This window comes from Panthera tigris, chromosome A1 (genome assembly GCF_018350195.1).
Source record: "Panthera tigris isolate Pti1 chromosome A1, P.tigris_Pti1_mat1.1, whole genome shotgun sequence".
Classification (NCBI taxonomy): Eukaryota; Metazoa; Chordata; class Mammalia; order Carnivora; family Felidae; genus Panthera; species Panthera tigris.
Genome location: NC_056660.1, coordinates 188,992,958 through 189,065,046, shown reverse-complemented (window position 1 = coordinate 189,065,046; position 72,089 = coordinate 188,992,958). Strand labels below are relative to the sequence as shown.

Below are 72,089 nucleotides of genomic sequence, written 5' to 3'. Positions count from 1 at the left end.
CGAGAAGTCAATATTATTCTTAGTTTTGTCAAATGCCCATGGTTCTTTTCCCATGTCACAGATTTGTTTTGTGTTAAGAAAAATGACCTAATTTGGTGTTGGTGGCAGTAAATATTTGAGAAGTTACTTTTATATTTTCTGGAAATATTTAGTTTCAGTTTTTCTCCTGATTCTCTCAACAAAGTTATAGGACTGCCATTTCTCGTTCTGGAAAAGGAAGCTAACACACTGGCCTAGTGTAACTGAAGCATGGTGGACAGAAAGATTCCTGAGTCCTGTACTTTTCTCTTCCTTCCTTCCTTCCTTGGAAAAAGTGTGCTGCATGATGAAAGACTAACCAATCTGTGTAACACCCAGACAGGCATGACTTCTGACAGCCAGTCCTAGTTCACCAGATGTGTCCCATGCACTGTGATGGGTCATGTCAGCAGGGCCTGTAGCTCCACAAGCTTTCTGTCAAGATTCGAGCACAATTCAAGGCAGCGTGTGGTAAGCGCGCCCTTGGAGCACAGATGGAAGGGGCCACACTCCACGCCTTCAGCAGGTTGGTTAACAGCATGGAGTTAGAGGGACTGGATGCCTGTTCCTTCCACCCTGCAGAGCCCTAGTTTGCTCCTAATCTGTAAAATGGGGCCTACACTGTGGCTTGTTATGCCATTTCAGTAACAGTCGAAATAATGTAGGCTCCTCTGTGGCCCCTTCTTCATTTTCATTTGTCCCAGAGGTGATGCTGGGGGACCTGAGTCTGCGGTTTCCTTGAGTGGGTTCAGTTTCCACCTGCCTCTCAAAATGTGGACTTCAAGTGCATCCTGGTGTTTTCACATCCAGCGCCATGCAATTATACTCCAATTAGGTATGTTTTATGTTGTACACAACTCTGTATGTATACATCTATGTTGTGTATGATCCTGTACATAACACCATATGCAATTTAAAAGATTTTCAAGAGCAATTCTGACCTTACCCCATATCTGCTATATTCCTGCTTCTACAGTCAAACCCCAAGGGAAGCTGTAACTTCACTGGAATACCAGCTCACAGATCATCATGAGACTTCGATGGGAGAATGTACATAAACTTCTTTAGCATAGTGCCTGGCACAGTGCTGATAATGAAAGTTAATATAACCATGATAATTAGGGTACTATTATTGTTTTCCATCTAGGGTGGAAACTATCAGCTGTAAGAGCCTACTCTATGGTTATTATGAATATAATTATCCTAGGAAAGAGAGACAGAGAGAGATCACTTCTCCTGGGGTTACTCACTCTTCACAGAGAAGAATGGGCATTTCAGATAACAGCCCTGGGTCCAGGTGAAGGCCTCCAGGGGCCTGGTGCCAGGACTGGCCTGGCACAGTGTTAGGGGGAAAGAAACAGGAGCCGAGTATGCCAGCACTGGGAAATGGTTTCCTTTTGTCGCCACATGAGAGAGGACCAAGCATAAAAGTCTGAAAGGGTAGCCCGTGGTTAGATGGCCCTGAATACCTGGACTTGACTCAACCAGGAATGGGGAGCCATCGGTGGTATATGAACCAAGGAGAGACGAACAAGACATTTGAAGTGAAGAAGAGGCTAGGAACATGGAAACCAATTAGGAGGCTGTTACAAGACATTTGTGAGAAGTCGTTCTGAGCTCAAACAAAAGTGGTGGCCAAGGAATGGAAAAGACACTAGCTGATTTAGAGCAATGATAATCCTGTATGGTCTCAGAGCAGATCTCGGATATTTTATTGTTCTTTTTTGCTACAGTTATTTATTCCATCTTTTTGAAAGTTTTTACCATTCAACAACAAATTTTAAAAATCCCTTTCAAGTATAAAACATGGAATTCTGAAGCTATAACTAATGGGAATTTCAATAATGACTTACCATTACTGAAGGATTTTATGAACCAGAGCATTGATGGCTGAATCCTAAGAAAGCAACTGTTATGGGAAGCCCATGGAAAAATCCTCAATGTGGGGTCTGGGACCCACCCACACTTGTTTTAGAACAATCAAAATCTACACCCTTGACAGAGAAAAACACCATCACCTAAGACTGCACTCCCGAATGAAATGAACTGAAACTATCATCTGCCCCAAATAGCTTTGAACTGTGGTGAGGTGAAGGAAAAAAAGAAGAATTGAATAATAAAAGGAGACTGTCTTACAAATACGTTATGAGAGATGAATAAATACTACTATTTACATCACTTGAGTTTAAGCCATTTATTGGCTGGTAACTAAGAAATGCATATCTATGTATATACAGGATGCATCATGAGTTTTTAAAGGAATTTTTTTCTTAAGAAAAGTTTGTTTTGTTATTGTACTTGGACTGAAAATGTTACAGTATTGTATCTGCCTGATAGTATCTGCCTGAGTATGGCACTGGAATTCTTTCAAATATCTCCCCGCCTGCTCAGAGTTAGAGAATAATTACTGCATATCCAAATATGACTTCCTACTAGATATACTGTGGTATAGGATATTGTCATATTTACATGACCAATACAACCTGTCCTTCTCTACCAAACCACTTTCCTCTGTCACTGAACAAACCCATCGTTTGAAGCTTATGGTGTTTACTTGGCTTTCCACTTGTTATATGAACATATTAGATGGGTTGGTAGTTGTGGTGGTAATTTTTATATAGATTTGGGGGGAACTGGATCTTACATTCCCATGAATAAGGTGATAGTCTCTGTGTAGGAATTCAGGGTGACATTTTATTTAGTAAAGGAGTCACTCCCACAACTGGGAGATAATAGGGTTTTACATATGTTTTTGATGCTATGGGATTAAAAAAAACACTGTAATTTGGGGCGCCTGGGTGGCTCGTTAGGTTGAGTGTTCAGCTGTTGATCTTGGCTCAGGTCATGATCTCACAGTTCGTGGGATCAAGCCCCGTGTTGGACTCTGTGCTGACAGCCCAGAGCCTGCTTGGGATTCTCTCTCTCCCTCTCTCTCTCTGCCTCTCTCAAGATAAATAAGTAAATCTAAAAAAAAAAAACAAAAAAACAAAAAAACAAAAAAACCATAATTCTCAGCTTTTGATAGAACATCACATTTGTGATGTTATAGGGAATGGGTGGGGCTTAATTCACCCCCTCACCTTTTTTAAAAAACTTATTCCCATGGTGTGCATTTTCATACATTTTCCAGGCTTGAAATTAGAAAACAAAATAATAAAAAGAATAAACTTCAAGGTCGTATTGGTTTTTTTCTTCAAAAGGGCCAAGGGGGAGACAATGGAATCTGATCAAAGGCCTTGTGTCAAGGAAAAAAGCAGCAATCCAAAATGAGCCAAATGGCACTTCCTCAAAAATTAAACATAGAATCACCACATGATCCAGCCATTCCGCTTCCAGATATATGCCCCAAAGACTTGAAAGCAGGGATTTGAATAGATATTTGTGCACTCATGTTTATAGCAGCATTATTTATAATGACCAAAAGGTGGAAACAGTGTAAGTGTCCAACAGATGGACGGATAAACCAAACGTGGTGTTGTATATACAAGGGAATATTTTTCAGCCTTAAAAGGAATGAAATTCTGACATATTCTATGACATAGACGAACCATGAGACGTACTAACTGGAATAAGCCAGACACAAAGGAAAAATACTGTATCATGGCACTTTGTGAGGTATCTAGAGTAATCAAACTCATAGTAAAATGGTTGCTGCCAGGGGCTGAGGGGAGTGGGAAATGGGGGTGGGGGGCAGTTAGTGTTTCATGGGTACAGAGTTTCAGGTAGAGAAGATGGAAAGTTCTAGAGATGGATAGTGATAATGGCTGCACAAAAATGTGATTTACATTATACCACTGAAAAATACACTTAAAATGTTTAAAATGGTAAATTTTTTATTCTACCACACTTACACACATAAATTTATATTATACACATAAAATCTGTATATTTTACTACAATTTAAAGAGATGATATAAAATAGAAAAGGTGGCTGAATTTATAAGAATTAAGCTTCCAGGGGTGCCTGGATGGCTCAGTTAGTTGAGAGTCTGACTTCAGTTTAGGTCATGATCCACGGTTTATGAGCTCGAGCTCTGTGTCGGGTTCCTGCAGAGCCTGCTTCGGATCTGCTGTCCCCCTCTCTCTCGACCTTTCCATCTGGTTTTCTTTCTCTCTCTTCAAAAGAAATAAATAGAGTTAAAAAAAATAAAAATTTTGGGGCACCTGGGTGGCTTAGTCGGTTAGGTGTCTGACTTCAGCTCAGGGCACGATCTCGTGGTTTGTGAGTTTGAGCTCTGTGGCAGGCTCTGTGCTGACAGCTCAGGGCTGGGAGCCTGCTTCGGATTCTGTGTCTCCCTCTCTCTCTCTCTCTCTGCGCCTCCCCCACTTGAACTCTGTCTCTCAAAAATAAACATTAAAGCAATTTAAAAAAAGAATTAAACTGCCAGCCTTTCTCCTTGCCCATTATTAATATTACCCCAAAACATATACGTGAGCACTTTGATGAGAATAGAGTGATGAGTATGTTTGGCTGTGAAAATGCTCTTCTAGGTATAATCTCTCCTTCACCTGGATAATAACCTCAATCAAGACTTCTATGAATATGTCCCTCAAGAAATCTCAGCCACTAAACTGGGCAAGTGTGGTCCTAATCACAGAACTGTTAGGTTGGTGTACCACTTACTTTAGGGTCTCATTGAGACCAGTTATCAAGGCCTGAACTGTCGCCTGCACTGGGGTGAGGGGTTCCCTCAGGAGGACCCAACAACTCCCAAGTTACCTACAGATACATAGAAGTTTTGTTGTAAACATTTTCCAATTCACTGGAAGCCCGTCTTGCACCACTTTGATCCTGATATTAACTGCCTTTCTTACCTGGAGGTGACGCCTTTGTTTTAAAGTGTCTTGGCAAATGTGTGGTTTAGTTGAACAAAACGGAAGGGATTTTTGAAACACAGACGTTGTCAGCCTCAAACCAGGCAATCAGGAGCAAAAAGTTGTACATCAGAAACGTGGCCACCAGTTTGGGAAGAGTGTTAGCCCAAGTGCAGAGCTACAAAGACACAAGCAGCTAACAGTTGATTGTTAACCTCCCAAACTCGATTCAATGTGACAGTGACAGTTCACAGCACATTGCATCCAATCTCATTTGAAGCTGACAAAGATTGTTTCTGCTTTACATCTATTGGTTTATTAATGGTCTACAGCCTCTTAAGCAGATGCATATTCATTAGGTAGCCAGCTGTTAGGAGGTTCCCAGATGTCGAATGTAACTCTGTCTTGGAACGTTTTTTTTCCTTATCATGAAACAAAGTAATTGAGGCCTTATTAAAGAACCAGTTAATTACTAAAGCGGTACCTTATGGCACCCCTTTTATCATTCAAATCTGAGAACTCTTGGGACATCTAAAAAATTTGGTGAAGAGAGTATTTAAGAGCCAACCTTTATTATATATTTATAGAGAGAGATTGTGTGTGGAGACATACATACACACGCTTCTATGTTGGAGGAATTAAAAGTATGTGAAGAGTTCTTAAAAACTGAAAAATTTTCAGCTACAGTATCCTTTCTTTGGTTCATCACGGGAATTAGGTCCAAAAGACAGCACTGATAAAGCCAGTATGTTAATTAAAATTCAGGGCACTTTTTCTTTTATTTAATCTTATCACTTTCCTGTGAAAGATAACTTGAAAAATGTTTTTTTCAACCACTCAACCATCTCAGCTTAGTGTAACTTATGTCTCAAACTTCATTTGATATTTTTCATTAAAGTTAGTATTTTGGGGGTAGCATCGGGGTTGGCTTAGTCGGTTAAGCGTCCGGCTTCGACTCAGGTCATGATCTCCCGGTTCATGAGTTTGAGGCCTGCATTGGGCTCTGTGCTGACAGCTCGGAGCCTGGAGCCTGCTTCAGATTCTGCGTCTCCCTCTCTCTCTGCCCCTCTCCCACTCATGCTATCTCTCTCTCAAAAACAAATAAACACTGAAAAAAAAAAGTATTTTTTCCATATCAAAAATAATTCAACTATTGGCAAACTAGTTTTCAAATTGCCACGTATTTCTAACTGCCCTTTAAAAAATGAAACCTAAAAAAAAAATAAACTTGAGAAATATAAAAAAGTAAATAAATAAAAACCTTATTCTAAAGATGTCAATTCAAATATTCCCTTAAGAACACCTTAAATCTAGAAATTCCATTTGTACTTTCATTTGATAGCTGAGCATCTCAATTCTATTTCTCAAACGCAAGTATCACAGGAGCAAATAAAAAATTGCAAAGAACACACAATCTTTAAAAGGCATTGCTGTGCACTTTTTGAAATGGATTCCTTAAACAAGCAATCCAAGGCCATCCGCCTTTCCGGCAGCTTGCTCTTAACATATCTTTTGAGCCCTTGAGGTGCCTTCACATTATACTCCAAACCTGCTGGAATTTTCTGCTTCCGATGTGGCTAATGTCTTACGCTAAGTTACATCACCATTTCTACAAAACAAACAAAAGGTTCACTCTTCAGAAGAGATCAGTTTTTATTTGTTCTGTGGCTCATCTCCTGCTGGTGACCTTTAGAAAATGCAACAAGATTTCATAAACATTCAGTGCTTACTTAAAAAAAAGTATCATTTAACAAGTATCTACTGGCTACTCTGTGTAGAGCGTGACAAGACACCTGGTCAACATGGTCAGAGATCAGGGATATGCAAGAAAAACCTGATAATTTATCTGAATGGCATGTACAATCTTTAAATTAAGAGGTCTGAAATATTATAGAGGAGAAATGAGGGATAGTGGTATAAAACTGGATTTGGATTCTGAGGATCTGTGCTAGGAGACATGGTTTCACTAACTATACTTGGCCTTCTGGGAGCTGGTTTCCTCATCTACAACAAGGGGCTAATAACTGTCTTACCTTCTCAGCTTAGGGTAATTGTGAACATCAGGGAGGAAATGAGTGTGAATCCACTCTGTAAACTATAATAGGCAAATGGGTGTTGTTACTTCTTGAAGTATTCGGTTTGTATTTATAAATGCCCCCTTTGTATCTTTCACATATGTGTCAACAATTGATATATTTCAAGTTCGACAGTAAACATTGCCACACAATTTTCCACTCAAGTGTTTTACAGCCCAAGGCAAGTTTTTCCAAGTGAGCTCTGTGAAAACAATGGCAGTGAAAGCACATGGGACCTTCAGAATACACCATCCTTGGTGGTCATAATCCCCTGAGGAACTTTCGAGGAGAGTGGTGTAATTACGTACCTCAGCCTTCTAAACCTCAACGATTACCAAGTCCTTGCCGATCTCCTCAGCTTTCCTGTTTCATTGAGCTCCAGCCACACCCACTAAGCTTCTGATGGTTCTTTTTCCACTTGGAGGCTTTCCATGTGGTCTTCATCGTTCTTCTGATCTCTATATAAAAGCTCCCTTCTCAGAGAGGCCTTCCTGAGTTACCCTACCTAAATTAGGCCTCCCGTATTTTTTTTTTTAAGTTTATTTATTTACTTTGAGAGAGAGAGAGAGGTCGCTGGGGAGGGACAGAGAGAGGGTGAGAGAAAGAGAATCCAAGCAGGCTCCACACTGCCAGCCTGGAGCCTGATGTGGGGCTCGATCATGAACGGTGAGATCATGACCTGAGCTGAAATCCAGAGTTGGACACTTAACTGACTGAGCCACCCAGGCTCCTCTCTCCTATTTTTGGCGTAACAGCCACTTAACTATCTCTTTCAGAACACTTAAACATGCACACACTTCCATAGAGTCCTAGCTATGAGGGTTTGGACTTTCTGCATTTTTATGATGACTGTTTTGGTATTGTTCCTTTTGATTTAATTGTTGATAATTGAGAAGTGAAAATATCATGAAAAATAGGAATGTTGGGGCCCAGTCTACTACCTAATGTTTGGGCTGCCTTTTAGAAAATAGGGTTTAATAAAAGGGGTTTATAAGTCACCAGACACAAAACATCACCTCTTCAACACTTCACTAACAGAAGCTGATTCTGTGCCCATTACACACTAATTTCCAAAATGAAGCTCTTCTGGGGTGAGAAGGAGTCCTGCTTAGGATTTCCTTCCTCTTTCCATGGCAAAACTCTGACAGACTTACTAACTGAAGTCTGACCTTGCTGATCAGTTACTGAAAATTGACCGTCTCCATTTTGGGGACCCTGCATAACAATCTTTTTAAAGCTACTTTTGACCAGTTTCGGATGAACCTGTTCCATATCTACCAGAGGGAGGTCATTGTTCCATAGGTTGTGAGAATGAGGGGGAGTTGATGTACATCGGGTGAAGGTGCCCAGCCCAGAACTTGGTCCTGCCATTCCATGAATGGATGGAAACCTTGCCAGATTCCTCCAATTTCAGGGATCAAAATTCATCTAGGTTCATAAGGAATACCGTGAATGTGCATGCACTACCTCTATAGCCACATGCTTCCTTGAGATATTTGGTAGAGAACACAGTATACGAAGCTGCCAGGCTGCCTTGCCAACAAGTCATAGGTCTTCAGGTTTGAGCCATTTTGCTCTCTCTTCTCAAGGGACAGAAAGAGACGTTTGAAAGTTTCACAACTCATCAAACACTCAGCACCCAGTCGCTCAGTGTAATTTCTTTTAAAAAATCAAAATGGATAAGAAACTTCTTCATATTATAGAATCTAGGAAATGTGCACTAGGTATCAGAAAATAATCTCGAAAACTGAGCAAACATGATGCCACAAACTTCTAGTATTGGGTATCCAGAGAGTAATTTCATGTGGCAGTCATTTTGCTGGTGACTGAGTGAAAGGCAAAACTAAATGCTTTGTACCTCAAGCAGATCACCTTATAAACAGAATAAATCAAACAGAGTTACCATGAAATAATCTTATTTGTTCTCAATACTATAGTGGGGAGGGGCTCTTGGGTGGCTCAGTCAGTCTGACTTCAGCTCAGGTCATGATCTCACAGCTCGTGGGTGCATTGGACCCTTGCATTGAGCTCTGGGCTGGCAGCTCACAGCCTGGAAACCTGTTTTGGATTCTGTCTCCATCTCTCTCTGCCCCTCCTCCGCTTGCACTCTCACTCTCTCACAAATAAACATTAAAAACATTTTTTAATAAGTAAAAAAAAAAAATATAGCCGTGTGGCCTGTGGACCACTGGGGAGCCCTGAGACCTGTCCGGAGCATCTGCGGGTTCCCACCCTTTCCAACCTGGTATCCCTGAGGCCAGACCTTTTTCATGTACTTCCACCAAAACAACACTGCACAGTGGACTGAATGCAGAAGCGCCTAAGAGAATCCAGCAATAAGCTAGGTAATAAAGAGACTTTCAAAAATGTAAAAACACTGCCACTCTTCTCACAAATTTTGATTTTGGAATTTTTTTATAAAATTATATTTTGACAGGTAATGGGGTTTACTATAAAATCTATTAATATTTTTTAAGTTGCTCAGTTTTTATTTCAAGTACAGCATATATCAACAGATATGACCCACATAAACACAAGCTCTTTGGGGTTCTCAATCATCTTTAGGGTGTAAAGGGGGTGCTGAGACCAAACTGTTCCATACACAACTCTAAGCACTCTTCTCACCATGAAATGGCAGAGTGTGCCTGGGGCACTTACTTAAAGAACACAGCTGCAAGATGTATAGTTAAGAAAACTTAAATGGAAAAGAAATGCAGGGCTTGACAGCCCAGGAAGCAGTTATTTAAAGTAATGACATTTACTTTAAAGAATAACAAACAAAACCCATGTTTGCCCATCAGGACTTTCAAATCCCTCCCAAATCCCTGGGAAGCTAACCATCTGAATTGGCTGCACGCTGATTCCCTTACCCATTGGGGTGAGCAAGGGCAGTGTGAAGGGGCGCCAGGAGATACTCATGACGTCTGCAAGGAACAACGCATTATTAGCAAGGCTGCCGTTATTAAGAAGGCACGCGAGAATTAAGGGCATAATGAGTAAGAGTTAAAAAAAAACCTTCATGGATAGATTCTTTTTTTTTTTTAGTCTTTATATCTGATTGTTTCTCTGGATATAAGAATAGCAAGATCTTAGTCAACAAAACTGCAAGAAGTCAATAGAAAAATTGAGATCTTCTACTGCTTCTAAAAGCTGAGAACATTCTAATGAGGATTATTTGTGCGGCAAATCCGATACCAAGCGCTCACTTTCACAGTTCTCTCCCTCCCATCTGCACTAATGTGGTAAGAAGTCAGTCAATATATTCACAAAATAGCTCACTTACAATCTCCTTGTCTAAGAACAAAGTGGAACTAAGGCAGAAAAATCCTCAGAAAACAACTTAGCAGAAGTCTCTAAGGCTTTCTTAACTACACACTGCTTTTAGGAATACACCAGGAAGATGAACTTTTGGGTTTGTTGTGTAAATGGCATGCATGCCAAGTGTCTAGCAGTGACTGGCACACAGAAGGTCTTGTCATGTAGGCGCATTTACATGAAATAAAAATGGGTGGCAGAGAAATATTTAGTGTACTTGTGTCAGTGCCGGTAGATCTCACTCGTTATTTATCTAATGCTTCCAGATTTAAGTTCATTTCAGAAAAAATGTATCAGGGCCCAGAGAAGTCAGGCAGGTTGATCAAGGTGTCACACAGGTAGTGCATGGTTGAAATGGGATTAGATCTGCTTCCAAGTCCATGCTTTCCACAACGCTATGCTGTCTCCCGGGAGAGTTCAAACAACAAAGCCAGTTCATTTCAGAAATCTATTTACCGTAAGGTGTGCTCTGTGCTTAGGACAGTTAGCTTCATTTTACTAACGTGCTTCAAAAATATTTGAGAGAAAAAGCATTACCCCTTCCCTCCAAATAGAACTCTAGACCCCAACTTATTGACGACCCCACAACCAGCAGCATTATGGTTATCATTCAGGCAATTTGTTATAGACACCAGAGGAAACATCCCAAGTACCATACAGGCACGCTGTGTCCATGTGTGGTTCCTGAAGACTGTATTAGAGGTAGAAAAAAAATTTTCAAACGGGAAAAAGATGAAATCCGGGTTGGCGGTGGAGATTCACTTGTAAATTTTGTGAACAGTTCCTACTTTCCCCTCTCCAGCAAAAAAAATATATTAAGCAGAAGCTCAAAAAGGTAAAGGGGTATAGGACAGGCAGAGGGAGTCCAACAGACTAAAGAAGAGTAGCTTCTTGTCAAGTCCAAATTACTTGGGGGTATTCAGACTTTTCTTTGAAGTATCATTTAGTGACCCCTTCAGTAACAAATTGTTAAACTGGATGGACCCCTAGCGAGGCAATTCTTTCATGGGCTCTGAAACAAAACACACTGGTAAGACAGCAAACTGTACGTTGAGGTGCAGTAATACGTGTGACAGGGCTCCCTTTGGTCCTCGGATATAGGAAGGAGGCATAGTACAGGAAATGCTTTAGAGATAAATCTTATTTTATTAGAAAAGCATCTTTAAACACAAAAGTTTGGAAACAGTATTTATTTGCTCCAAGAATCGTATGTATCTGAAAAGGCGATGCTACACCTCTCTGTTTAATGAGAACATTCATTGAAGATTATGGGTTTTAAGTATGAGTGAAGATCTCCGTGCTGCCACCAGAGCCTGGCTTGACTGCTCTGAACTAACTACACTTGAAAGCTCCTATTCTTTGAAACCAATTTAAACACATTGAATTGTTGAAAGATTAAAAACCACAGTCAGCTAATTACACTCTCTCTCATCTCTTATTCAGCAAATGAATCACTTTTCATTACCACTTAGCTGAAGTACATGAATTTCTGCCTAATTAGAAATGTTGTAGATGGAACATTAGCAAGAATGGAGCGGGTCAGGATATCTTTGCTGCTTCATTTTTAATTCCTAACAGTAGAGTCTGAGAGGAAAGAAGAGAGAAGTCATTAAATAATTTTAAATTATTTATAAAAATTACTTTGCCCAAATTATAATTATTTTTTCCCCAAACGGTCTCAAATGTCTAACAGAATGAAAGAAAAAGCAGTTCAACATTGATTTTAATGAACATTTTAATGTTATGTAGAACAGAACTTTATGAATACAATGGAAACAAAGTTTTATCAATAAAAAAAAATTTCAACACAAAGTGGGGAGGTAATAATTTGATACCTATATTATAGTATTTATTTTTAAAAATATTCCCAGCTTGAGGGTGAAAACAATTAATTTTGCATTCCAAACTCTAGAATCATGATTTTCATGTGAGCTTAACGCAGAATTACAGCAGGAAAACAAAAACACTTTAATTAATTTCCTTTATTTGCCATTAAATCAATAAAATCTTTGACTGCTACAGGTCTCCTTTAATAATATATATTTAACTCCTCTCTATTGGAACCATATTGCTAATGCCATATTATATACACTCAAACCAAAACAAAACAAATATTGTATAAAATCTAAAAGCCAACATCGTTGAATTCTAACATTTATATTTAACTTAAGGTTTTAAGAATTTTTACCTTTTCAATTTTTTGAAAAGACACCAAAAAAAAAAAAAAAATAAATATTTTTCTCTTTTGACTGTTCCTGACTGATAAATGGTGGCTACAGGGATAAACACGGAAGGAAGCCTCGCCAAGTTAACCACTGCAAATTGTAAATAATGACTGCTAAAAACAAACAAAAACTCTGGAGGGTTTTTTTTTTTTTTTCTTTTAAAGGAAACCATAGAGCAGTCCTGAAAAAAATATTTTTCCTAGTTCTGCAAAGGATAATTATAGCAGAAGACATGGGAAAAGTCCCACAGCTATCACCAATCGCTTAAAGAGGTTTCGTTACAATAAAAATTTGGATAGTATAATAGTAATAGCAGTGTTGCTGGAACATTAGCAAAAGTATATACATTCCAGTTACCTTTGATTTAGCCATAATCACATATGTATGCCTTTTTTGGACAAAAATATATATTTTTATAAAAAACTGATCATCCAACTTTAATGATTTCATTTATGGACTCAAGAGTGGTAGTAAAAGGAACAGACCCAATTATGACAAGGCGATTCAGGGACAGAAAAATCAAGTTCCTCAGGAAAAGAAAAGTATAAAATTAGAGATTCAAACACATTTATTCAGCCCTATTCCAGACTTCCCACAAATCATGATGTTAAAATGGGCTCTTCGATTTATAAAGGCTTTCCAGGTCTCACTACCCCATGTGTGGTCTATTCTTACTGGGAAAAATGATTTTTACTGCCTCATCTGAAGTGCCCTTGCCTGTCCATCTGAAATACTAGATACTTCACTTTTATAAAACAGCCTTTTTTTGGTTCTTTATGTAGGTTTAAATTTTAATTAATTGATAAAAGAAAGGGGAGTTGATTAGCATTTTCCATCCCAACATCACCTATCTTCACCGCTAAAAATCCTTCATTCAATCTGCTCCTTTACAATCTCTCATTTGCTAAAGTTGGCGAAATTTGCAAAGGCATCTTGCTTGGGTTGCACAGTTCCAGAAGTCATGGCTAAGTTGGGCATGCCCATTCCCATTGTGCCTGCCAGGCCCATCCCAGCAGTTGACATCCCTATGTTCATGTTCATGCCCATCATACTCTGGTTCATCATTGGAGTATTTCCAAGAGGGGCCATTCCCATTGTGCCAGTCATCACACCAGGCATGCTCATAGGCATGGGTCCCCCCATCAAAGGGTTAGTTTGGGGCCGGACAGGAAGTATGTTTGATGGAGAACTGAGGTTCACAGCTCCAAAACTTTGAGTCATCACATTCATAGGTTGTTGCATATCTACCAGAAGAAAAGAGACAAAAGAACTTCACATTAGATTCATCAAGCAGAAGAATAAAACAATCTTCTTGACCATCAACACTTGTAACTCCTAATAAAATTCTTTTATGGTGATTTTACAAGGTAAGTCAATTAACTTGCACTATTTGCTCTAGAAAAATACTCTGTGGCTGTTAACTCTGGTTTCCCAAAGATGCAGAAACAGTTAAGAGTGGGCTGGGGGAAAACACGAGGCAGTTTGATATCATTCTGACAGAATTTAGTGTTGAATCCAACCTGACCTAACAAGTTGTCAGGAGCTGTTGTGTATCAAAAGCCTTAAAAAAGTTTATACCCTTTGACTCACTCTATTTTTAGAACATTACACTAAGGAAGAAAAACACAAGTACAAAGATTTATATAAAATCATGGAGTTATTTACAATAGCAAAAAGCCGGGAACAACAGAAATAACCAACAATAAAGAAATTCAACACTGGTATGACACATACCTATAAATATCTAAAAATCATTTTTTCTTAAAAATATTAAATACAGGAAAATGATAATTTAATGCTGAATGACAGCTGCAAGAAACAAAACAATATACATAGAGTGACTTCGAGTATTAAAAATATGGTTAGAAAAGATAGAAAATACGAATTAATAGCGATTATCCCTGGATTACGGAGGTGAGATGATTTTTGTTTCCTGGTCATATTTAATTATATTTAAAACATTTTCTACAACAAATATTTTTATTTTAGTGATAAGACTCCCAAAACTCACCATAATACATACACAATCATGTTATTATGCCAAGAGCAGGATACAAAGTAATCTGAATATGCCAGGGTGTACATCAATCATTGGGGGGGGGGAGGGGAATCCTAAGCGATACACAGTTGCCTTTAGTACAATCAATGTCATGTATTTTTATTTCATGGCTTACACTAGTCTTGGCACAAGGGTAAAGATTACAAGTGCACAAAGAAGCAAGTTGTCTCATGGTAACTTACTCTGCTGTTGAATCATTGTATTGAGTGATGGCTGCTGGGGTTTGGAAGGCTGCATACCGGGTAGTAAATTGTCTAGGCTGATGTTCACACTGGGGTCAGACCAAGTAGAGGGCAGGGTTTTGCTGACTGACTTCTGGACCATATCTGTATTCTGATTATAGAGAGGATTAGGCTTCTGCAGCACTGTGCTAACATTTTGCAAAGGCTGGAAAATAAAAAAATGCTCTAAAAATTAAACATCTGCTCAATAAAGGTTATCAAATGGCAATTTAATCACAGTAACTCCAGATATACATGAGACTTAGTAATAAACTCTTGAAACCAAAAGAACCACAAATGTTCTAGGCTAAATTCTTCAAGCTGAATCACTAGCCTCCCCAGAATGTTCCTCTGAATCCCCAATCATGTTTGGGGTGAAAAAAAAACCCAACATATTTACACGAACAATTACCCTCCCATCACCCAAAGTCTAGAAGCCACCATCCCAGGGCCATTGCCAACTTCAGGTTAGTACAGCTTTAAGGAAATATACAAGTGGAAATTTATTCTTACAAGATAGAATTTAGGACATGATTTCTCATGTTATAAAAAGCAAAACCATCAAAGCGACAAATTATATTGCACAAATCTTGACTGACATGTTCCTGCTCCATGTACACTTCTATTGCCTAAAGTGAGCAACACTAGCGGAACTTGATATATGGGGACCAGTTCAGGAGAAAGGAGAAATTCAGGAGAAAGAAGCAGGGATGCCTGGTAGTTACTAAGGATAACTATGAAAAGGGTAGACGAAGGGAAATGAAAAGGAACAGGAAAAATAATTTAAAATGTACCAGTGCAAAGAATTACAACACAGCTGCAATTAAGACTGCAAGTAAGTAGACTGGCTTTACACTTAGACCACATGAAAGACTCTCAAAGAATCAACTGGCTTGGGCTTATTTAGTGGTGCACCGTTCAATTTAATGGTACTGGTGTGCCCTTGATGTCCTTTTCTTAATATTAGGTCCAACTTGTTATGCACAACAGTCACCTTTCTGCTTCTTTCTTCTCTTCCTCCATCCCAACACCCAAAGAGGAGAATCTACATATTAAAATGAGTAATTAGTATCATAAAAAATATTCAGAATTGCTCGAATCAAAAACAGCAAGCTCCTGGTATAACTCAGGCACATATATTCTAACCCTGTGTTTGTCTGAATTCCAAATTAATACTAGGTAATTTAGATTTAACTGTAAAAAAGTGAATTAAAAAATTCCCATTTAGTGGTTTTCCTGTATGAAAATGAGAGTTGAGGGGTGCCTGGGTGGCTCAGTCGGTTAAGCGTCTGACTTCAGCTCAGGTCACGATCTCGCGGTCCGCGAGTTCGAGCCCCGCGTCGGGCTCTGGGCTGATGGCTCAGAGCCTGGAGCCTGCTTCCGATTCTGTGTCTCCCTCTCTCTCTGCCCCTCCCCCATTCATGCTGTGTCTCTCTCTGTCTCAAAAATAAATAAAACGTTAAAAGAAAAAATTAAAAAAAAAAAAGAAAATGAGAGTTGAAAGAAGAGCCTATATAAAGATTACATAATGTAGAACAGGCCCAAAATAGGGAAGAGTATTCGTCATTTTAGAGACTGATTTTCTATATTAGTAACGATTGCCTATAACCACTGAGTGACACCTCTTTAAGGATCAGAGATTTTACTGAGTGAATATAGGCCACGGGTGAAGCAATAGCTCTATTCCTTCTTAAAAACAGTTTTTATTAAACTATTAAATACAAAATTATTTATTAATTCAATAAATTTTTATGAAGTGACTCCTCTGTGTAAGGCATCACGTTTCGCTTTGCATGGCCTACAAGATGGGTGAGAGGCCTTGCCCTCTAGAACCTGAATGACTATAGTAGGGGAAAAAAATGTAAGGTAAATGCAATGTGCCAAAACAACCTATGTATGGCTTATTTTTCTATTTCATGTTAGTTTATCATTACATCAGTTACAGAATCTCAGAGATGAGGAATCTGCAAGGGACACAGACAACTTACCTGTGATCTTGACATGGGCAACCCCAGGCCTACAGTATTAGTGCTCATCATGGAGAAATTCATACTCTGGGAAGATGTCATGGTTGCCTGGGACGAGCCCATAAGATCAAACAGGTCTGAAGAATTTGAGGCAGCTGGAGGCGGGCCTAAAGCTGATTGTGAGCCACTGACAAGTTCCACAGCTGGCTGTGAGGCATTGCCAAAGAGCTCACCGCTGGAGGCAACAGGACCTGATGGGGCTTGATTAAAGGCACTCCAGTCACCAAAGTCTCCATTCCCACTTGTTGCTGTAACTGAGAAAGAAAGGACAACAGGGGTAAGAAACTTTCTGAAATGCACAGAACAAATAGAACAGTCTACGAACTGAAACAAATTAGAGCCGATCTGTGTCCACCCAGATTAACATCTGCATATACCATCTCCATCTGGACATTATTTTTTCTCACGAATATTCCACAAATGTTAACAAGGTGGCAAAGGAAAAAAAATCCACATATAAAGTAAAATTCACCTCATAGCAGGTCTGGGGTGATACGTAGAAATTACAATCAAAAGTTTCTTCAACCTGAGTTTGCATATTAAATATGCTGCCAGCTCAACAAATATGAAAAGGAAAAAGAAAACTTACTTGGTAAAAGTTTTTTTGGGGAGATCGAGAATCCTCATGTGAAGAGACACTCAACAAAATTAGAGAATTCAACTCATTTCACCCATTCATTACTTGGAAAGGTTCAAAGAGAAATCAAACTATGACTTACATGGTCTCAAGTAAATAAAAACTCAAATTCATGACATTAAATTTATAAAAAAATGAAAAAAAAAAAGCACAGAGAAAAGGACTCAGTAAAATTAAGAGTAGGGTTAGTAAATTTCTGCAAGAAGTTCTCACTCTTTTGGCCATGCTTCCATTGACAACACAAGGGCTACAGATAGCCACGGTATAACCCTAGCACAGCGCTTGCTTCCAGTGGGACTGTTCTCTCACTCTCTCTCTTTCATCTACCTATCTAATCTAGTCTATCCATTTATTTAAAAATTTTTTAAGTTTATTTATTTTGAGATAGAGCAAACAGGGGAGGGGCAGAGAGAGAGGAAGAGAAAGAATCCCAAACAGGTTCCATGCTATCAGAGTGGAGCCTGATGCGGGGCTCAAACTCACCAACTGTGAGATCATGACCTGAGCTGAAACCAAAAGTCAGACGCTTAACCAGCTAAGCCATCCAGGCGCCCCTCAATTTATTTATTTAAATAAAAAGCAGGGTACAGTCTTAAGAGGGGAACTCAATGCTAATATTTAAAACAAAGGGAAGGGGCGTCTGGGTGGCTTAGTCGGTTGGGAGTCTGACTTCGGCTCAGGTCATGATCTCACGATTCCTAAGTTCAAGCCCCGTGTTGGGCTCTGTCCTGACACCTCGGAGCCTGGAGCCTCTTTCGGATTCTGTGTCTCCCCCTCTCTCCCCTGCTCATGTTCTGTCTCTGTCTCTCAAAAATAAATAAACATTAAAAAAATTTAAAAAAAAAAAGGGAAAACCCCTCAATACTACAAAGATAATTACAACAAGTTTAAGATTTAATGCATTCAATAATGTAAAAGTTGTTAAGAGGTTAATTGACAGATGGACTACAATGCTTAACAGCATGGATTTTGTACCTTACTAGCTAAGTGACCCTAGGCAAGTTACATAACCCTCTCTGTGTCTCACTTTGTAAAAAAAATCTAAGTTGTAAAGATTAAATAATATAATATACAGTAAGTGCCATTTATAGTTTGTTATTGTTACTATGGATTAATTGTGAAAACACAGGGGAGGACCAAAGGTACCGCAATCTCTTTCATTTAGGTATGCCAGAAAAAAGTGTAAGTCACGCTTCTATAAATTCTGCAATACATCTACTATTTGGAACACAATAAATATAAAGGCAATTGATACTTAAAAATGTTCTTTTTTAAGTAGACTATGCATGATTCTAAGTAAATAAACCTTTCCTTAAGAAAGGGACAAATAAATAAGAATTAATGGAAGTTGAAAAAGCAAAGGTGAAGAAAGAGCTACATATAAACTGTCATCTGAAAGAGAACAGTATATATTGCCAAGTTAAAAACACCGTCACTCTGTTCTCCATGTTCACTTACAACTTGGAAATACATTTTGTCTAGCCTAAGGGTAACCAGCCATTGCAATACTGTCTCTCACTATGCTAAATATCTAAAGAGAACAATAACATTAAGTCTTTAAAATTATTTTCTTCTATTACCATATTAAAATGTAAGCCCCTTCAAAAGAAAATAAGTCACTTAGAAAATCCACACTCTACCAACAATTTAATACAAGAACTGGGCTAATCTTCATTACCTTAGGGTTTTACTATAAAACATGTCTTTGATCTTCTTTACAAAAAAGAGACTGAATTAAGAGTTTTACAATTAGTTGTATATATTAAACAATTTAAACTAATTTAAGAAAGACTGCTGGATAAAGGTACTTTATGCTGATATTCTATTTGCTTGATCTATAAAACAGAGTAAGAATGGAAACTGGGGCAAAATGTGTTGCCCCATCTGAAAACTTTATCTGAGATGATTAATCATAGGAAGAAGAGATTTCTAGTAGGGCATATATTGTTCAGAAATGATTAATCATTGTTGCAACAGTTTCAGCCCCTTGCGTAATGGTGATCAGGTTATATTAATCACATGCATACAGATGAAGAGATGTATCACTTAGCAACATTAACATATTCGAATTATTTGCATAGTAGGCAAGTTTATATACATAAAAACTTTTGAGAATTACACAGACAGTCTGTAAAATTAGGGCAATGTTTATCTTCCACTTGACTTGCCTGAAGTAAGTTATTAACCCTTAGAGGGCATAACCACGCTTTTGAAATGAAGTTAATTACTCCACAATTCTGGTTTCTGGGAAATACTCAGAATTTACACAAGTAGGCTATCAAAACCCCAGATGATTAAAACCTATGCATCTTTCTTCCTAAATCCTCACAAACCTCAATCAGGCATTAGTAAATATAAATTTTAATTCCATTAATCGAATGGTTACTGTACCTGAAATGAGTAAGGCTCACTCAGCTAAATTACACATTTTTCTCCCTGCCTCACTTCATGTTTAAAAGTTATAACTAAATTTTCATACTCTCTCTCAAACTTCAGACTGATTTTATACAAAAAAACCTTATAGCCAACTCCTTTATAACTTAAAGAAGAAAGGACACTTAATGAACTTAGTCCCTTTCTATACACTTTTATAGACATTACTCTGTCCTTATAAAGAACCATGTCAAGTGATGTTCCTGATTCTAAAGTTGGGAGGCTCAGAAGCTTTTCCAAAGTTAAACAGCTACCATAGTATATGGCAGGGACAGTAAGGTAAAAAATAGTAACGAAGAAAGGGAAAAAAAGACAAGCGCTTCATTTCAATCCCTGATGTTTAAACCTACGTTGTTAGTTACAGGTAAAGATTTGATATCTGAATATACTGCAAAATGACCACTACGATAAGTCTAAGGCATTTTTAAAATTTCTAATCTGACATGAAGAGAAGTTTTGCCTGAGGTTCAATTGCTCACTATTTAAGGATGTGTCAAAATGAAGTTTATTTTTTTACAGAAATCCTCTTAATATATTTAAATCACAAAGAAATAAATTTTACTAAGATAGTCTGCCTAATCCCATCCTTGGGATCATAACATATAAGCTAAACATAAACCATAATATTCATCCCACTAAACTGAGATTATTTACACTTATTCACACTCCCCACCCAAACTGCCCCGCCCCCCAAAACTAAACAAGAGTCACTTATGAATAAGAGCAATTTTATTTAGGTGTGCCTGCCTGAGTAGTTTACAACCACATTAATCCATTTGGCACATTAAGACACTGACCCAGTAAAATACTTTTGTGAATAAATCCTTTAGGATTTAGGAATGATAAATATTACAAGGAGTAAAATACCAAAATGAAGCTGATCTGGTGGGGAAGGGAGTTATTTGGTTTTGATAACCTTTTCTGGTTTATCAAACCTATTTGGTTTTGATAACCCCTAGATTTCTGACCAAATTGTATCATACCTTGGGAGGGGAAACTGCCTGATGCAGCAGCTGAGCCAAAATCAGCAAATCCTCCAAATAAATCAGCTGATCCTCCTAGAAATTAGGCATGAAGAAAAGTTAAACTGATAAAACCACAGAACCACTGACAGCAATTTCAGGAAGCCATTTTTGCACCACACTTAAAAACTACCCAATATTAGAGGCTCCAGAGCCATTAGAAAAGCTAGTTTGTAGGTCTAGGTTTTCATGTCACCATGTTCCTTTTAAACTACCACAAACTCTTACATTCCTCAGTTCTTTACCTTGTAAGTAATTGACACCACATTTGTGATTAAAGTTATCCCTCACTTACATTGCCTGAACATAGTGTGGACCTGTGGTTTATCCAGTCAATTATGCTCTTTGTAAGAATCTTCAGTGGATGCTAAAACCTGGGTAAAATGTTGCTAGGTAATAAGATACATAATCGCTAAACATCACCCCACAGACTACTCGGTAAATACAAAGGAATGAAACTACTTTTACAATGGACAAACTGAATGGATATCATCCTAAACAACTGATTAAATTTAATGTCACTAGTAATCAGATAAAATAGTATTCATGGGCTCTCTAATGCAAGGAACTCAAAAGGAGATCATCACCTGTGTTAAGAATTCCCACCAAAAATATTTAACCTGAATCTAATCATAAGGAATGAATCAGACAAATTACAAAGTGAGTGGCATTTTGCAAAACAACTCTCCAGATTCTTCAGAAAATGTCAACATCATAAAAGACAAAAAAGGCTGGGACTGCTAGAGATTAAAGGAGTCTAAGGAAACATGACAAGTACATGAAATGCATGATCCCTGATTGGATTATGGATTTTTAAAAAAGTGCTATCCTGAAGTGACATAATTGAGACATCAGGAAAATTTGAATATGGTCTGTATACTAGACAATACTGTTTAAATGTTAAACTTCCCAAGTATGATAACTGTATTGTAATTATTATAAAGAAGAATGTCCTTGTTGTAAGAAGTTATATGCTGAAGTATCCTGGGGGCAGAATGTCCTGGTATTTCCAATTTTCTCTCAAATGGTACACAATAAACAAATGGTATACAGCAAATTAAAAACAAAAAAAAAGATCTAGAGAGAGATAAAGAAAATGTGGCAAATTTTCTGTAGGTTTGAAATGAGATCCAAAGGCTGCAAATCAATCTCTGTGTGCATAACATCACATTCTGATAAAAATTTTTATTTGTGGGGTGCCTGAGTGGCTCAAGTCAGTTGAGCGTCTGACTTCGGCTCAGGTCATGATCTCGCAGTCCCTGAGTTCGAGCCCCGCGTCTGGCTCTGTGCTGACAGCTCAGAGCCCGGAGCATGCTTCGGATTCTGTGTCTCCCTCTCTCTCTCTGCCCCTCCCCAACTCACACTCTGTCTCTGTCTCTCAAAAATGAATAAATGTTAAAAAAATTAAAAAAAAAATTTTTTAATTTGTAAACATTATGTGGTTACAAATATTTACTTTCACCTACAAATTGAACAGTAATATTACACTCAATTTTAATATGCCATTTCTGTCAATTCAGTTATCAATGGAATAGCAATAGCCAAAGGATCTAAAACCTTAAATACCTGTCCTTATTTTTCTTTGCCCTTAAAGATTTCACCTCTTAAGAGTCACAACCTTAGAAGTTTAGAGCGGCAGTTCAATTATGGTGCTTTTAGTGTTATGCGAACATTATATAGGTTACATCACAGCTGCTTAGCCTGCAGTGCTTAGAAACTAGCCAGGTGGGACTGGAACATCTGGGCTGCACTCAAATACCACCGGGGACAGCTTCCAACATCTGGTGCCATTTCTGAATTGTCTTATCGCTGCAAGACATTCTGCCCCATCTGCTACACTCAACTGGGTTAATTAAACTAGAACCATCTCCCCTTCTTAATAAATGGCCAGCAGTAATACAAGGAACAAATCAGTTTCTTATACATGTGTACCTGGTATTTCTTTTTAATGCACATTTACTGTAGGCAACTATCAGCAGGCATAAACATTTCTCATTTTTTTTACCTCATTACAGATGCACATACTCACATATATCCTTACTCATCATGAACTAACTCCTACCAAGGCCAAGTTTCTCCACTCTTACCAACACTACAGCTCATCTAGCTACTTTTGCTTTATCCAAAGGATAATAATATGGTGATTTGTTTTTCTCTTCCTTGAAGATACATACATCATGATAAAATGAGGGGAGGGGCATAAAAAATCCATGAGCTATATTCTTAAACTATATAAACAAGGACATATATTAATAAAAGCTAGCAGGGAAATGAATGTTGCAAACGGCTGCTGCTTTATATTCATAAATTTGTCTTCTGTATTGTTCCTTCATGTTAAAAATATTGATCAAAGTATACTGTTAGGTAACAGAATGACAGTTAATCATATATGGTAACATTAAGGGATTTGAAAATTGGAGATTATTTTAATTTGCTTCATCTGACAGTGAATAAACATCAATATGTAATTTATTATGGTAAAACAGCTAGGGATTTTCAAATCTTTTCCAGTCTGGGCTACAAAGAAAATGCATGATGCAGAAAAAGGCATCTGAATACTACAGGATCCTAACTTCAGACTGGGTAAGATGTTTTATTTTTGTCATATCCTAATTTGATATTTCAGATAATTACCTACTTTGGTTATTCCACTGTCCTACATTCTAACATTTAAACTGAAATTATACTGTACTTATAACTTATCTATAGCAAATATTCTACCTCTTCATACTATAGGGAGTCTGATTTCAACATAACCAATTTACAAACACTGCAAGTAAAGAATGGAAACACACATAAATATTTTACAAAAGGAAGTCACCTTTTCTTGAAAAGGACTTAAAATTTTCTCTAATCTTTTGAAGTGCCACAAATTATGGTTCTACATAGGTTTTACACAATGTGACCTTCAACTCTGAAAACTATCTCAACAATTCAAAAATCTCTTTATTTCTTTTAGGAAAAGTTTCTCTCTCTAGGGAGGACTGTCCCTACCTAGATGTATGATGTTATTCATATCAATATCTTAAATTCAACACAAATTTTCTATACTGAACCATTTTCCCAGATAATTTCTATCTAAGGGAATTTAAATAAAAGAGTGCACGAAAAACTGCTGCATGTGGAAGACTGCTAAATTTCACAACAAGAGCTATTCTTCAAGATTCCCACATGAGAGCTGTCATTATAAATGAACCATTTCCATCTGCCTTTTCAGGACAGCAAGGAGGTTATTTACAATCACCAGCTGGGAACATGTATTTTCCAAAGCAATACTGTGAACAGGAAAAATATAGCTGCACTAGACAGTGCTTAAGCTACAAATGGAAATTTTCTTCAACAAAGAACTTAATCCAGATTACAATATAAAAAACAAACTTCTGCAAGAAGAATTCTAGTTAAGTACAAAATTAAAATGACAAAATGCAAAAAATTATAAATCTATGACAAAGATTAATACATATACATAAGAAGTTTAAATATAAAACAATAAGGATACATACTCCCACTTAAAGAAATGGACAAAGGAATATGAATACACAGGTTACAACTGGTCTATAAAAACATGGGAAGTTTTCAAACTCACCAAACAAATGCAAAATTAAATGAAATGTTATTTTCTCCTTAACCAAACTGGATGGTTCTGAAAGATATGATTCCACTACTATAATAGAGAAAAATTTGGACAAAAACCCCCCAAAACCTAACACTCCCCAAATAAGAAACTGATTGGTTAAATAAATTACAGTATATCCATACAGGATTAAGATATAAGGCAGTTAAAAATCTGCAAAGGAATACCAACGATCATAGGGAAACAGTCATGAGATTTCAGGTGAAAAGCAGTTCATAGGGGAAAAAGAAAAACAACAACAAAAAAAACCCTTATCCAAAAGCCTGAAAACATTTTGCCACATAATAAATGTTTAAACAAATATATTGACTGAATACATAGAAAGTATATTTAAAAAAAGATTATTCACCCAAATTATTAATAGTTTATGTATCCAAGTCATGGCGAATCACTTGTTTTCCATCAAATTTCTAAAATGAGCATGCATTACTTTCAATTAGTGAAGAGAATGTTAAACCTTTTTATTTTTAGTAAGCTTGGCTTGAACTACAGATAACTCCCATGGAAATTCTAATACATAAATTGGTGTACTGAATATATAACAACATGGTTCATATTCAAGTGAATATCCTCAACTAATTTTTGTGATTACTAGGTACAAGGCAACAGGTTCAAATACAAATGTAATAAAAATTTTAAATTTGACATACTTCAATCTTTAAAAAAACTTTTAAACTAAAAAAAAGAATTCAAAACATACTGCAAGTCAGGTAATGTCTTTCTATTTGCACTGAGTATGGTGTATTTTCTCTTCAACCTTATTTATGAACTTACAGAATAGTACGTTAATCAAGACTTAAATTCCTTAATTAGAAAGGAACAAAGGAGACGATGCAGACTTTTAAAGAGATGAGATATACTAAAAAATGAAATGGGATGTTTTTGGCATTCTAGTTGGTTTATTTTCTAAATACTTTGAATTATTCATTTTTAAAAATGTTTACTTAGAAATGTACTATATGTAAAAGCCACCAAAATATCCTTTCAGTGCAGATTTTATAAGAACATCACCAGAGTGGGATATGTATCAAGACAGTCTCAAATAAATCTTGGTGAATGGGTTTCACATGTGTATTTTAAAACTTGGTAGATATTCTACAATCATTTTACCACACATGCTTTTGAAGATGTTAACAAAAAGGATGTAGTAACACATAAAAAAAAGAAAACCTGAGCATATCCTCAAAGGAGGTATTTATCTGGTGAGAGGTACAGATGCTGCCATATCTGCTTAGGTTTACAGTTCATGCCCATATTACTTGCATGATAGTAATATCGTAAGTATAGGCACATCTGGTAAACGACACCCAAATGGCATGCCGAATAGCAATGCTAATATGGTTGATTCAGTGCTCGCTTCAGCAGCACATATACTAATATGGTTGATTCTTAAGACTTTTTCGTGTGTAGGTACTAAAGATTTAATATCCAATATTTTTTCCACTGCTGAATTCAATTTAAAATATATTACTAAAGGGGCACTTGGGTGGTTAAGTAGGTGGCTCAGTGTCCAATTTTTGGTATAGGGCTCAGGTCATGATCTCATGGTTCATGAGATTGAGCCCTGCATCAGGCCCTGTGCTGATGGTGCAGAGCCTACTTGGGATTCTCTTTCTCCCTCTCTCCCTGCCCCTCCCCCACCTGCACACGCGCATATGCAAGCTCTCTCTCTCAAAATAAATAAACTTAAAAACAAAACAAAAATAAAATATATTATTAAAGTATTTAAATAGAGATTTGGAGTAACAAAATTTATGTGCTGATTTGGGGGGGGGGTCTACACAAACTGGTTAAACATACTATTTCAAATAACTTTAAAAAAATAATTCTGATGTCAACCCACATTCAGCTTGTTTTTAGAGAATACTATGATAAAACAAACATTTAAGGCAAGAAGCCTTCCAGATATCATTCAAGTTTTGTCTCAATTATTGTATTAATATTAATCGCTACTTCTATTTAATTAGTCAATCTACTGTTTGCACTGGAGAAGAAAAACCACTCAACAGTTTCTTGCCAAGCAAAGGAAGCATGTTGGTATTTAATAATTCTCTCTGTTCAAAGCAATCTTGGTATCACGGAGGAAAAAAGTTACATCACTTATCTGACCTTCCTAGTTAATTTTTCTCTGATTGCTTCATTAAAACTTTCCACAAATGCATGAAAAGGGGTCCTTAATATTTCATGCCAGGGAGTCCAAAATAGTTGATATTCTGTGACACTACGTCTGAATTATATGACCACATGCTAACTAACAGTTAATACTACAGTTAAAATTTTAAACATACAGAAAGATAGCACATAAATTGTTAAACCACTGATGTAGTTGTTTGTAACCTTTGGCATGACAGTTCAATAGAGTTTACAGTATAATTTTAGAAAGAGTTAGTTATAGAAAAAAGGGAATAGGAACTGAAGAAGCTCAGAAACTTGGTTGAACCAGATGCCCCATGAAGTTCACTCTGAGTCCAAGAATTTGACAATAATGAACAAGGAGAAGATAATAACAGAAGATTTTCTATTAATTACATGTCTTTAACTATCAATGAAAAGTAATTTCCATCACAGACCTCCACTCAAACACTAATGTAAATTTCAAAACAATTCATTTTTGAAAAATCACTACACATATCAAGGAACAATAGATTTACTTTGCATTGCTTATACACCAATCTTCCCATTTACGTTTTAATGTGAAATAAACTTTAAACAGATTGGGAAAGATGGTCTTTAAACAAAAGTTGTATTTCTTAAGCTGTTTTGACTTGCAGCATAGGACTTTGTTAGAACTACATAATCATTAAATGCAACCTAAAATGTCAACTTTCTTGAAAACAATATGTAGGGAATAACTCAAAATCTGGCATTTACTGAAAATCTAATCGAAGAAATCACTAATCCCAACTATAAGAAAATCTTGGTAAAGAAAGTATTCTTTTGCTACAGCCCCCTTAAAATATGTCAGGTAGGTAGTTACCTACTTTCATAGAATGCCCCTTTCCTCCAAAGCTCTCAGCATGTTTATCACTAGGTAACTATGTGTGACTCTTTGATTAATGATTACTTCCTCCACCTGACCTTCCCATGAGGGCAAGAACTTTGTTTCACTAAACATTATACCTCAAGCACTGAGACCAGTGTCTGGTTCAATAAATACTTATTGCATAACTGAACGAAAGTTGAAATGAACTACCATAGCTGATGTTGAGAGCCAGAATTAAGATTTAAGGAAAGAGTAAAATGGGCAGAGCACAGTACATTTTGCTTATAGAGAAAGCAAAGGACCCCAAATACTCAGCACTAAGAAATTAAGGAGACAGATATTATTGAATTATTGGTCAAATATTTAAGCACACTTCTCTATTGTAGGCAATAAACAATTTTCCCCAAACAATGCTCAAGGCTCACTAATCTCACATTAAAAATAAATCCAATGCAAAGAATTTTATTTTTCATTCTATCATTTATATGGCATTTTGAAAAATTATTCTGAAATCGAGATTACTAAGAAGAAAGACGCCAATGTGGAAGCTTACCTGTTGACTGGCTGGTGCCATCAAACAGATCAACAAGGTCACCAGATGACTTACTGCTAGGCACTGAAGTCTGAAAACACACACAGAACTTACTAAGTTCAGAAAATAATTTATACTATTTATCCTAAATCTGCTCTCTTCATCTCTAATTCTGTAATACCTGTAATATCTTAATAAAGGTACATTTAGATTTCTGAACAAAGAGATGTGACCTTGAATCCTTATGGAGAGATAGTTATTTTTAAGTAATTCTATCCACAGCAACGTAAAATCCCTAACCTCTACACTGTTTTCCCAAATTTCAATATGGAAAATATACCTTCCAGATCCCACTGAAATCTTAATGCTATATATCAGAATCATTTAAGAAGCATTAGAAAATACTTATGCCCCAACCCATCAGAACATATTGAGTCATAACTGCCCAGGGTGGGATCTTGGCCTATACAAGTCTGACAAAGCTCGCTTGAGAATTCTAAGGCATAAGAAGGTCTGAGATCCACTAGATTAGAGACCAAGATCCTATCCAGCTTTAAAATTCTATGATTTTAGATTCAATGATTCTTTGATTACTGTTTGTATACCATACAAGTCATTCTATGTTGTTTAATATACCTTCACATCTAATTGCTTCACATTTAGTTCCCAAACTAAAATGTGGGGCTGGAGTTTATAATACTATTTTTCCTTTTCCCTATAGTCCTAAGCACCTTGATGTGTATGTCCTGTGTGTTCAATACGTATATGACAAATTAGAACAGAAACGCCAGGCAATAGGGAAACACTGTAAGTTTCTAGGTATGTTAATTTGAGCCCTGAAGTACTATATGCTGGTTCAAAAAGGTTTTGAGATTAAAAGAGATCCAAGCAATTGAGTAACTTTCCAAAAACTCTGGCCTCCTTGATGTTTTTTTTGTATTAAAAAAAAAATCATAAAGCTTACACTATAAATATAAGATATTTATGGCAGAGTGACATGTATTTAGTCTATACTACAAACTGATATTTAAAATCCTTTAAGATACAAAAGTCTTAATTTATCATTAAAAAAGTTATACAGTTTGGATGATTTTCCCCATGTAGGCTTACATGAATTTTCCTTATAACAGCCATTATGTATCAGGTTTTAATTATAACGATCTACCACATCCTGAATATGGCCATGAGTAAGCGAACTGTCTCCACAGCAAGGGAAAGGACCACAAAACACTAAAAGAGCCATTTCCTCTTTTTAACTACAACTAAAGTTGAGTTCTAATTATGATATTTTCATCAAAACTAAAAAGATGGGTGAAATTATACAAAGAAGATATTTGGCAAAAGTTGAGTTAACTACAATTTGCAGGATACATTAGAAAAATGTCTTCCCTAGTTTTTAGCTGCTTCTGATGCAAAGCCAGGTAAACACTAGTGGGGGGGAGACAGACAAAACACTAGCTTGTGGCCAGGTATCTACTAAGTAGATTTCATTTTCTGTGGGTGAATAAAAAATAAATGAAGAAGGTAGAAGAAGGCAGTGCTGCCACTGATCAGTAGTGACCACCAGGCAAATAAGCCTCTCTTTATAGGCAACGACTCTGTATTAAATGGGACTGTCTCCTCTGTATATCTACTTGGTCCTCTTTTGTCATTTCTTACATCTTCTAAAATACTCCCATTTTCTTTAGTGAATCTTACTGTGTTTGGCAACCAGTGATGTTCTTAGAAAGGAACAAATGCGCTACATTCTGATTCACCACCCTTCCCAAATGAACCAAAAGTGTCATTTCTACTTTCACAGAAAGTGCACAATCATTCAGCAATTGGACAGGTTTTTTTCCCCAAAGAGATTTCTTTTTATTAATGACTCTGAGTAATACAGGCCAAATGATCTATAATTAATAAGACTGTCTACAAACGCCCAACCCTACTAACTCAGTAATTCTAAAATTAATTCATAAGAATAAAACTGTGTTCAATGTGTAAACTCATGCCATTCCCACCTTCAGTGAAGACTGAGGTGTATGAGTTGAAGTATTCTGATCTGGACTTGCTTTGTCCCCTGTGTAATGTGCTGCTGCTCCAAGATCAATGGTTTTAGAAGGATTTGCTGTGCGCTTGTGTCTGGTTGTGGTGGTCTCTGTGGCCTGTGTGATATGGATATGCTTTGTCGTCACAGTCTCCTCTTCATCTTTGAATTCACCTTTGGGAGATCTGCCTCTTCTTGCTTTCTTTTCCTCATCACTGTCGCTAAAAGATATTAAAAATGAAGCAAAATAATAAGATGAGGGATTATTTTAAAATGGAGCCCTCAGTGATTTGAGCTAAAGAATTTCAAATGCAGTAACTCCAAAATTCCATACTTTGACTATTTGACAGAGATCAATAGAATATTATCTAAGCTATCTGAATAATGTTATATATGTGTTGGGGAGGGGAAATGGGAACCCACTCAATTCCCTAGGTAAGTCTAAAACACTACTAAAAAAACATATTTACATAAATGTGTACAAATAAAAAAAGCCTGAAATTATTCAAATGTTTATGCATTATAGATTTAAAGCTTAATTAAAAAATAAAATGGCAGGATTATTACCATATCAGAATCAACTGATGAGACTGCGAGCTTAAACATCTGCATTTGACAACCACTTTCTTGAAATGGATTGTGTGCAAACTACAGTCTCACTTAAATAACAATTCTGTCACTGACTCATATACTAATACAAATACATAATAAATTATTACAATTCCAATGGATACCTTTTCAACCACTATCCTAACTATATTCAAATGATTAAATTCTCATCTGTAAATGTAAAAAAGAAAAAAAGGAGGTATTGCACAGTACAACAGTGCTCTATTTTACTGTAGCATGAGGAAACAAACTTTTACATAACTATGAAAACTGCTTTATAGGAAAAAAGTATATTTAAAATGCTTTGAAATAATTCCTTTTTAGGCATATTCAAAATGATTTTTTTTATCTTAATAGGGCAAAAGAAAAACATACACAATAAGAAAAAAAACTGGGTATTTTCATATGCCATGAATTACAAACATCAGCATTAATCTGTTCTTCAGTAATAAAGCAATTGGGTTTTTTTTTCCTAGTGCAAGCAGGACAGAGGAATTACCTAAAATATGTTCCATTATCTACATTACTTAATTTTGGAGTAGATGATTTAATTTATGAATATTCTGAAATGAAACACTTAAAATTCTCCTTAAAACTATACTAATTTAACCCATACAAATCTAAAGCAATTGCTACTTAAATATAAACCTATTTGGAACCTGTATAAATCAAGGATCAAGAACAGCTTCCCACAGAGTACAAACGTTAACTGTATTTTTATCTATAAGCATTTTCAGGAATCTACAAGTTCTGATTAAGTGTTCAAAAGCCCCTGTCCCTTACCAATTTCTCTCAGCAACAAATGACCTACAGATTGCCACTAAAATTTCTTACCTTTCTGATGTCCAATTTGATTTCAGTGGAAGGTATATGTTAAAAATATAAAACTGACTAGCACCCAATGAAATGGAAACTTAATATCTGATCAATGTTCATGAATCCCTGAATTTAATAATGAACTAGTAAGTCTGACATTCTGGTAACATGCCAGAGAGGTCACATGCAACTTTGTCTCAAAATCTACTCTTCCCTCACAAATACTCAAAGATGTAAAGTCCCTGGTGTGCTCCTCAGTTACTATGATAAATAATACACACTATATTTTTACTCTTTTAAACCCAAATACTCTATATGAAAGATTTAGGGACTCTAGCAGATCTTGTCTTAGAGGCAACATAAAAAAAAAAAAAAGAAAGAAAATCAAGGGAGAAGAAAGAAAAAAAAAAAGAAAGACAAAGCAAAGAAAGAAAAACTGAGGACAGAAGGGCAAAGGAGAGAAAAGTAACAACATAAGAATGCACAGTCAGATCTCTAACCAGCCTACCTACCTGATCTCCACATCTCTTTAGGAAACAGCAACTGAATATATGGCCACTATGTTTTCTAAACCAAGCTAAAAATGTAAATACAGAGGCCACAAGAACATTAATGAGAGAAAAAAGTAGAATATCCACAGAATACTTAAATAGACACAGCTTTCCAAGTTTAGTATTTACTATTATATGCATACTCTTCAGTATAACAGAGCCAGAAATGTAGTTGTAAAATGGATATACTTAAAGTACTAAAAGTAAATTCTGGCTCTTCAAAGATCATATTCCAGAAACAGTCTTGAAAAAGAGGCATTTCAGAGATTTAATATATAAACATACCAAAGACACTACGTATTTCAAAACTGTTTCAAAATTATGTTTTTATACTTACTTCTTTTTAATGACCCCTAAATCTGAACTGGTGAGATTTTTTTTTTTTTTAAGGGAAAAAAAAAGATGGTATTTAGTTACAGGTAATCACTTGAACAAACAGTTCCATCACAAACTTACTTAAGGCAAGTTCCATAGTCTGATTAGGCTTCAGGTTTTACTTCTAAAAAATAAAGGTAAAGTTCTTGATCTAGCCTATCTAACAGAAATACTGTAAGGCACAAATGACAAAGAACTAGTAAAAATTGCTTTACAAATGAAATGCTATATATATTACCTTTTTCACTTTTATACAGTGAAATGCAGCCCTCATTTCCCTCAAAAACAAAAAACAAAAAGTGAATGTTGAAAAGTTCCAAATATTGTTCTACATAAAACTAAATACAAATACCCTAATACAGATCTGACTCGAAAACATTTTAGCTTAAAAAATCATTTAGATTTTTTTCCTGTATACACTGGCATGGAGTCCTAATAAAATGTCACAGAGTTATATTTCAAACACTTGAACTTTTGTTTAAACTTAATATGCTTCACTATCTCTCAGCAATAACTTAGATGGCTGGGTCATCTGATGCCCAAATGCAAAATAAGCTGTGAAAGCTTTCACTGGGGAAAAAAATTTTCAATAAATAGCCTGAAGAAAAACATACAGAAAATGTGATCAACTTTAGAAATAAATGGACACAGACAACAATACAGACAGTGTATTGATACTAATTACAAACGTTTGACCTAGCATCTGAAAAACAGTTGCACAGTGCTCGCATCAGCAGCAAATGTAAAACTGAAACAATGCAGAGAAGATTATCATGGTCCCGATGCAGGAATGACATGCAAATTCACAAATCATTCCGTGTTTCTACACAGGGCATTTTTAGGGCAGTGAAACTAGGCCTGTACGGTTCAATAACGGCGGATATAATGCATTTCTGAACTACACACCACAGTGAAGCCTAACGCAAACAATAGATTTTAGTTAATAACAGTATATCAGTATTGGTTTTCAACTGTTATGATAAATGTACCACACTAATACAAGATGTTAATAACAAGAGAAATTGTGTGTGTGTGTGTGCATGTGCGTGTGCAACATGGGAGGTTAACATGGCAACCCTGTTACTTCGTGTACAATTTTTCTGTGAACCTAAAACTGCTCTAAAAACTAAAATCTTTTAAGAGAAAAAAACAACAACAACAACAACTAAACTTCAGATAAACAAAAACCCAGCTACATAAATTTAGCACCCTTTCCAAGAGACCCAGGAGACAAAGTGTTACTACCTGCATCTTTCTGGAGAGTCTTCTCTATCTTTCCTCCGGAACTTGCTGATGGTGTCATCAATTGTGCTTCCAATTTTATCACTCAGTTCACCTAATTTATCACTGAATGGAAAAGCACTCTTGTTTTTATCCCACTCTTCATCCCATTTTGATTTGGGTTCAGGATCATATCTTTCACCTATATAAAGCATTAAAAGGAAAGGCAACTCTAAGGGCATTAAATTCAAAAGGTGTCTATAGTCCTTATTTCTGAAGCTTTTCCTCATAATAAAATAGTTTTCAAAGGAAAACAGAAAGCTCCCACAGTGCTGAATCAACACAATTACAGCAAGGCACAGCATGTAGTGCCAGTCATTAAGTGGCAGGAATGCAGATTCAAAAGCTTTTGTTTATGAAAACTTACACAACCTTAATGCACAGCACAGCACATCAGGAAGTTCTTAAAAGAGTAGAGGAAAACACAAAAACCAACACAGGCTATATAAGCCAAAGAGAAATGGAAATCTTTTTGTTTTTACAAAAGTCACATAAGACATTGTATTTCATTCCTGTCTCTTAATGGTTCTTCAATTATCAGAAAAAGTATTGAACAGCAATAGTCTCTTGAAAAATACCAACTCTAAGAGACACCACTCTGAATGCTACATGTCCCATATGCTGTAAATATGCTGAAAATAACTGTCGATCTTTAATGTCATACTAGAAAAATAACTCAATGGATTTCATAGCATATGAAAGCATCTTTTAATTACTGTAAAGAGAAAAGGATATTCTAACTATCTGAAAGTACACAGACAAGAATCATGAAATATGCTCACGCAGTTCAGAACAGCGATGATCTATTCAAACACCAAGTCCAAACATATGCTGGGACTGGCAAAACCTGGGGAGACTCTGTGTGAATTTGAGAATAAAAAGAATAGATCATGGCAGTAAACAAAGACCCCAAAATGTCAAGATTTGTTTTAGTCCTTGACCACAGGGACCTAACACATGGAGAAAAACTGTAAGCACCAAATAGAACCTCTCCATTTCTGTGCCCAAACACAACTAAAAAGACAAGAGTAGAAGGTACAGAAAAATCACATGAGGTCAAAAATAAGAAAACAATGAAAATTAAGACAGGCTGGAGAGAAAGGAGAAAGTGCAATGAAAAGTAACAAAATAATCAAAAGGTGCCTGAGCCTTTGTGTTGACCTTTGGTGAACAAATTCTGGTGGCAAAAAGCCCTTTGGAGATTGAACAAAACCATTTTGCAGAAATGCCTGCGAAAACTACAAAGCCAAAATTTTCTGTAAGGAGATTTCAAAATATGTCTACTAGACTTGAAAGTGACCACCAACCTAAAGAGAACATGACAAAATTTTAACCAGATGGCTTTATAAAAATGAGTAGTTTTCCAATAATGTGAATGTACATTTCAATAAAAGCATGATAAGACTCTGAAAAGACAAATTTGTAGTAAAAAGTACAGTAGACGAAACTAAACTGATTAGTGTGATGGACATCCTGCTGAATGAATACCAAAAATACTGGTTTACTGGCAAGGCACCATCTAAGGTCAGAATGAAAAGACATAAAATAGTTAACGTTGGTCAGTTAAGTCTTTGAATAATATATATAACATTAAAACTAATTTTACAAGAATGTGATGCAAATACACAGGATGTTCAACTCTCTAATGCAGATGCTGCAATTATTCACAGTGACTGAGTCTGAGAACTTATTCAATTTTCTAAATTTATCTAATTACATATTGTGCTGGTAAAAAGAGGGTTACAAGCAATCGGAATGAGAAAATGAGCTGCAAATAGCAATTTCTTTTCAAAAACACATTAAATTGCTCTAGCTACTTTAAAAAAGCTAAAGAATAAAATAACTACGTAGGCAAATAATCCAAAAACTTCTTACTCCCCTAAACAAATAAAAACTCCAAAACATATTTAACATTGTTTAAGAGAAACATTTTTGCTTAATTCAAGAACTGACTTTTATGTGATGCTTAGACATAAAAGAAAGAAATTTTCCTGTTAAAAGCATCCTTTAATAGTTAATTAAGTACATACAGTATTTTTTTCTTTGAGAGCAAGGAAGCAAAGAAGCAAAAGGGTGAAGATATTATTTTGTAATAATCACAAGGTAAGAAATAGAAAATCTTTACACGGTTCCAATGCAGGAGTTCTGAGATCCCAGTATAATCCAAATATAAACAACCTCAGATATGGGTTGGGGGAACTGGGGAGCCCCCATATGTAGCTAAGTACACATAACACTAGCCTGTCTGTGTATACACAAAATGACCAGGGGACGGTCAGAGCTTAGAGAAGACAGAATGAGTCCAAAGGGACATGTCTGTAACAGAGAGTTATTTTCTGTGCCTGTTTCAAGTACCTAATGATCTGTTTTAGGGAAACTATATTATTACATTAAAAATACACATGAGCGACAATGTTCTTAAATGTATTAGAAACAAAAAAGTGATAGGCCTAGGTGAAAAACTGACAGTATTACCGGTCACCTTTTTTCTACGTCAAATTAATTATAGGAAGAGACTGAGGCAGGACTAACTTATAGGAAGCTTACCTATTTTTGGCCCAAAATAGAGCTAATTTAGTTTCGAACTGGGAAGATGAAGCTCTCTATCAAACTTTATATTTTTATGTTCTAAATGGTGAGGTAGAGAAATCTTTTTTTTTCTTTTAAATATTAATTCCAAGACGGGAGGGCATATACGTTTTATTCTCTGTCAACTCAAAGTTCGTAGTCACTTAATTAACAATTAATGGTTCAAATCATATAAACAGAAAAGATGACTCCTAATATCCATATTAATAGGAGCCAAAATGAGTACTTCATATACTTTAGCATTCTATTTCTAGAAAAAAAAATGGTACTTTGTTCTTTCGTATTTCAGTGATTCTTAAAATACACCCAGGAAGCTAGACTGATGCTTAGGTGTCAGTCTGTCTTTGATACTCACTGTATCTGAATCCTCCAACACTGTCTGAGGAAACCCCAACATATTTGTCTTTGTTCTTCTTTGCTTTCTTTCGCTCCTCACGAAGCCTGTCGTCATCCTGGGCAAATTCAACCAATTCTTTCACCTTCTGGCGAATATTTATACCTTGATCCTTGCCATGCTCATCTGTGAGGATGGTAAGGGAGAAACAAAACCTTAAGAATTCAGTCAATCAAGCCCTTTAACACAAAAAACAGACATGAAAATTTCAATATAAAAAACCAACTTTAATATTTAAAATAAAAAAAAAGACAAATAATGCTACTAAATTTTGTCATTTTCTCATCAGCAAATTCTAAGTCTTGAGATTCAATTCTGGCTTGTAAGAGCAAATAAAGATGAATTAACAAGGACCACAGATATTGGTGCCATGCAAGATCAATGAAAAATCTACTAAAAAGCATTACTAATGATGACTATACGAAAAAGACTTATATCCATAAATGTTTTCTTTTCCTATAGTATTTTAACAACAACAACAAAAAAATCCACTTTACCATTTTAATGACTACAATGCACCCAAATGCTTTGGTGTCCCCAATACAAGTTTGGAAACACTAATTACCAGGATTTAGTGTAGCTGAAAAACTGAATTTTTAAAGTGCTTTCAACTGGGGTACACTACAAAATGAAATGTGGTTTATTCTGTATCCTCGTTCACATTCAAAACACACTCTGGCCCTGCTGCCTTTGCACAGTAAATATTATTTGGTGGGAGGAAAAAAAAAACCCAGCTTCAAACAGATGTGTGTGTTTTGGAGCTCTAACCTTTTCTTCCCATATGATTAAAGCTATTCCTTTATGGACACCACAGGGGACCAGTCTCCAGTGCATATTTTAATATAAACCCGAACACTCATGTTGTGTTGGTTCTGTTGTTATTAGCCAGTCTTTTCTGCAAGTTCTTGTCTTCACTAATTAATACTCTAGGGCCCCACGTCTTGGATTCTGCACTCGTCACACAACCAGCAATAGTCACATTCTAATTAGAGCGGAGAAGCTTCTAAGCTGGTTCAGGTGACTGACAACTCCAACTACTGTTTTAATTTGCTTATAAGGTTTTTCTATTGCTCACCTACAAAGTGGTAATTTTCCAGGGATCGCAAATCATAAATGTGTTCTCTGGCACTCGTAACCACACGCTCTGATCCATTCCTTATGAGGTAAGCTAGAAGCAGCAATGACTGTAAAAATACAAGGCACCAAATGATTTAACAAAATAAATTCTGGTAGAGCTTTGGTAAGTGGTTAAAAAAAATAATTCCAACATTAGCAAATAAATAATCTTTGCGGGGGTAGGGGAGAGGCAGAGAAAGTCTCTTTACCTTATACTGGACTTTAAATACATAGTATAACTTATATTATCAATTTGAAATTCCTCTTATAACCAAGCATAGTAAGTAATTATAAACTGTCCATTGGACACCATGTGTCAAAAGATTAAAAAAAATAGTTCTGATGTTAAAAAAGACCTGAATGTATGATACAAAAGAACGTTAAGCTTTTAGAAAGCTGGCTCGGTCTTCACTTTTCATTTGGGCAGTATGGAACTGTAAATTGTTAGAAACATCGGTTTAAACAGAGCAATTATTTGGTAATTATATGATCCCATAGTGTTTTCTGCATATAAAATTAAATTTGGAAGGATGTGACTTTTGTTTCAAAACCTTACAGCCAACAAATAAGAGAGAAAAAACAAACATTTAAGGGATTTCTTTTCGAGGTGATGAAAACATTCTGGTATTAAGTAGTGGTGACTGACGTACATCTTTGTGAATATACTAAAAACCACTGAATTAATGCATTTTGAACTTACCTTTGCTTGGAACAAACCTCACATAAAGAAATACTGACTATTTCATCACAAATATTATACAAGCTGAGGGACTGACAGTGAATGTTTTCAGAAACAACATCAAAACCACAGAAATAAATACAGGACTGCTCTTCAATCCTGAAAGCTAAAATGATGCTTTCAAAGTTCCAAATATAAATATTATATGCCATTTTGAAAGCACAGAAAAACTTACTCCGATAGCAAGAAAATACGGTGGGTTTGGAAAACAGGACTACCTTGTTTTAGAATTCTATGTTATATGATGAAATCAGAACTAAATAAAAAGAATCTGGTAAAAAAGTACATATTTGGGAATTTAAAATGTTAGAATTTTAGTATGTTTAGAATCTCTATGTTTTAAAGTAACGTTTTTGGTGCGGTGGTGTTAATACTATTATAAATTAAGCAAATTTTTATGTAGAGATGAGAAAACATACTAGACTGTGGTTTTCGTTTTAATAGCTCATACACTAAATATGCATCCAACTGCAGATTCATTACTTTGATATGCACAAATATATTTTAAGAACAATTTTAATAATATTAAAATATTTAGAAGTATTATTTATATTAATTTTAAACATTTTAGGTTCAGAATAGCTGTTTATGGTGACGAGAAAACAGAACGCAAGTAGCAAATCTACTTCTTCCATCTGTGTAAGAATATTCTATTCTGGGATTTAATGTTCTTCATAACCACTTATGTATGTATACGTTAAAATTTCAAGCATTTGTTTCCAACATGTCAAATAATAAAAACTGATGCCCATACCTTATAAACTCTTCTCCAATTTTTTTTGTTGTCTTTTAACATTCGTGACCAAAGCATGTTCATAAGTTCGGGAAATTGTTCATACATAAATGTAGCCCTGAAAAAAGAATAATTTTCCTCAAGACTCTGCAATACATTAATTCTGACAGTAGATGGCATGCTTGTTCTAAGTTACTGTGCTTTGCCAAAAAGCTTAAAAATTATAAGCTTAATTCAAAACATTTAGATATGCTTCCATAAAAATATTTTTCTCATGGTCTGTGTAATATCTAGCACGTGTGTAAGCCCCACTAATTAATATCATCTTTTACAAGCCCTTTATTTACCAGCATACTGGTCGAGATGCTCATCAAAAAAAATTTTCCTAACTTTATTTCAAGTTATTTTATACACATTTGTCAAAATTCTATGATAAGCTACGTAAGTCTCTAAACGTCACTGAAAAATAGTTTTACTTTTTTGAGCTAATTTTTAAGGGGAAATGGACTGTGTGCAGAACTTCCTCCACTAATATCTGAATGATTATACAGAATTTCTGTCTGGCAGCTAAACTGTTTAAAACTGAAAGCAAATTTCATATTTCTATGTAAAGATAGTTGGATTCTTTCTGCACTGCTGAGTCAAATTATCACTTACTTGGCAATCTCTCCCATGAGTTGCCCAGAAGGTCCCCAAGGATCGTCATTCGTTGCTTCTCGAACCTTAGACTCGATCTCTGAATAATTCATAACCACATTGGTGCTGCAGAGGAAAAAAACGCACGCACACACACAAAGATTAGCATCAAAACTGAGAAACACATGAAAACTTAATAATGACACTACTGGGTGTCCTAATGAGATACCTCTACAGGGTGGGAAAGAAAACATCTTTTGTGCATAAGCTACTTCGAGAGTACTATATAGCACATTTAAGTTATATTTAAGAAAATTTTACTATTCCATTTAGCCTTCCAGAAAACAGATGAGAGACTGATTACATTAGAGCTGGCCTAAGTCCAGCAAAAAAATGGCTTTGGGTCAAATTAAAAAGGAAATTGAACACACTAGAGTCTATTATAAAACTAAGTTGTCTGTTTCCTAACCAGATCTAGTTTACATGCACTCTTGTTTCCTTACAGAATTTCTGTAAATTAATCAGCAAAATTACAGAAGAGCTAAACATTATTTATATTGCATTTTCAAGAAGCAATGACAAGCCAAAGGTAACATTAAAAATGTTTAGAATCACTATGAACATTTAAACTGTAATCCCTTGGTCTCTTTTCACTTATTACATCATACAGGTTTTCCGTGTCACTAGTCACCATAACCCTCACTCTTGATGGCTACATAATATTCCATCAGGAGTCTGTATAACATTTAACTTTCACTTAAGACTTCAACAGTGATGAAGAACATGGGTTCTAGGAATCAGAAAGATCTGACTTCAGTTACTTTGTGACTTTTAGCAAAATTATTCTAATTATCTTAATTTTAGTTTCCTCAAATGCAAAATGGGAGTAAGAAAGAATACTATCTAAAAGGGTGGCATCTCAAATGAAATCTATTAGTAGCATAGTGCCTGACACACAGAAATTGCTCAATACAGGCCAGCTGTCATTATTATTAAGAAAGATAATAAACACCTATTAGGAGTAATAAAAATATTACTTAATATTTTTATAAGAAAGGACTTTGAAAAGAGTCCCTTAAGATAAAAGATAGCAAAATGTTTGGTTATTAAAATAGAATTTACATACTCATATGGATTTAAGAATTCAATGACATTCTGAGAAAGAAATACTGTGAAAAGTGACAAACTATAGTAGTATCCACTTGACATCTAAAATTCCAATTATTACTGAGCAATTATTGTAACAGATGCCTATGAGTACGACCATTCAAATCTTTCACTTAAAATCAAGCCTTAGAAATACAGAAAAATCAGAATTTGGTAACTATGACTTCCATACATCTCACTCTTGCTGTATGGTTTTTCAGTTATCAGAAAGTTCTATTTTTTAAAGGAAGGAAGGTATGGATATAATTTGTATTCAAATCTGTTTCTCAAATATAAAGAAATACAAATTTCAAATTCATTGAAAACCTTTCTCTTCCTTTACTTAAAAAAAAAAAAGACTAATAAATGGTTTGGGGTAAAATTTGAAAGGGACCATTACACATATATAACGCCAAATCACAGAATAAATTTGGCTTCTAGATTTACATCCAGAATACTGTTCTACTAAGGAAGGACAGTGAAATCCTATATCACTTTCTTTCAAATCTTGGCGAAAGCTGCCTCCTAAAGTATCAACTAGTTTGATAACATAAGTATAAATTGTTTCCCTGGGACATAGTTTCCAATGCCTCCTTTACCAACTGAGACGATTAATGAATGAATTTTCCTAAAAACCCAGTAATGATCCTCTTGACAATAATTTTATGTATAGATACAAAGGAGTAACATTTTTTCCAATTTTTTTCAACAATGGAAACAAAATAAAATCAAGGCAGTCAATGACAGATTTGCAATTTAAGATGCCACAAAATGATGGATTTCAAAATGCTTTTGTTTATCCTACTGGCTGAAGAATGCGTGGCTTAGGCAGTTATAAGTGTCAACATGCAGCTGTGGGAATGAACAATAGCAATTAGGATTATAATTCACCCAAGCATTTCATTAGCAAGAATGCACTTAAAATCTGTTTGCATTGTTTAATTTCAAGAGAACAAGATGAAAGGAGTTAATCTCTAGTCCATGCACATGAAATATTTTTACTAGAGCCTTCATAAATGCTGTAGCTTTCAGAACACTACTTTCCTTGTTCAAGCTACAAAAGCCCATGGGTCAAATGAGAAAGGTCCTGTTTCTCTAACCCTTCGCAAGATTCTTAGCTGAAGGCCTGTGTGTTTGAGTGCTGTGTGTTTACAGGAAGAGGTGGCAGACAGCCAATAATTTAAGAATCTCCTTATTTCCTTGGTTGAAAAACAATGGGAACTATATAAAATGACAACTTACCATTAAAACACACTTACAATATAGTTACAAAGTACACAAAGTACATCCACAAAATATAGCAACAATAACAAAAAATAATAAAGTTAGAACACTTCCATGAAGAGAATGGCTCTATTTTAAAGCCATTTTTCCAGTGAAACTGTTGCTTTCAGAAACTGTAAAGAACTCTGAAGATGAGATCCGCTGGCTATAAAGAATTCCAAAATAAAGTATTTTTAAGCTGCACCTAATTCAGAAACAAATGTAAACTAAAACAAAACAACACACTACTGTATAGTTTGGCCTTACTCCAGGTCATTTAAAAATAACTATTTCTAAAAAGGTAGAAATGGCATTTTGATCCTTCCTTTCCCATGTTTTCAGTTGCCCTCAATCCACACCCTACCCATAATTCCAGTGACCTTTTTTAAAAAGGAAAATAACCTCTTCCCAACCCCCACCAAAAAAAAAAAAAAAGTTAAAAAGAAATTACATCCAGATGTGAAAGGAAAAAATAGCTAGTTTAATTCTTAAAACTTCCTATGATTGACAAAAATGTTTTAAGAATGGGTAATTCAGACACTAGAGGGGGCTCTCTCAACAGTTTTTTAAAGCACCAAATTCAGACAAAGGTCTAAGATGTGTTCTGCAAGTAAAATTCTAGGAAATTACCATGAAATAACCAAAAAGTGAAGAATATTAAGAATCTGCTCATGTTCTGAAGATTTTACCTTAAAGCAGTATTGAACCACACTCATTATTGTTTGTTATCAGTAAGACTTCACTGCATCTACAGTCCTTTTCATGCTTTCACATTTGCCCCTCACAGCACCCTAACAGGCAGGACAGGACTAAGGGAGATCCAGTGAGAGTACTTAACCCTCGACAACCCAGCACCACTCACTCATTGGATCTTTAATGCCAAAGACTAAAAGTTACTGCCCTCAACTTCTGTACACATACTTCTGTGACTGTATTCACATGGCCAATGTTCAATTATTCTAGGGCTGACTATTCAATTTGTAAATTATTAGTGTTCACTTGGCTCTGTTCTTTATTCCTCATTTTCTGTTTATTGCACTGCTCACTACTGATAGAATACCAAATTATTTTACTTAGTAACAGTTTGGGAACAGGTTTTAGAGGCAAGATTGGTTGAAAGTGAGCTAACGTGGGACTTTTACTTATAGATGGCCAATGCTTCTTCTAATCTGCATTAAGAATAATCAGTAAAATAACTGACAAGAAAACATTTGAATAGTTCTTATTGATATATTTTCCTGTCAAAAGTTCAATATGCTTTGCTAAAACAAAACTATATACCAAGAGAAAAGGTAAAGCTTAGGTACAATTCAGTTCTAACTACCAGCAAAGGAATAAGGAAACTGAAACAGATTGATGCAGTAGAAAGTATTTTTTCCCAGCTTGTCCTTTTAATTTTACCTCCTTTAAAAAAAAAAAAAAAGTCGTATTTTTCATGTTTTCTTCTTTTTGTTTTAAACTTACTATATAAAGCCTTCATTCACTCTGAGATCAGGAAAATATTTAGCAGTATTTTCTCTTAGACCTTTAAATTTGTATTTTATTCTATGCATGCACACATACATCCACACTTAGAGAGAGTCTTCACTAACAGGAAAACAGGCAGCAAGAGACAGAGACACAACATTCAAAGTAATGGTTTTAAATAACAGTATTTTTTTCTTTATACTTTCCTGTATTTTCCAAATTTCCTCCCATGAACTTTAACCAAGGAGAAACTTTTAAATGCCATTAAAAATAGAAATCAAGTACAGTATCATCATTAGCAACCTTTTAACTTTCATCAGCAAATAAGCATCATGGTAGCCCACGTATGTATTATTTGTACTTCCAACATCTTGTTTTTATCAGGCTAATAAGTGCAGCAAACTAGTAACTAATGTATATGTATACATACTAAAATATGTATACCAAGTGCTATATGTGTAAAACTACAGGGATCAATTTAAGTACCTAATATTAAAATTAACATGTTTTTAAGAAACTCTTTTAGGAAAGAATAATTCTTGAACATTAAAACTTACACTAAAAACTCACCTCTTAATCTCAATGCCACAAAGATTTCAGAAGATACTTTTATGACACAGGTAAAACTATTATGCTCCCATTAATAAAGTATCAATCTTTAAATAACTTTTTAAAAATAATAAAACACCCATAAAATAAACACTGAAAAAGAAAGTTTTCTCAGGTAACAAATTCCTTCTTTTAATGCTTGTTCCTTTTTTTTTTTTTTAAGCTTCTGGCCAAAACATTAGGAAAATAGTTTTAAGAATACTTGCTCTAAAAGTGTGATATAGACCATTTGATATTCAGTTTTCATCAGGGGACCTCCTTTACCACATGACCCTTATTTGCAAGCCAAACATTTTATAGGTTCAATACTTATTTTAAAACCAAGTACATGGTATTACAATCCTGTGAACAGAATCATATTTATGATCAACAACCAAGAAGTCTACCACTTCTAAATTCAACAAATACATAACTTTCATTGTCAGCAGAAAATCTGAAGCTGTACAGAAATGGTGTGGGGAGGTAGAAAAACCGATTCATCTACTCGGCTGGATATTTGCTACCCATGGAAAAAAAAAAGTATTTTCTTGACCTGAAAGTAAAATACAAAGCAATGAAAAATGTCTTTTTAAAATTTTTTTTAAGATTTATTTATTTTTGAGAGAGGGAGAGAGACATAGCGTGAGCAGGAGAAGGGCGGAGAGACAGGGAGGGCGACACAGACTCAGAAGCAGGCTGTAGGCTCCAGGCTCTGAGCTGTTAGCACAGAGCCCAATATGGGGCTCGAATTGATGAACTGTGATATCATGACCTGAGCCGAAGTCAGACGCTTAAATGACTGAGCCACCCAGGTGTCCCGAAAAATGTCTTAACAAAAGGACTGGTTCAGTAGAATTAATATTGCTAAAGCAAATATTATAATATTTGATTATAAAGTATCTTAGTTATAAAATAGCTACAGTGCTAATATAAGGAATAAATTACAGTGTTCCCTCCACACCAGAAGAAAACTAATATAATAAATATTGGAAAGTAGAGAAAAAAACAAATACAACAAACCTACTGCTGGCCACTTTCTCTCTAGTGCTGCCATGCTGTCATTAGCAGCAGCGGCCCCTTCTACCAAACAGAAAGAAAATGAGTGAGTAGAGAGGAAAAGTATATTTAATATAATATATTTAATAGCAATATAATAGCAGTATTATAGCAATATTTAATAGAAATATAATAATATTTAATAGCAACTCCTTGGTAGAGAAATTAAATAAGCTCACTTGTATCATCACAAGACTAGTAAGTAGCTGATGTTTAAACTGCTGGGTTTTCTAATTCTAAAGTCCATATTATACCACAATGCCCTAAAATCAGAGAATTAGTAATATCATCCGACCTAAAAGAAAAAGCTTCTTAGTTAATAAATTAAGATGACATCACAAACTGTGCTACTAAAAGAAATGCTCAATTAATCTTTAAAGAAATATATTCCCAATTATGGAAATTATATTTTCTTTGGTTTTACTAAATACTAAATAATGAACTATCCAAGTGGAAAGGAGGAAACCAATGTATTCCTCCCCCTCTTAAACACAAATACTCTTAAAAGCAAGGTAAAAAAACCCATTTTGAATAAGGAAAAACTGAAATTGAAGACCTCTAAAATCTCAGGCTCTCTTATCCATTCTTCTGTAGTAACAAGACTTCAGAAGAATAACCTGGTTATTTAAAAAACATATACCCTATTTCAATCTATTTATATCATAAATATGTGGGATGCTCATGTGCATATTATTTATGACTTCACCTATTTACACAGAGGACTATGCTGGATTATGTATTTTCTGTTTTCCTCTTTACTTTTCAAGAGGGAACATTAAAATACTAAATGCTGAAACATGAGACTTTCTGCTTTTTAAAATAACCATCAAGAATTTGCACTGAAATACTATACTTCATGCTTTAGCTATCACAGTAAAAAAAAATTAACACCAAATAAATATTAAAGAACAGTTTACTGCCAGGTTTTACTGAGGCAGGAGGGGACTCCCATAGTTCTTTTTAAAGCTTCTACTTTTAGAATATTCTGGATACTCAAAGATCAAGTTAGATACTATAACCGGATACCTAAAACATTTTAAAAACAGTACAGACAGAAAAACTGCTGAAGTCCAAACACAAGCTGCCTGCTTACGACATGAAAACCACAGAAAATGTATTAACGTTCAAAAACACCAATTCAGTTGTTCATTCCCCACATATGACAAGAGAAAAGCACCTCTAGCTGATGTAACTCTAACTGAAATTCTAATTGTTTTAAGATGTAACAAAATTAAGGTGTATCTACTCTTTTCTAAGGCAAAAGCTATTCTTCCACCATACTACTAACAAATTCTTTGATCCATTCTGATTGATGTTGGCCTTCAATTCCAGTAATAGTTTAGTCCATGGGGATGGAGAATTGGGAGTCCAAAATTTAACCACCCCTGATGTTTTCAGAAAGTATATTTTCAGTTTTTTTGCAGAGGACAATGGGGAACAAATTAAACACTGAACATATTCTGCACGTAGAAATGACTAAGAATAAACCTCTAACATTCATGAACGATTAACAGAAAACCTTTATCTTAAAAATTACAAAGACAAAAATGGTTGTACAGACTCCTGACAATCTCCCAGATTCGATCAAGACTTTAAAGTATCCTGTACTTATTATACTTCCCCAACACATGGTAAAAGTAGTTAGATTCATCAAGTTTTCTTTCTTAGGTAGGAAACTTATGCATGGCAGAACACTTTTCATAATTTTTTTTTTTTATTGATTCTGTATAATTTGTGTCATTAATCCAAGGTACTACCAAACCCAATGTGTTCTTCTCTAAATACCCTTTGTAAAGCTACTATTTTCTGTTAATAATAATTTTCTCAGGCTCTGCCACATTCACTACCAGTACTGGAGGTTGGCTTTCTTGATTTGTTGTTCACAAAGAAATTAAGTTACAACAGCCCCAGAGCTGTAACATAACAAAGCCGAGCTGCCCAGTGGATGCCAATGAAAGGCTTGGCTAAGTGACTTGTCCCCACAGCTGCAAATAAGATTTGGATCATAATAAAATTGTACATTATTTCCTGTTAACAAATCTAGATCTGTTTTACAAAGTCAAAACTGAACAAAAATCTACTACATTTTAGAAAGGAGGATGGTTACACAGTAGGAAATGTAATACAAAAAAATATTTAAGAACTTTTATCAGTAACTGACATTAACCGATTTATCACATATTTTCTAATCTCTAAATATACCCATTACAGATTATTAGTACTCCAAATGATATCATTATCTAAAGATTTCAAGCTTAAAACCTAGCATTCCAAATCCATATAATTTCAAATTGTGCGTTAAATAAATAGTTGGTCCCTTGCTTAAGGAAGAGTTTACCTAACATTCCAGGAAAATTTCCAGTACTGATTCAATATCAGTTTACATGAGCCCAAACTAACAACTTACATCTAAAATATCTGAGATTTCTAACAACTGATATGTTTATCACTTAAGTATAATAAAACTGTTCTAAAATGCAACTAGCAGAAGTAATGTCTTATGAACTTTTTTCCAAAAAACAAAAAAAAACCCACAGAAAATCATTATTTTGCAGTTTATGTAGAATTCAGGGTTAGGAAAGGTTACATAAAATCGGTAAGCCTTAAAGAAGTCAATACTCCAAGTTTAGTTTCTCATGGCAAACTATGTGCCAGATTAGAATGTATACATAAATTGATCACTAAATGATACAAACTTATGGAAGCAATGACTAAAATACTTTTCTATATAAAAGTTTATATGTTAAATGTTTATAGTCCAATATAAAGTCTTCAGGGAAAGATTAGAAGCCACACATAATTATTCCAATGACTCAAAAAATTAAGGAATTGATCCAAAACAAAAAATACTTAAACCAGGATGGTAGTTGGATTTCTGCCCCTTGAAGCCTGTCATTGAATTCTTTTTTCCAAAAGTTACCGACCTCTTGATCACTATTAAGTGTGACTTAAACTGGCAATTTTTCAAGGAAAGAGTTTTAGTAATTTATGTAACAGATGTGCAAAAAAAATTACATGAATGAGATAAGCCAAGAAAAACATCCTGATGTCCACAACTAAATTATGACCTGTGGGAGGAAGAAACTATAAAATTATTTCCCCTTCCTTACAACTTCAGTGGTTAGCAATACGAAATAAAATAACCTGTTTGATAGCAACCCATTTCCAAACATTTAAAATGGGCCTGGGCTCTAGGAACTGTTCCAAACACAAGCCCACCCTAAAGGAAACTACTGCAAATTTATGTATTTTCATAATCTGCTTCATCTTTTATGGCTATTTTGTAGGAAAGCAAAGTAATATGTACATTAATTGACCAATAATTAGAGATTAATATGGCCTGAATTTTGTCGCGGACTCCTGGACAAATCAACCACTCTGTGTCTCAAGTTTCCTCATCTGAAAGACAGTTCCTATGTATAATAGAGATTAAATGAAATGGTTAAGGGTACCATTTAGCACACATGGTCATTTTTCTGCCAGTATTTATTTTTAGTTTGAAGATATTCTTTATATGGTCCCTTAGAGTAAACTAATTCTTATTACTTACATCTCATTCATTGTTGCAGAACTTTACAGTCATGGTAACTAGCAGCCTATCTGACCCAAAGCATAGATACTGAAATGAAGATCTTGAAAATGTTAAGTATATAGGCAAGGCAAAAACAACTATTATTAAGAAGTGGCCAAAGACCTGGAAATGAGCATTACTAAGACATTATTAACACTAATAATACTAATAATATAATATTACAGTAGTAATACTATTAATGCAAGCCCTGGCAGAGAACAACTATTTTATGCTTAACAGAGTTTTTATTTTGAAGTTTACTGTTACTAATCTTGAGCTACAGTTTTATTTTACATAAAGTAGCAATTTCTTTTTTAGTGGTAACCTGACATCATCTGATCAAGTAAGTAAAAAGTCCCTTTTTTTGGATTCACTAAACTCATTCACATCTACTGATGGAGTTGCACATCCCAAAGCAAAATTAAAGCAAAAACAAAGACTTTTAAGCTATTATAAGAAGGGAAATTATCTAGCATTATCAGAAACTGCAGAATTCTGAGCTTTCAAAATGCCCAAAATAAGGTCATATAATTCATTCCATGAGGTGGCTGTCTGAAGAAAGCATTTTAGAAGGGCCACAATACCTGGTTTCTATATCCTGCTTCCTTTGCAAGAGCACAAATCATTAAACGAAGAAATGTCTGGATGTTCATGGATCTTGATGGTTTATGTAGAAACCCTTCTACTTTCCCTCTAGCATAGGTGCTGCTGCTACCATGAGCTGGGTAGCAGATGACAAGCTTAAAAAAAGCTGTCCCAACCACTGGCTAGTCCCATGATGCTAAAGAGTTATTTTTTTTCCAGAGAAATTTTCTGGTGCCAATTAAGATTTGGGGAAGGGATGTTCTATGGCTGGCAAAAGAAGGTATTTGTTATGTGATTCAGGAAAGTGAGATAAGTTGTTTCTAAAACGTGGCAGCAATGGTACATGGGACAATATAGCAATCAAACAGGCAGAGGGTACACACTAGAAAATTCTTTTCCTTTCACTGCCATAGAAAAACAGCTCCCACAACACAAATCTGATGAACAGTAACTACTATCAACTATATAAAAACACATGTACATGTGGACAAAATCTAGAAGGAAAAAAAAAACGTGAAAAACTGTATGTGGACGGAGACACATTAGTTTACAATTTTATTTATACGATGAAAAAAAATCGATCACTTTTAAAGAAAAGAAAAACAGCACTTGTGTATAAAACTTCTCTTCACTTGTTAGGGCAGTGTCCCATGGCTGAGCTGATTTAATTCTGCTGAGGATCAGTTTCCACTCTCTTGGCTCAGCAGCCTCTTTATGTTATATCAGTGCCCTATCTGCACAGATAAAAGCTTTCTGAAGACCCGCTTTGGATAAAGGACCAGAGGTAAGGGTGTCAAGTTGCCTTCTTCTCTTGGCTAGCTGCAAAACAGTGTTGGAGACTATTCCGTAGGAATGCTAGCCCCAACCCAATTCTATTTTCTACTTCCAGCTGATTTTTTCTTTATCCTCTATCTCTGTAATTTTTAAGATTTCCATTTTTACTTTCTTCTAAAACAGTACTCTAGTATTTTGTGAAACATGGTAAGATTTTGGAGATGTTATGTAAAACTAAGGCAATTTTATTACTACAGCACTTCTCAGAGACTATATTCTAACATGCTTTGAGAATCTCAAAGAGGGGATCATATTAAACATGGCTAAAATTTTGGTGATAACATTCCTTCTCCCTGGAGCATTTTCTAAGTGTTCCAAAAAACCCACTTTGGGGTTTTTACCCTATTTTTTAAAACTTCCCTTCATATTAGACTCACAAAAATGTCTATACCTTTCATCTTACCACTCTTGTTTTTAGTATCTGTTATTTCTTATTCTTTTTTAATGGATAGCTTTTCCTTTTAACCTTTTATGTTTTTAAATTCTTATCTGATGGCTGGTTTTAGGCCTTTTATCTTGCTTTACATCTCACTTATTTTTAACCTATTAAAAAAAAAACCTTGATTGATCTTTACTGTTGATTTCAGTTTCCTATCTTGTTTATTTTAAGTCTCATCAGTATTACTTTTTGGGCCCCTTTTTTCCACTGAGTTTTTAAAAACTTTTAAACTTTATTCCAACCTCTTCAAAGTTCTCTATTTTTAGCTTTAAGTTCTCAATCCTCATTTAATAATGTCTTTCCTTTTTTCTTGCACGTTTTACTTATTTTACATTTTATAACACATCACTGAATGAACAGAAACAGCACAAAGAGCTCAAGAAAAGAGAGGAATTGGCTCTTCTCACAGTCCCTAACTCTCACACTTACTGCTGTTTTTCTGGCCCTCCCGATGCAGGGGTAACATTTTTCACAAGGATCAATGAAACACGTATATGAGATACTCAAAATGAGATTAGCTTTATTAAGTCCCAAGGGGTGATAAAATTCTTCTTCTTCCAGATTAGAGATGCTTTTTAACAATAAAATTATTAGTTTTCATGTACTTGAGAAGGAGCAACATTCAGGCAGCTTCACGATTTCTCAGGGTGAAACATGATCTGCAGGGTACATGGTAAGGCCAGGCAGGCTGCATGCAGGTGCTGGGTGTTTGGAGTCATCTTTGGGAGCCTTTTCCCTCAGTGCCTGCTTCCCATTAATTTCCAAGACCTGTTTGTGCTGCATTAAAAATACAAAGCACTCATCTCTCTAGTCTAGGCTCCAACAATAGCCATTTAACAATGTCTCCATTTGGGGTGTGTTCTCCACTTATCCTTCAAACCGTTGACTAGATTCAGCTTCCTAATATATTTACCGTTGGCCATGTGGTCCACCACAAATTCATCACCACCTTCCCCAAGTATTTTCCTCTTTGTGTTATCAGTGGACAGTACCATCCAGAGTTACGGCTTCAACATCATAATTCATTACTTCCCTCCCCTCCTATTCAGCATTAAATCCATTTTCCTGGACTTTTCTACCTACGGTGGTTCCTAAGTGTCTCTAATATGTCCATCTACTTCTCCCTACCCACGTTGCCACTACCTCAGCGCAGGGTCACGACCATTTCCCACCCAGATTATTGCCAACAATCTTATAACTAGTGTCTCTGCTTTTCCTCTATCTCCCACCAGACCAGAGCCAAAGTGAACTCTTGCTGAAATACAAATCCTATGTAACTGAGCCCCCATTTTTTAAATCCAACAAAGGCTTCCGTTGGAAGCCTTCAAGATGAAGTCCAAATTCCTTAACATGACAAAAAGTCTTTCATGTGGGATATCAATTTATTCTTTCAGTCCCATCACCATCATTCTCACCTCAAGGCCTTTGCATGAATTGTTTACTGTCTGTAAGTCTTCTACCCACTCAGCCCTGTCACTGGCCTCACTTCACCTTATCATCAGGGTTTAGTTTAAATGCCACTTCCTCCAAGAAACCTTCCTTTAACTCTGGGGATCTGCCTATATGCTCTTCATAGCACCCTGCTCTTTATCTTGAACTAAAACTAAAACTAGTGTACTATAACAGGCACATTTGTTTCTTGTCTCCCCCTCTGGACTGAAAACATCCAGAGGACACAAGTTGTCTCTAACTTTATTTTTAATTTTTAGTTTATTTATTTTGAGAGAGAGACAGCATGAGCAGCAGAGAGGGAGAGAGAAGGGGAGAGAGAGAGGGAGGGAGAGAGGGAGGGAGGGAGGGAGGGAGGGAAAGAAAGAAAGAAAGAAAGAAAGAAAGAAAGAAAGAAAGAAAGAAAGAAAGAAAGAAAGAAACAGACAGTATCCCAAGCAGTCTTGTGTTGTCAACACAGAGCCTGACGTGCAGCTCGATCTCACAAACTGTGAGATCATAATCTGAGCCGAAATCAAGAGTCAGACACTTAACTGACTGAGCCAGCCAGGCACCCCTGTCTCTCACTTCAAAGATCCCCAGTGCCTGTAACAGACTTGGTGATAGCAGATGTTCCATAATATTTATTAAGTAATTGAGCAAATAGGTTAAATAGCTTCTTCCCTTTGACTCAAAAAGTTCTGGTGTTCAGGACCTACCTGATCTGGCCTCAATCTACCTGCCTAGCCTTTCTTCCCACTGCTTCTGTTTTATCTCCTTTATGGGATAACAACTGAAATTTAAACACGCCCTTTCTTACCTCAGTAAGTGTTCACTCCCAGAATTATCTCCTTTCAGTAAAACTCAAACCTAGTTTTTAACAAAGATGCAAAAGTAAAGTCCTCCTGATTCCTGCCAACCCATAACCTCCCCTTCCTATGGTAAAATAAACATTACATTTATAACTTTTATGAATTATATTGTACCCTATGTAATAGCTATGTATGAACATATCTTAATTCCCCCTTAAAACATTGTAAGTTTTTAAAAAACAAGTATAGTTGATCTTCCTTATTTGAGGATTCTGTATTTGTGAATGTGCTCACTAAAATGAGCACTACTAAAATTTTAGCATTACTAAAATTTTGTAAGACTAAAATCAATATTCACAGCACTTTCATGGTCATTTGTGAATATGTGCAGAGCAGTGAAAGATTTGACTCATCTGTTGGGCACATTCTCAGGTGAGGCCAAAAGGCGATGTTCTGCCTTTAGTTCTCATGCCATAAACAAGTGTCTGTTCCCTGGTTTATGCAATGCCATTATTTTTCACATCTTTGTGCTTTTTTTTGGTGATATCGCTGTTTAATGATCTCTAAGCCTGGTGCTGAAGTGCTGTCTAGAGTTTCTATGTTTAAGTATGCTGTAATATGCCTTACAGAAAAAATACCTGTCAGATAAGCTTTGTAACATGTTGTTGGGCCCTGAGCTCAGTGTCACTGAAAACAGTATGTATATTGAGACATCTTCATACAGAAACAGACACAAAACATGGTTATGCACTGACTGGATGATGAAATGTGACTAGAGGCCCAGAGGAATCTAACCTGGGAACAATGGTTCGGCATTTGCTAATTCAGTTTTTGTGGTGCCTCTGTAGAACCTATGCACCTCAAATAACAAGAACTGACTATAGCATATACTATGCATTTTTATTCCCCTCTTAGTACCTAACCATGAATGTCTCATATAAAATGGGTATTTAATAACTGACCAGTGAATACACAAATGAAATCTATAATCTCTTGGTAAGAGAGAGGGTGATGGAAGACAAAGACAAAAACAAAAAACAAACAAACAAACGGAGATTAAGATACGAATAGAGGGGGCTAAAATAAACAATCTCTGACCAACAAATATACAAAGAGAATGACGTGAGAAATATCAGTTTCTCAAAAAATTTTTAAAAAGGCCATCATGGTGGGGCACCTGGCTGTCTCAGTCAGTAGAGCTTGCGACTGGATCTCAAGAGTCGTGAGTTCAAGCCACATATTGGGTGTGGAGCCTACTTAAAATAAAAAGACAAGAAAAGAAATGAGGCTATCCTGGAATAAAGTTTCGATCTCAGGTCTTCTGAAGGCATGGCCATAAAGACTTGTTAATTTGCTATATCCCCTAAAGTTAATTTAGTAACCCCTAGCAAAGACTTAAAATGTTAAGACATGTTGGCAGAATTCTATGTCCACAGAAACATGTGTAGAGCTAAAACACTGAAATCAAAGGCTAAAAAAATACTTCAAAAACTTTAAATCTCTTACTTATGCTCAGTGTCAACTATCGATTTAGGAGTCATAAAGGGTGACTACAGATGCTGCAGTTCTCATATAAACAGCCCTCATTTTGCATGGCGCCCTGTTAACTGAAACTGGTACATACTGGAACCATGTCTTCGCTTTGCACAATCTGTTACTAAAGAAGAGCTGTGCAAAAGAGTTAGGCCTTACCTAACTCTATGGCCCAGGCAAGGTCCTAAGCCCTTTACAAACAATTCATCTGATCTATCAACTTTATGAGGCAGTTAACATCACCATTCCCATTCACAGATAAGGAAACCGAGGCACAAAGAGGTTAAGTATCTTGCTTAATACAACTATTAAGCGGTATGCTTAGGATTTCAACACAGGTAGTATGAATCCAGAGATAAATGTGGTATGCTTAGGATTTCAACCTAGGTAGTCTGAATCCACAAATGAAGTTCAGAGATTCTGATCCTAACCTCTTATGATAAAATCACAATTTTAACCACTGCCTCTTTCTACTTGTCCCCCTCTGATCCATTATCCAACTCGGCACCAAGAGTAGCTACATAAGTGGAATCATTTCATGTTCTTGCTTATCGAAATTCCTCACCAGCTTTTTATTATACTTAAAATAAATCCAAATTCCATGCAATGGCCAAACATTCCCTGAGACTACCTTCTTCCATGTTCTTGCCACACTGTTCTCTTTCTCACCAGCTCTTTCTCCACTTTGCTTGCTCCACAGCATCTTCTCTCTGGTATACTTTCCTTTACTCTCTGTGCTATACTTTAAAATCTTTTAAGTCTTAACATAAATGCCATGTCCTCAGAAAGGTCTCCTTCTCCAATCCTACTTAACACAGTCCCTCCCATTCATCATTCTACTTCAGCCCCTTTCCTTCATAACACTTAAAAAATGTAATTATTTTATTTGTTTTTATTTGTCTCTCCCCACCAAAACTTGTTTATAACTACACTTCGAGTATCTTAAAGAGTTCCAAATAATCAATAAATATTCGTGAAAAAAATAAACTAGGTCATCCTGTGGCTTCCTGCAATCCTTAGTACAACACCTCATCCTCTGTCATTTGGCCATCTCACATGAGAAGCATGCCTATAATTTCAGTCTTTTTATCAGAGATTATATAAACATTAAGAATACATTTTAATTCATTCACTAAAAGATGATTACTATCATACATTATAAAAAAAAAAAACAAAAAACACCCCTATCTGAAAAAATGTTATCAGTCTAAAAGGAATGTGTGTATGTTATTTTCAAATTACTCCTCATAAATTCCAACATGGCCAAAGGGATACTACCTATGTTGAAATCAAACACCAATGTTGCATCTCCATTAATTTTCTCAAACTCTTCTACTCTCAATGTGCCAATTACTTGTATTTGTTTTAATTATTTAATATTGTGTAATTTTGCTGCTTCTTCACACACACAATGTTTTTTGTAATTGTTGGAAAAATGCCACTCTCAACTATAGCCATTTTTTTCCAATTTAAGTCAAAAGGATTTCATATTCCAAATGAGTTATGTATTTGGTTTGCAGATAAAGTAAGCATAAGTCTATACTTAAGATATACATCCTAAGATTATCTACAGAAAATTAATCCTCAATACTTATTTCTACAAATGTCACACAGACATTTTACACTTGTTTGCTAAATTAAGTGCCAACATCCAGCATTCTAATTAGAATAGTGCTGCCATAATTGAGACTTAAATTACTCAGTAATCAGCAGCTAGCATAAACAATTCAAAATCCAAACAAGTTATCACAGGAGAGAAGTATATGAATTACAGGTAGATGGCTGTAACAGGGAATACCACTGGAAGAATACATTCTACGGGAGCATTTTATTGACATAATCAGATTATCTACAATATATACACTTGTAAAGCACATGCTGCGATTTTTGTCTTTTCATACTTCATTGATTTATGGAAAGCAAATTACATTGCTGTAAGTGGGAAAAGCATGGAGAGAACAGCAATTCCGTTAAAGTTTCACAATTTGAAAATAAAACCTTAATTATCCAAAAGAAAATCACCACCACACTTCAAAAAACGTCTTTGTCCCATGTGCCAACTCTTTGTACTATAGGTGTTTCTACATACTAAGAAATTCTAGCAACATCTTAATTACAACAAAAATCTCTCTATATAATCTACGATATAATCTTCATTCTAAAAATCTGCCTCACCACTAAAAGTAATCAAAACCAAGGGTCCTTGGAGAAATGGCTCATTCCATGGATGAGGGAGTAAAAGTACAGAAAAAGGTTCACACATCTTGTGCCAGAAAGTGAGAAAATGCTTAAAAAAAGAAAAGTGGCAAAAGGACATAAGCCAACTTTACAAGGCTCCTGTTGACCAAATCTGTGACAATTTGAGTACTGAAATAAATAAGGACAGTAGGGATTACAAGGCACTGAATAAAATGAAAATCCACAAAGGAGGGATATACAGAGGGGGGAAAATGAGAGCTCTTCCTTAGAGTAAACTGGTAATTATATATTGAAGGATGGATCGTGGGGGAAGGTGGTTGAAGAGGGAGGAGTCATCATTTGTAACTATCACATCAAGGAAGAAGCATCAGTAGATGCTAAATCGGGGGGGGGGGGGGGGGATGGAGTTTGATGAGGAGAGATCTTAAAGTATCTCCCCACAGACTATGTATTAGTTGCAACGAGAAAAACAACTACATAATGGAGAAACCAGACAACGCCTTTAACTGAGTGCTCAAAATTAAAAGAGCATACACACCTTGTTTTCCTCCTGAAAAGGACATGTTATTACTTAATGTAATATCCCAGCTCAGAATACATACCTGAGGAAACACCAGCTAACCTTAAATTGAGGAATATTCTATAAAATAACTGGCCTATTATGTTCAAAAATACCAGTATCATGAAAGGCAAAGAAAGATTAAAGAACTCTTCGTTAAAGGAGACTTAAAGAGTCATGACAATTAAATACATGATTCTGGACAGAACTGTGCACTGGAATGAGACAACTGACACAATTAGAATATGGACTACAAAGAGATAAAACTACTGTTTCAATGTTAAGTTTTCTGAATCTAATATCCATACTATGGCCATGTGAGAGAATCATCTTTGTTCTTAGGAAATGCACACTGAACTCTGGAGGCAAAGGGGGCATGTAACCTACTTTTAAATGGATCAGGAAAGTGTGTGTGTGAGTGAGTGAGAGTGTGTGTGCATGCGCATGCAGAGTGGAAGAGGAAGAGCGAACGTCGAGCAAATATGGCAAAATCTTAAAAACTGGTGAATGTGGGTAAAGGATATACAGGTGTTTTCCTTACTATTGTTAAAATTTAAATTTCAGAATAAAAGTTTATTTAAAAATCTGCCTAATTGCACAATATTGTGAATATACTAAATTCCACTGAATTCAGCATTTTAAAATGGTTAATGTTGTGTGACTCTTACCTCAATCATTTTTTTTTTTTTTAAATTTATCTCTCTAGGTAACATACATAACTTGGAACGAAGTCAAACTTCATGAAAATCATTGGTTGGGCTTATTTCCTTTTCATTTTGAGCTATCATTTTCTTGATTCTACAATTTGGAGATCATATATTTCAGTCTTGAACTAGGCAAGAACTAGCTTTCTCAAGCCCAATCACTCTTCCATTAAAGCATCAAAGAGTTTAGATACAGAGTGTCCATTATGCTTTTAGATACAAAATGCATTAAGTTTAATTGTTAAAGTTTATCAGAGTTAAAACACATAATGAAATTGAGGCTTACCAGATCTTTTTTTAAAAAAAAATTTTTTTTTTAACATTTATTTATTTTTGAGACAGAGAGAGACAGAGCATGAATGGGGGAGGGTCACAGAGAGAGGGAGACACAGGATCTGAAGCAGGCTCCAGGCTCTGAGCTGTCAGCACAGAGCCCGACGCGGGGCTCGAACCCACGGACCGTGAGATCATGACCTGAGCCGAAGTCGGACGCTTAACCGACCGAGCCACCCAGGCGCCCCAAGGCTTACCAGATCTTTATAATTAATGTCATTTTATATTTAAGTTATAGTGAAGGAACAATTAGTAATATAACTTACACAAATTTTATTCTTTAGGTAAACCAAACACCACATCTCCTGTGCTAAACCATGTTAGCATGTCAAGCAGTCTTAAATATATTTGATATGAGTAAAAAATCCTCACAGTGAAACATTTTACTCAACTAATAAATAGGACAAAAACACCCTCAATGAAACTCTCAGGACTGTTCTAATTCCAAAGTTTCCACGTATCACAGTAACCTATTACCATATTTAATGGCAAGTTAATAAAAGCTAGCAAAATGTTATATTTAGATACAATAGTGATAGAATATTCATGACTCTAAATAACTAGGACGCCCATTCCCACTTGCTAGAAAAACTTTTAGTCAAATATTTAGCATAAAATGTTTATTGGAAAGTTGTGGAAATACCAGTGATTACAAATTCAATTGTATATCCTGTGGTACACATTATCAATTCAGGTACAAGTTCCTCAAGTGCAATTCCTAATGAATTTTAAAAATCTAAGCTTCCAAGGTAATAAAATTTAAAAGCCTAATCTCTCAAGGTCCTTTTTTTTTTTTTTAAAGTATGGAATATTATTCCTATTCAACAACCAAAACCACTCCTACTCTATTTATTTTTATTTATTTATTTATTTATTTTTTTAATGTTTATTTATTTTTGAGACAGAGAGAGACAGAGCATGAACGGGGGAGGGGCAGAGAGAGAGGGAGACACAGAATCGGAAGCAGGCTCCAGGCTCTGAGCCATCAGCCCAGAGCCCGACGTGGGGCTCAAACTCACGGACCGCGAGATCGTGACCTGAGCTGAAGTCGGACGCTTAACCGACTGAGCCACCCAGGCGCCCCACTCCTACTCTATTTAAAGAAGCTTTAGACTTGCATTGTTTTGTGTGTTAATGGTGAAACAAATCTTTCCCTATTGATGACAGTTGTTTAAGGCCTCTTACACAAATTAGTTAGTAAATCAAAAAAAATTTTTATAAAGAAAGGACAATGTGATCTTTTTCTTGTCAGGAGCTATCATATGGTTTCACAAACAGATCAAATATCTAAGGTATTTAAAAATAAGTATAGTGTTAAGAATTTTATTTGTGTTCTAACTTTTTACAGGTATGGACAGAATAGCCACTAAAATACTTTTAATGGTAAAATTTTACTGTTAAAGGGGTTTAAAAGTTTATTAAAAAATTTCTGCCAACTTCTAAATTTCTATTAACTGGAACTAATCTAACGAATTGTTACTCTACTTAATTCTAATAGAACAGTCTTTGTTCATCTCTATCTTTTAATTTTGGGTTATCACTTTTTAAAGCTGTCTTACAATGACAAAACTAAATAAACAAAATGAAAGCAATAAACAAGAATGTATTGAGAACTCACTGGTAACATTTCCACAATACATTAACTCATTTAATTCTCTTAACAGTCCTGGAAAGTTGACCTTATCCTGTTTTATACAGCAGAAGTGGACAAAATCTCTTAATTTATCAGGTCTCCCCTTCAATACCCCTTCCACCACTCATTTAAAAATAAAATTGAGGGGCACCTGCGTGACTCAGTCGGTTAAGTGTCCAACTTCACTTTGTATCATGATCTCACGGTTCGTGGGTTTGGGCCCTGAGTCGGACTCTGTGCTGACAACTCGGAGCCTGGAGCCTGCTTCGGATTCTAGGTCTCCCTCTCTCTCTCTGCTCCTCCCCTGCTCATTCTCTCTCAAAAATAAATAAACATTAAAAGAATTTTTTAAATAAATAAATAAAATTGAAATCCAAAGCAATCTGCTCAACTGGGGCACACTCAAGACCATTTATTTTTTCAAATATGTGGCACCCTACTTCTGCTTAAAATACCCTATTAAGATAATTTTATTAAACATATTGCCTAACTCCTTCAGGAAAAAAATCTAAAAGGAAGTACTGAAATTAGTTAACCTTAAAAAAAGAAAAAGCATAAAACTCTTCTGACAGAACGATAAACTGATGAGATATTCTGCACTGGGACAACATGTGAAAATTACATCTTTGTAGACACAAATGCTTGATATTTACAGTGTGATTACATAACTAACAGATTTTTTTTTCTATCTGATTAAGTTTAGAAACACTGCCAAATATCAAACACTAACCAAAAGTATGTAACTAAAAAATCCTATCAACAATGCTAAAACGAGAAATCCTGCACCTACCTCAACAATGATAAGTTTATAAAACTACCTCCATATGATGTCAAATACTTTGATATTTCATTTAAATTCATAGTTTTTCATTTTCATCCTTGATTGATTAAACATGGATTTATCCAAATGTACTTCCAAATCCTGAAAACTAGATTCAACTTTTCTGATATAAAGGAAATTACTTCTAGAACCTATCAAAATTTTGAGACCTTTATAATTCATTCCCCCTCAAGCTCTAAAAAAACCCAAGTATCTATACTTCAAATTATTTAATTTGGACTATTTGATTGGAATAGAAAGGGGACTTCCTTTTGCAATGGGACACCTTCTCAGAGTATTCACTGATGTCACCCTATGTTCACAACCATCTGGGTGCAGGTTCTTATCAGTGAATCTACATCATTATTTCACCTGTTTCAGATTTTGCACTTCATGTTTGATACCTTATTCAGCCTCATCTTCCTTTCAGGTAAATATGCTTTAAAAAAAAAAAAAAAAGGGGGCAGGGGGCGCCTGGGTGGCTCAGTTGGTTAAGCGTCTGACTTCGGCTCAGGTCATGATCTTGCTAGTAGGTTGGAGCCCTGCCTTGGGTTCTGTGCCGACAACTCAGAGCCTGGAGCCTGCTTCAGATTCTGTGTCTCCCTCTCTCTGCTCCTCCCCTGCTCACACACTCTCTCTCTCTCTCAAAAATAAACACTTAAAAAAAAAAGTGTCTCAGGATGTATCTCTTTCATGAATTTTTGCTCAGTCCTGTTCTTTTTATTCTCTGAATTTCAAAAATATTTACATCCTGTACCCTAAATTCAGATATCATACCATCTTGTATTACTCTCTATTTCTTGTTCATGTGCTTTTCATGTGTTTTTCAAGTGCATCTGCTTGACAGAATCATAAATGCCACTGGAACCATAAGGTCTGTCTCTCATAGTACCCTACAGGGCTCATGGTAGATGTTTAATGAGCACTCATTGAAGGACCTTTATGAGGTATGGCCAAGATTAGTAAGGATATCAGTAATATATTTTCAGTTACTGCATAACATTTTAATACTTAACAATCTATGCCAAAAATACAGTACTTGGATAAGTATATAATGGACTAAGAAAAATTATTTCTAAATGCTCAGTTTGAAGAAAAACTGAGAAAAGTTGGGCATAAATTACAGATTAATATGACACAGCACTAAGGGCACAGCAAAGACCACAATCAAAAAACTATCTGAAACTTTAATAAGTTGTGGAAGCTGGTTACAGAGGACTACTAATTCTGAAGCACATAATGTTTATAAATGTCACATTTAAAAAAATATATATATATATATACACATATATATATATATATATATTTTTTTTTTTTTCTTTGAGACAGAGAAAGCACAAGCAGGGGAGGAGCAGAGAGAGTGGGGGAAAGAGGATCCAAAGCAGGCTCAGTCAGTGAGCCCGATGCAGGGATGAAACTCACGAACTGTGAGGTCACGACCTATGTCAAAGTTGGATGTTCAACCAACTGAGCCACCCAGGCGCCCCATAAATGTCACAAATTTTAGGATTAAGTAGTGAATACCTTCATTACAATAGCTAAAGATTTTCTTTTGCACCTACACAAACATCTGTTTGCTTTCCTTCTGTTGAGGGGCATCTAACATACAGACATTATTCAAAGTACATCAAGAGTCCAGAAAATTTTTCTTTTATGACAGGTACATATGGGGGGAAAAAAAGAATAAACACTCAATGAATTTGGTGCAGAAATTTTAAATATTATGAATATTTTTCCAAGTAATTTTTAATTAGTATAAAGTATACACTGGCAACTCACCTTTATTATAGTAAAATATTTTTTTGATAATTATGTCTTGTAAAAGTTAGCAAAAACTGTTAAATATATGTTCTGAAAGTAAACATCTATATTTAAATCTAGACTCTATTTTCTAGATGTGTTACTTTCAGCAAGTTCCTGGACTTCTCTGTGGCCTATTTGCTCATCAATAAATTGAAGATGATAACAATGTTGTCATAATTCTTATTGGCACATGGGAGATACTAAATAACTATTAGCTTTTATTAGAAATACATGGACTTAGAAGATTTCTTCAGTAATATAAATCAGCTTATCAAACTTAACATAGTCAAAGATATTTATTGAGCACCTACTATATAACATACACTGTTCTAAGAGTTAGTAATACAGCAGTAAACAAGACGAAGTCCCTGCCTTCAAGGAGTTCACATCCTAGAGGTAGCAGCAGAATACATGTAAATAAAAGAAGCAGAGGTAGAAATGAGTGACTTAGGTGGATGCATGCTATTTTAAACAGAAAGTGAACAGAGAATCAGAGAGTAATGGAAGATGGGGCCAGAGGGGGCAGCAGAGAGCCAGATCGAGTACAGGCTGAGAGGCAGGGAGATGAGAAGTGACTTGAAAAGCTGAGACAGATCTGATTTAGTATTTTTCAAGAATCAATCATTGCTGTGTGGAGAGCAGACTGCAGGGTTAAAATTTTTATTTGGCTTCATGAGAAATGAGCCACACTTCAAAAGCCCATTCAGTACCAAACTTCTAAATATAAGGCAAACACATCAAACTAAGGATGTTACTTAACCATTGTGGTTTAGCTGCAAATAAAAACAGTTTTAATCAACAACCCTAAGCTGAAGAACAAATATGAGAAAAATCAATAGAAAAAAACCCTCAGTATATTTATTTGCATTGTTCTTTAACGATCTTCTAAAAATACATGAAAACAAAAGTCAAAAAAACCCAGGAAACTGAATTTTCAATGCATATATTTTTGCTATTTTAAAAATTTAAGGCTATCTGAATGAGAATTTTTGAGTGAAACATTTCGAAAGCATGCATACACATTTACCACATAATGGTGAATGGTGAATTTATGTGGAAATTGAAAAAAATTATTGATATTTGAATTATGTAGAACTTAAATACTTTCCTAAGAATTTCAAAACTAAACAAATTTGCATGTCAAAAGACATTCTAAAACAATTGGCAAACTCACTTAAATACAAAACATGCCTATTGTTACGCATTAACAAAATTACTCCAACTAATAATTCATTAGCTAAATTTATCCACAAATCATAATTAGCTATAAATTAGTTCCAACACGGGAATACATTATGTTCTTTTACCTGTGTTTAATTTTCAGGCTAAAGAACTCTGGTAAGCCAAAATAATTTCTTGCCAACTTGGGAGAATGGGCTGAATAATCGGAAAGCCCTTTCTGCAATGTGCGTTCCCCGTATATATTGCTCATCTATTGTCAGAGATGGCAAATTTGATTACTTAGAGGGTTCTTTTTCTTGATACTGTTCAGTTTCTTTAAGAATTAGGGGATGTCTGGGTGGTTCAGTCAGTTAAGTGTCCAACTCTTGGTCTCGGCTCAGGTTATGATCTTGTGGTTCAGGAGATTGAGGCCCACATCGGGCTCCATGCTGACAGCATGAAGCCTGCTTGGGATTCTCTCCCTCTCTCTCTGTCTCTTCACCCTCAATCCCTACCCCTGACCCCTGCATGCATGCTCTCTCTCAAAAAAATAAACTTAAAAAAAGAATTAACTGTCAAGTTCAAAAAATAAATCTTTTTACATTTTAGGAGAATGTTTTACATTAGTACTATCTTTAATATCTTTAGAAAATACAAAACAAACTGAACAAATATTAGCAGATAGAAACTGCAATATGTCTCCCCAAAGACTTTATTCCTCAACATATCTTTTTAAAGAATTACTTCTACTTCTGTAACATGTTTTCAATATTAAAGTAAAAGCATTTATGACTTGGTGAAAACAACACATGGCATACACATTAGAGATATTTATATGAGTTTTCCTATATGTAGGTTAAGATGTCCATTCAGGTGAATAGTTTTATGAAAGAGTGCTCACTGAAAATAATGATGCATGGATTAAGACACAGTCCTTACATACTTGTAAATAATCTAACAACAATATTTTCTTTATTCTTTTAAACACTATATTCCTTTGTTTTTTTCTATGTTATAAATGATTTTCTGCATTACATAATAAGAATAGGTATTTCAAGAGTTTATGTCAGGTAATATGCTAAGTGTTTCACATGAACTTAATCCTCACAAGAACCCTGTAAAATAATTATCATCTCCATTTTCCAGACAGAAAAATTTAAGAGAGATTGTTCCAATGCCCAAGACCACTGTTTCTTCATAGTAGACCTCAGATTTCGATTCAGTTCTGATCTCTGAACCAAACTGCTTCCTAGATCCATTAAATATCACCTGGAGGTATAATAGAAGAATGTGTTTTGCTAGCAAATTACTATAAAAACATATATATAAACATATGTAATTAGACCAAACAAGGAAAGCTCATGAAGTGACACCTTAAAAAAGCATAAAAGAGGGGCACCTGGGTGGCTCAGTCAGTTAAGCATCTGACTTCAGTTCAGGTCATGATCTCACAACTCGAGGGTTTGAGCGCCACATCAGGCTCTGTGCTGACAGCTCAGAGCCCGGAGTTTACTTTGGATTCTGTGTCTCCCCCTCTCTCTGCCCCTCCCCTGCTCGCACACGCTCTCTCTCTCTCAAAAAACAAACAATAAAGAAAGGCATAAAAGAATAAACAGTTCATATACATTGTCCAAGAATATTAAGTAATGTCAGTTGAGGTTAAAAGGAGTTAACTTTTTGTACATAAGAGCTATTACAAATACTAAAAAAGTACTTTTTCACAGCTAGATATATCTTAATATGAAAGATAAAACAATAAAATTTCTTCAAGATTAAAATGTTATTTAAACTGCCTATACTCTTGGGTCACTTGGGTAGCTTAGTCAGTTAAACATCTGACTTCAGGTCAGGTCATGATCTCACAGTTTGTGGGTTTGAGCCCTGCGTCAGGCTCTGTGCTGACACCTTAGAGCCTGGAGCCTGCTTCAGATTCTATGTCTTTGTCTCTCTCTGACCCTCCCCTGTTTGCGCACGCTCTTTCTCTCTCTCTCAAAAATAAATAAACGTTAAAAAAAAAACTAAGAAAAAAAAGGCTGCCTTTACTCTTTATTTTTTCTTAAAAGAATTATTAAGTAAACACTAGAAATAAGTAAGAGGGGCGCCTGGGTGGCTCGGCTGAGCATCTAACTCTTGATTTCAGCTCAGGTCATGATCTCATGGTTCCTGGGATCAAGCCCCATGTCGGGGTCTGTGCTGACAGCACGGAGCCTCCTTGGGATTCTCTCTCTCCCTCTCTCTCAGCCCCTCCCTGATGGCACTTTCTCTCTTTCTAAATAAATAAACATTAAAAACTAATTTGTTTAGGGGCGCCTGGGTGGCTCAGTCAGTTAAGCGTCCTACTTCAGCTCAGGTCACGATCTCGCGGTCCGCGAGTTCGAGCCCCGCATCAGGCTCTGGGCTGATGGCTCAGAGCCTGGAGCTTGCTTCCGATTCTGTGTCTCCCTCTCTCTCTGCCCCTCCCCCGTTCATGCTCTGTCTCTCTCTGTCTCAAAAATAAACGTTAAAAAAAAAAAAAAACTAATTTGTTTAAAAAAAATGAAATAAGAAAATAATTTAAGAGCACACAAAAAGGTTCAACTGTGGAGCCATACTGTAAAAACTAGAAGTATTAACTAAATAAGTGGTACTTAAAATTAAATTAAAAAAAAAACACACACACAAGTACTTTCAGTGGATATATCAGTAAACAAATGAAAAACTACTTGTAAACACTACAGGGCACAGAAAAACATAAGAGACAACTAAGTGATTTTTAAAAGCATTTTGACAGTAGTACTAAATTGGCTAATTTAAACTACAGAAATATTGGCAGAAGATAAATTAAACTCTTCTGTCTTTGGAATTAAATTCTTAGTATCTTCTTATATCCACTTACCATAAGAGAGGGCGGATAATTAATTATTTCACTAATAACAATGATCTATTATTGGTTCCCAAAAAAGTTGATAGGGGAAGACTAAAAAGCTGACAATCATGTCTGCTTTCAAATTCTAAGAAGCAAACGGAACAGAGATTTACTGGGAAGACAGGGAAAATAAGGGGGAAACCATCTGGTGACTAAAAAGCAAAACTGACAGTAAGTTCAAAATATAGTGTAATTGTAATGGCAAGTTTCTTGAAGGCAGGGTACCTGTATTGTACTTTTCAAGTTCAGAAAATACAGTACTACTCCAAAAAAAAAAAAATGTATTATCTGTTGAAATAACTGAATGAAATATTTTCTTAAAAAGTAAAAGGTTCTCCTTCTGGAGTCTAGACTAGGCAACAGTAGTTTCTATAGCTCTACAAACATTTAGGGGATAAAACCGCACGTTAACACCAACAAAAATCAACTTATAAGGGAAAACGCAAGCTATGCTTAAGAAAATAAGAAAGGACTACCAATAGCAGTTGTCCACCAATAGCAGCTGGCCAGCACTATTTGAATCACTATCATAAAAAGAGTAAGGGCCACCGATGAAATAGATTTACCACTAGTACTACTCTGTGCAATGGAAGAGAAGGATTAACTGGGCTTGAATAATAAGTAGCCATTTTGATCTACCACTATCTGTCACGTTGACTACATTCCCAAAGTTTGGAGAAAAAACAGAACAGAACTGTAGCAACTTTTAATTTATACCATGTGTGGGATAACAAAATATCAAAGAATCCAACTTTATTACAAGGCAGGTCACACGATGATAATGGTCAAGCTAGTCCTAGTTGGTGGGAGTGGTGCCACTTATCCCTTCCTGCCACAGCTGCCTTTCATGCAACTTGAGTACAAGTGGGAGGAAACTGGTACTCTAAGCTCTGGCTGGCCTATGACTTTATCTGCTTTTCCTCAGTTCCACAGTATTCTGCAAAACAAGCCATTTAATACTACCAGGAGGTCAACAATTGTGGAAAGTATCTCCTCACCCTCCATGTCTTCAAGCTCTCAAAAGCCAATATCTGAAATACATCGTTATACTTCAGAACTGCCACCATACTTGATCTAACTGCAGCTCTAGGGAACACATTTTGAAAGAAAACATTTTTCTTTCTCAAGTAAACCTCGCTGGGTAGGGATATATGCTAAATAAAAGCCCTAGTTTTCCTGAGTCATTGGTTGCATTTATTTACTGCATAAAGCATTTAAATATAACAATTATTGATTACCACTTTAAAAAAAAAATCCTTTTTCAGCCAAAACTGTCGCTGGAGAATGACTTTCCAAAATCTATGTGCCATTATGAAATACCAGTTCCATATCTCCCCCCTGCCCACGCAATGGAAATTCATGTCTCCAAATAGCCAGTAAAGTTGAAAACAGCCTTTGTCTACCCTCATCCTCTCATTTTACTGATAAGGAATCTATCATTTGGATATTTATGTGATTCTCTGCAAAATTATACATATGGCTAGCTTAAAAGGAAGTATCAGAATCTGAACCCAGGTCTCTAAAACCCCTAACTTGTGCCCTTCCTAATACATAAGACCTCATTCTATTAATCCAAACTCTCCGAGCAGTCCTTAATCACTTCATCGTTTCTTCATTTCCAAGTTCCCTCAATACCTTATTCCTCTAATAATCAAAGCAGCCATTCTACAGATTGGTTTCTCCTCCATTATGGCATTTTAAGGTGAAGAATCTAACTGGACACTGTGCCACAGGTACTGGTTCTGTAAGATGCTTACATTTTGAGGGAAGAATTTTTTTCTCTCCTGCCAATGAAAGATGAAAATTAAATTCTAAGTATTCAGTAAAATAACCTCACATTCTAATCTTAATATCATGTGTCAGACACCCACAAAAACTTTAAAAAGTCCTTGGTGGCAGAATTCTTACATGTTCCTGAACTTGGTTCAAGTCTCCATTTTAAAATGGGTAGTAAAAAGGAAGACAGAAGTTCTTTTTCAACAACAGTTCTTCCATTAGATGACTTGATAACTACTTATGTGCCAAATTTCACCTGAACACTTGAAGATTAGTAACATGGCTGATAAAGACAAACAATAGCAAACGTACAACATCAGCAGGAACGTTGCCTTGATTTCTGTCTCCTGAAAAATGTATATAGCTTCTGCAAATTTGTGAGTACCACAAACTTAGTTCTCTAAGATAACAAGGTTTCTCTTAGATCTCTTTTGCTGCTCTCTGGCTTAGAAATAAAGAGTTTTGTAGAGACTTTTGGACTTTCAAAGCTATTTAAGCTAGTATCCAAGTCTTTACACCATATTAATAAACAACCAACGATCCAATAAGGCATGCACAGTGTCCATTGGAAAAAAATTAAAAATATAAAAAACTAATGAACCTGTATCTGGAAAAGAACCATGATTTTATCTTTAGGAAGCAAAGGGCATATAAATAGCAAAACAAACCCAAAATAAATGTCTGAGGACTTAATGATCAAATGAACAGCTGATAAAGGAAAATTATTAAAGCAAACCATTTCTCAAACATGGAGTTTCTCTTTTAATGTTTATCTCCCTCTCAATGCAGAACATCTGCTACAGTCATCCAAAGTATACTGATCTAAATATACTGTGGCAAGAGCTTTATATGTAAAGTCCTTAGTCCTTAAGCTTTACAACGTTGTAAGGCAGGTATCTATCATTATTTTCATACTGCACCTAAGAAAACTGGGGCACCTAAAGTTACTTAACTTGCCAAGGTTACAGAGCTTGAACCCAGCTCTGAAGGCTCTAAAACCCATGTCCCTTTGGTGCTCTACTGCCTTCTTGGTAGCACAGCAAATTGGAAAATATGGTCAAATTCTAAGTTCCATCTGATGATTATCCAAGCCACTATAAATTGTGTTTTTTGGTTTTTGGTGTGGTTTTTTTTTTTTTTTTTTTGGTGTCAAGAAAAACTCAAAAGTTTGCCATCAACACTTCCTGATTTTAGGTTGGGTCGGTATCACCAATGTTTCTGTCACCACACGTATTGCACAATCACTAGAAGCCAAAGGAAGAGGACTGGTTAAATTCTTAAACTTTATTTCCTGCTGGCCTAGAAGTCCTTAATGTTACGTCTGTTAAGTGTTAAGGTTTTTCTGGTGTAGTGAGACACTAAAGTTATAACCTAACTCTTATAGGAAATCATCTATGCATTAGTCATTTTACCTGTCAGGGAAGTTAAAAGCAGATCAACGGGATATAAACCCGGGTTGTTTCCTTTTTCAGGGTAAATTTCTTAATGACTTGTTAACTAAGCCCAATGGAACAAGTGACCCTCCAAAAATGAAATGTAGTGGAAAAGGAAACAGAGGAAAAGAAGAATCACAGTAAGTAATGTGGTGATCTACTTTCACTAGTGTTAGAAAAGCAAAGGATGAATCTCCTCTTGAGTAACTTCAGCCTGACCACAATGGCCACTTGTTACACCTACCACCCACTCCAACACTTCAGGTTCATTAGGAATTAAAAGAAACCTAGTAAGCAACCCGACCAGGCCTAAGTCTCTGCACCACACCCTGAGAACACAGAGGGTCAGTGCATTGCATCCCCCACCTCCAAGCCTTCCCAGCTGCCCCGGAGGCAAAACCCCACAGCCTGGGGCCAAGACAGTCCTCCAACCAGGGCAGTGACCCAGCTCTGGACAACCCCACCCCCTCCCCTGACCAAAGGGTCTGTGCCTAGAGGGATGGGGGTAGGAGCAAGGTGAGGAAGGCCTGCACAGGAGAGGAGGGGGCTAACAGGATGTTTTGAAACGAGGAAGGGTCCCTTCTCACCCTCGCGGGTCGGGACCTGCTCCGGGTCGGAGAGAGAGCCGGTCGCCGCCATGATGGGACTGGCCGAGCCGGGGGGCGTGACGCGGGCAGCCCCGGGCGCAGGGCCAGCTCCCCTTCCCCCTTCCTCCCCTCCTCTGCGTGGGCCTTGGCCACAACTGACCCCCGATACTCACGCTTTGTCCACCAGCTCCCGCACCTTCCACATGTTCAACATCGTGCCCCGCGCGGGCCGAGCCGCCGGCTCCCTCCCCTGGTCCCCACAGACCCCGGAACACTTCCGCGCCGGGGCAGATCCTGGCCGGGGTCACCGCCGCCGCCTGCCGCCTCGAACTCCCCCAGTTAGGTCCTTCTCTTGCCACAGCCGCGGCGCCGCCGGTGACACGTCGAGACGCGGGGGCAGAGGCGCTGCGTGGAGCGGAAGTGCCCGACTTTCCGCCCTCTGCGCGCGGGGCACGCCGGGACTTGTAGTTCTCCCCCGGCCTAGCGGACAGGTTAAGCTGAGAGAGTTAGTGTGATAAACTTGGTAGTATTTCTGTTAGACTCTCCGGTCCTGCGCACCCTTCCTCATGCCTCTGACCTTCAAAACCAGAAACTCTGGCGTGGGGACCAGGAATCTGTGCTTTACGGAGTCCTCCGTGCTCAAGTGTCAGAAGCACTGGTATAGGATCAAGCAGCCCTCAGACACATTTTCCAAATAGTAAGTATTGTTTCTCCCTAGAAACAGTCCTGAATATGTAACAAATACCACAGCGTGCTATGATTTTGAGTCTTCGAATACCTCATTGAAAGGAATTTCTTGTGAAATAAGTCTTGTTAAAATAGTACCTGAGGGGCACCTGGGTGGCTCAGTCAGTTGAGCATCTGACTTTGGCTCAGGTCAGGACCTCACTGTTGGTGGGTTCGAGCCCCACATCAGGCTCTGTGCTGACAGCTCAGAGCCTGGACCCTGCTTTGGATTCTGTGTCTCCCTCTTTCTGCCCCTCCCCTGCTCTCTCTCTCTCTCTCTCTCTGTCTCTCTCTCTCAAAAATAAAAGATTAAAAAAAATTACTTGAGATAGGAAAGACCCCCCCGCTAATATCCTCAAAGGGGGAAAACTGAGAGCTTTTCCCCCAAGGTCAGGAACGCCACAGGGATGTCCACTCTCGCCACTGTTATTCAACATGGTATTGGAAGTCCTAGCCTCAGCAATCAGACAACACAAAGAAATAAAAGGCCAAAGACATGAAAAGACACTTCTCCAAAGAAGACATCCGGATGGCTAACAGACACATGAAAAAATGCTCAACATCACTCATCATCAGGGAAATGCAAATCAAACCACGAGAGACTCTTAAAGATAGAGAACAAACTGAGGGTTGATGGTGAGAGGTGAGTGAGGGATGGACTGGATGGGTGATGGGCATTAAGGAGGGCACTTGTTGTGATGAGCACTTGGTGTTGTATATGAGTGATGAATCACTGTATTCTGCTCCCGAAACCAGTATTGCAGTGTATGCTAAGTAGAATTTAAATTAAAAATTAGAAAGAAAAAAAAAAATAAAACCTATTGCACTCTAATTCTGTGATACAGTGGTTTTATATTTAGACAG

General features: G+C 36.1%; 1 protein-coding gene and 1 non-coding gene across 4 annotated transcripts; one reads left to right on the top strand and one right to left on the bottom strand.

The window, feature by feature from the left end:
- Positions 1–11,940: 11,940 nt before the first annotated feature.
- CLINT1 (clathrin interactor 1) lies at positions 11,941–70,881 on the bottom strand. 3 transcript variants are annotated; one of them, XM_042993582.1, is made up of 12 exons: positions 70,673–70,881; positions 39,886–39,990; positions 39,250–39,346; positions 37,716–37,824; positions 36,602–36,766; positions 33,622–33,799; positions 30,000–30,246; positions 28,018–28,087; positions 20,809–20,883; positions 16,717–17,009; positions 14,690–14,894; positions 11,941–13,692 (listed from the first exon to the last, which is right to left on the bottom strand). In XM_042993582.1, the coding sequence occupies exons 1-12, from the start codon at positions 70,711–70,713 to the stop codon at positions 13,346–13,348; spliced, it is 1,932 nt and encodes a 643-aa protein (XP_042849516.1). In that variant the 5' UTR covers positions 70,714–70,881; the 3' UTR covers positions 11,941–13,345. The 3 variants fall into 3 exon arrangements, with proteins under 3 accessions (XP_042849516.1, XP_042849526.1, XP_042849535.1); XM_042993592.1 differs by having other exon boundaries at positions 14,690–14,840; XM_042993601.1 differs by lacking the exon at positions 20,809–20,883.
- On the top strand, positions 33,098–33,201 carry LOC122232282. The gene has a single exon (XR_006209625.1). It is a non-coding gene; the product is annotated as a U6 spliceosomal RNA (small nuclear RNA).
- Positions 70,882–72,089: the final 1,208 nt, after the last annotated feature.

Bases quoted from the DNA above. Each gene is read 5' to 3' on its own strand.
- CLINT1 (XM_042993582.1), bottom strand. From the start codon at position 70,713: ATGTTGAACATGTGGAAGGTGCGGGAGCTGGTGGACAAAGC. The intron at 28,088-29,999 runs GTGGGAATGGCA...GTGTGTTTTCAG, and splicing joins CACCTCAGTCTTCACTGAAG to ACTTCAGTGCCTAGCAGTAA. The intron at 17,010-20,808 runs GTATGATACAAT...TTTCTTTCTCAG, and splicing joins AGGCAGTTTCCCCTCCCAAG to TTACAGCAACAAGTGGGAAT.